The sequence below is a fragment of the Phyllobates terribilis genome, unplaced genomic scaffold (assembly GCF_046119375.1).
Source record: "Phyllobates terribilis strain yellow unplaced genomic scaffold, ASM4611937v1 Scaffold_8__6_contigs__length_399053987, whole genome shotgun sequence".
NCBI classification, from domain to species: Eukaryota; Metazoa; Chordata; class Amphibia; order Anura; family Dendrobatidae; genus Phyllobates; species Phyllobates terribilis.
The window spans coordinates 51,312,647-51,381,708 of record NW_027362768.1 but is presented as its reverse complement, the minus strand read 5'-3'; the positions used below and the strand labels follow the sequence as shown (position 1 = coordinate 51,381,708).

The window sequence follows — 69,062 nt, the reverse complement described above, 5'->3', positions numbered from 1 at the left end:
TTTTTGCTATTTAACGCCCCTTTTACGTTCTTATTCAACCATATTGGTTTCCTCTTATTTCTGGCCCTTTTATTCCCATATGGTATATACCTCTCGCACTGAGTATTCAGAATTCTTTTGAAGGTTTCCCATTTACTATTCGTATTTCCTTGATTAAGAACTTTGTCCCAGTCTATAAGTTGAAGGTTTTCTTTCAGCTGATCAAACTTCGCCCTCCTAAAGTTTAATGTTTTAGTTGTTCTCTTATTGATAACCCTACTGAAGGGCATTTTGAAATTGATAATATTATGATCGCTATTAACTAGGTGCCCCCCTATCTGTACCTCAGTTATTCTATCAGGCCTATTAGTCAATATTAAGTCCAACACTGCCTTCCCCCTCGTTGGTTCCTGCACTAGTTGGGAGAGATAATTATCCTTGATATTTGTCAAGAACCTTTTTCCTTTCTGCGATCTACAGGTTTCTGTTTCCCAGTCAATATCCGGGTAGTTGAAGTCCCCCATTACAATCACCTCATTATGTTTTGCTACTTTGTCTATTTGTCCTAATAGCAGTTTCTCATTCTCCTCTGTTATATTAGGTGGCTTATAGCAGACCCCCAGTAATATTTTATTATTATTTTTTGCCCCCTCTATCTCTACCCACATGGACTCGACCCCCTCTTCTCCCTCTCCTATATCTTCCCTTAGTCTGGGCTTTAGACGTGACCTTACATATAAGCAGACTCCTCCGCCCTTCCCCTGTTTCCGGTCCCTTCTAAATAAACTATAATCTGTTAAATTTACCGCCCAGTCGTAGCTATCGTCTAGCCAAGTCTCTGTTATACCTACGATGTCATACCTCTCCTCCGATATAAGCGCCCGCAGCTCATCCGCCTTATTGGTCAGGCTTCTTGCGTTGGTCAGCATGCAAGATAAAACTTTGGGGTTATTTAGCATCCTATTCTTCTCTAACGATCTAACTGTACTATCCCCACCCCCCTCATTATATTCACTTCTCCCCTTCCCCCTTGCTTGCCTCACATCCCACCTATTTCCTTGGTTTCCCCCCCCCCCGTCTCTAGTTTAAAAACTCCTCCAACCTATTAGCCATCTTCTTCCCCAGCACCGCTGCACCCTCCCCATTGAGGTGCAGCCCGTCCCTACGGTAGAGCCTGTAGCCGACAGCGAAGTCGGCCCAGTTCTCCATGAACCCAAACCCTTCTGCCTTGCACCAACTCTTTAGCCACTTATTCACCTCCCTAACCTCCTGTTGGCGCTCCTGTGTGGCTCGCGGGATTGGTAGTATTTATGAGAAAACTACCTTGGAGGTCCTTGCCCTAAGCTTCCTACCTAGATCCCTGAAATCATTTTTAAGGACCCTCCATCTACCACTCACTTTGTCATTGGTGCCAATGTGGACCATGACCGCTGGGTCTTCGCCAGCCCCACCCAGTAACCTGTCAACCCGATCCGCGATGTGCCGGACTCGAGCGCCAGGGAGGCAGCACACCGTTCGGCGATCCCGGTCTTTGTGACAGATTGCCCTGTCTGTCCCCCTAATAATAGAGTCACCCACTACCAGGACCTGTCTAGCCTGCCCTACACTTCCCCCCTCCCCCTCATTACTGGAGCATACACTCCCCCGGCGGTCAGAGGATCTGTCGTGCTCCAATAATGCCGGTTCTGAACCAGCCTTCCTATACTTCTTCCCTCTATCCCTTCTAACTGTTACCCAGCTCCCTGCCTGTTCAGCCTGCGCTTCCCCACTAAGCTCCACCCCCAGTGTTGACCCATTGAGTGTCTGCTCGGTGAGCAGCAAACTCCGTTCCATGTTGTCGATGCTCCTCAGTACCGCTATCTGAGCACTTAGATCCAGGATTTGGGCTTCCAAGTGCACGATATGCTCACATCTCTCGCAGCAGTATGGATCCCTGAGCGGTAGCTCAGGGAATGCATACATTGCGCAAGATGTACACTGCACGGCTCCGGCCAACATGGACATCATTCTAAATATGGGGATACAGTCAGTATATATGTACAAGTAGAAAACACAATTATTTATATATAGGTGTATGGACGGGGATCAATTAGGGATGTGCAAGTGTATCGATTAGATATCGGCGCGGGATCAGTTAAGTATGGACGGGGGATCAATTAAGTATCAATTAAGTATGGACGGGGGATCAGCTGAGTGGGTCAGGTGGATTAATTAAGTATGGACGGTGTGTCAATTAACTATGGACTGGGATCAATAAGTATGGACTGGGGAAATAATTAATTGTGGACTAGGGAATCAATCAATTAATTATGGACAGGGGGTTTAATTAAATAGGATGGAGGGTAAAGCAAATAAATAGGTATGGACGGTGGGTCAATTAACTAAGGACTGGGGATCAATAAGTATCAATAATATCAATAAATATGGACTGGGGAAAATTAATTGTGGTCTGGGGAATCAATCAATTAATTATGGGCAGGGGTTAATTAAATATGGTGGGGGATAAGGCAAATAGATAGGGACTGGGGATGAGTAAAAGTGGACAAGGGGAATCTATTAAATAGGACAAGGGGGATCAATCAATTATGGGCTGGGGGGGGTCAATCATTTAAATGTGTTCAGGGGGATCACTTTAATATGGACGGGGGGTGGTCGGGGATCAATTAAATGAGGACGGGGGGGTCAATTTAATGTGGTCAGAGGGATCAGTTAAATATGGACGGGGGTGTTCAGGGGAATCAATTTAAATATGGACGGGGCTGATCAATTAAATATGGACGGGGGGGTAATCAATTAAATATGGACTAGGGAATACAATACAGATACAAATACAATACAGTACAGTACACACTTGGGTTCAGTAGGGCCGCTTATCGCGGCCTCCTGCCCCTCACTCACCTCCTCTAGGGACGCTGCACGCTATCACAGCGCGCTTGTCCCTCCGGTCGCCTCTTACCGGTTCTCCTGATCACCTCCTGGTCACCACCACCTGGCACCCTCCGCTGGCCGGCACTGCACGCTGCCACAGCGCTCTCTTGCGCTCGTCCCTCCGGTCGCCTCCTACTGGTCCTCCCGGTCCGCTCGGTCACCTACGCCTGGCTCTCCTCCCTTCCCAAGGTGGTGCGTGAGTGGGAGACGCTGAATGTCCTGTCTGTTAAGTATGAGGAGATCCAAGATAGAGCCAAGTCCGTGATGTCAAGAGATGAGAGAATCTGGAGTAAGAGGGAATGGTCCACTGTGTCAAAGGCAGATGACAGGTCCAGAAGGAGGAGGATGGAGTAGTGTTGCTTGGATTTGGCATTTAATAGGTCGTTGGTGACTTTAGTCAGGGCAGTTTCAGCCGAGTGATGCGGTCGGAAGCCAGATTGCAGGCGGTCGAAGAGGGAGCAGGAGGAGAGGTGGGAGGACAGTTCAAGGTGGACATGTTGTTCTAGAAGTTTTGAGGCAAAGGGGAGGAGTGATATGGGGCGGTAGCTAGTCAGAGAGGAAGGGTCAAGGGAGGGCTTTTTGAGGATGGGTGTGATTGCGGCATGTTTGAAACCTGAGGGGAAGACTCCGGTTGTTAGTGACAGATTGAAGAGGTGGGTTAGGGTTGGGATGAAGACTGTGGTAAGGTTAGTGATGAGGTGGGATGGGGTCAAGTTCGCAGGTGGTGAGGTGTGATTTGGAGAGTAAAGAGGAGGCTTGACCTTCTGTAATGGTGGAGAAGTGGGGTTTGGAGGAGGAGGGTTGAGTAGATATGAGGAGGGGTTGTGTGGACTTTAGGCAAAAGTTTTGTCTGATGGTGTCAATCTTCTGTTTGAAGAATGAGGCAAAGTCGTCAGCTGAGATGAGAGAAGAGGGAGGAGGTGCTGGGGGACGAAGGAGAGAGTTGAAAGTGTTAAATAGCTGTTTAGGGTTGTGAGCTAGGGAGGATATGAGAGATGAGAAGTAGGTTTGTTTTGCTGTAGTGAGTGCAGACTTGAAATTAGTGAGGGATTGCTTGAATGCGATGAAGTGCTCGATGGAGTGAGACCTTTTCCATCTTCGCTCCGCAACCCTGGAGGCCCGGCGCAGTTCTTTGGTAAGTTTAGTGTGCCAGGATTGCCTGTTGAATGTGCGAGGTGTGGTGTGTGTGAGAGGGGCGATCGAGTCTAGGGCTGAAGCTATTGTGGTGTTATATGAGGCAGCAACAACGTCTGCATCGTGTAAGGAATATATGTCTGTGAGAGGAAGGAGGGATTCAGAGACAGAGTGTAGGTCAAGGTGTTTGAGATTTCTGCGAGGGTGTGTGAGTTTGTGGAGTGGGGATTGTGCACCCGGAGAGGAGAGGGTAGAGAATGTGAGGAGGTTATGGTCAGGGAGTGGTGAGTTAGAGAGGTTAGATAGGGAACAGAGGAGGGTGAAGATGAGGTCCAGTGTGTGGCCATCTTTGAGTAGCTGCCGAAGACCATTGAGCTAGGCCGAAGGAGGAAGTGAGGGATAGGAGCTTAGAGACAGACGAGTGGGAAGTGTCAATGGGGATGTTGAAGTCACCCATTATGATAGTGGGGATGTCAGTGGAAAGTAAGTGAAGCAGCCAAGTGGTGAAATGGTCTAAGAAGTTGGTGGCTTGCCCTGGGGGTCGGTAAACGACGGCCAGTTGGAGGGGGAATAGATGCGCACACAGTGCACCTCAAAAGAGGGGAGTGTAACGGAGGGTGGCAGTGATATTTGGGTGAAAGCGCAGGTATCTGACAGGAGAAAACCTCCGCCATGTTTGCCATTGGGGTGGGGGGTGTTGGAAAGGTGGAATCCGCCATATGAAAGGGCAGCTGGGGAGGCTGTGTCAGAGGGGGTGAGCCAGGTTTCGGTAATGGCGAGGAAGGAAAGTTTGTTAGTAATGAAAAGGTCATGGATGTAGGAAAGTTTGTTGCAGATGGAGCGAGCGTTCCATAGAGCTCCTGTTAGAGCAATTGAGGAAGTGGGGATTAGTTTGGATGAGTATGAGGTTAGAAGGGTTGCGACAGTTTGTGGAAGGTCTTGGATAGGTGGTAGAAGTAACTGTGGGGATATGGCGAGGAGGACCAGGATTTGGAGAGATATCTCCAGCAGTGAGGAGGAGCAGAGAAAGTGTTAGCAGGTGGGAGGAAGAGAGAGCATGAGGTGGCTGTCTGTGTTTGGAGATCCAGGATTGAATGTTGAGGAATAATTCGGAGGAGGAGGTGAGATGAATGGGGAGGATGGAGGGAGAGATGAAGAGTTTGTTACTAGGTGTAGGGATTTGGGGGGTTACTAGAAAGTGGAGGACTATAGAGGAAAAAGTGAGAGCTAACAGAAACATGGTTAAAAGAGAGTAAGTGGTCAAAGTGTTGGTTACCTGACTCCTGCCCTGACTAACTGCCTCTAAAATAACTGCCACTTATCTCCGAAGCCACTTTGCACAAGAAGACGCGTGCACAACCCAGCACGCGTGCACCCCTTACAGAGAATCTAAATATATAGGCCACATTAAACTATATCAGGTGAAGGCCATTGTGGGAACGGCTTGTGGCTAAATTAACAGCTGGTCATTTCAACAGTAGATGGCTGGGTTATCAAAGACAGAGCTAGGACTCTAGTCTCTGCAGTTTAGCACCTCTAAAAATCAGATAAGGTATATAGTGGGGAAGGGACAAACATATGTGAATATTGATTGGAGTGGGACAGGTGAAGCAGAGAAATTATGCAGAGCTTGTACCAGAGAGATGAATCAGCAGAGCATTAGATGACAGCATACATAGGAGCAGAGAAATTATGCAGAGCTTGTACCTGTGGAAAGAGAAGAAGAAGGCTCCATTCATCTATACATGGTCACTATGTAAAGGTCTTGTCATATAACAGAGTAGCTTTAGCTTACGTGAACCATTATGGAGGAACTCGGCCAAGATCCCTAATGTCACTTATGTCTAATCAGTTCAGATAACGAAGTCTCACCTTTTATCTTTAACAGCAGCTCTTATAAAGAGGAAGAGAAGTGCAAGTGGACCTTTTTAGCCGTAAACTACTGGAACCGTGTCCGACCTGCATTGAATAAGCAAGGAATGTGAAAGTGAGCTTTGGATCTAGGCCCATTTCCAGTCCAAAGATGGCACCCTGGGATCTGAATCCAGTGCTTACAGCTCTAACAAGCCTTCGCTTGAACCCATGGATTCAGGGTCTTCACATTAAAGACTATTATCCTGGTGGCCCTGACTTCAGCACAGTAAGTTAGTGACATTCAAGCTTTGTCGGTTAATCCTTTGTTTATACAGATCCTAGAAGATAGTCTGGTTCTGGAGCTACCCTATCTTCCGAAGATGGCTTCCAATTTCCATAGAAGTCAGGAAATTGTGCACCCTACTTTCTGTGCTAATCTGGGGAATCCATGGCAGAAAAATAAGAGAGTGGATGTCCCCATCAAGCATTTTGTAAGGTTGCAATTCATTCTTCACCTTGCACCTTCTATAGACACTATAGGCTTGATCTGGGATTTTCTGCTGTCCTTTCTTTTAGGAAAAGTGTTCTACAGGCTGTGGTCCCACCCTAACTTTAAAGTTTTCTCTGTAAATCTCTCGTTGTGGTGCTGTCATGGGTGATAGGAAAACACTAAATTACTTACCGGTAATGTGATTTTCCTGAGCCCATGACAGCACCCTTATATTCCCTCCCATCACTTCATTTCCTTCGTGGTGTTTGATTCATGCGGTGTGTAGAAGGAAAAATCATGGGATATATAACTATTAAGTAGTGTCCTCTCATGCTCTGTAAACAACTGAGGTGCTGGAGAGGCGCTGCCCTTTTATTCTGTAGGTTTCCTGTCCTGGAAGAGCGGATCCCCTCTCTCGTGGTGCTGTCATGGGCTCAGGAAAATCACATTACCGGTAAGTTAATTTAGTGTTTCTTGTACATGGAAAATACTGATGTCTGAATGAACCTTAAGGACTCAAATACTGATGAACCCTAAGGGCACATTCAGATGTCTGTATTTTCCACGTATGCAAAAACAGACTGATAGTGTGGTCTGAGTGTCATCGGGTTTTCTCGTACATGGACATAAAAAATAATTCCCTCATTCTCCCTTCATTTCAGTGCAGCCTTCCTTGGATCCATAGAATTGCTTTGCCAATTTTGATCCAACACTCGGATCAAAATCTGACATCTCCAATATTTTTTTCAGACCACTCGGTCTGAAGAAAAAGTCGGGACATGTGCTCAGCCCCATAGAGTACCATAGGTATGAGTGCTATCTGTAAAAACTACGGCTAGCATAGTCAGATGTGTGAACGAGCCCCAAGAGTATGGGGAGAACCCACCAATCTTAGAGGACAGCTTTTCAAAAATTGTGGCCTGAAAATGTGCCTGAATGCAAAGTCCATACAAGTAACACATTGCCAGGGTTCGAGCTTACTTTTAAAAAAAAAATAAATGTATGTACTGTTTAGTTAATTTGATCTATTTCCATGAGGATTTGATACTGGTTGAAGATCAACTTACTACCTTCAGAGTCCCTTAGGACCAGATTGTAGCCCAAGTTTTCTCTATAAACACAGACCGACTCTATCTCCCATTTAACATCATGGAGGGCACTGGAAGAGAGATGGACGAGGTAGGAGTATAACTGGAAAAAAAGAAGTCTGAAATCCCTGTTGAGTAAAGGTGACAAGATTTTTACAAAAAGGGAGAAGACAAGGATGTGAAGGAAATAAAATTTATACGAATGCTTATACTGACTCGTTGGAGAAGGAACCAAGGCACTCCAAATACTGATGAAGATACATGAGTAGTGGGTGCCGCCTCAGCACTTTTATTCTGTCTACATGCAGCTGTGAACAAGGTCCAGAAAGGCCCGAAACATTGGCCCATTCACATTTGTGAAATTCATACGCCGATTAATAGACCAAAGGCAATTCTACTCATCTACCTTTATCAATATTTGGATTGCGAAGGTTCATTTTTGCACTTTTTTGGGGGGGATTTCTCCCCACCATAGAGCACCCACTTGGCAAAGCTGTGAGTGTTGATCATATGGTATCACCTGTAGTAACTGGTTAATGAATTTGGGGTCAAGTATTCGTATACTTATTTGCTTAGATGTACAGGTTCATGAGTCCAGGTCACAGTAAGCTCAATGTAGGACTAGCGGAAAAAGGCATATGTCCAGCCTAAGGTTACACCGTGCTGTGGGAATTACCGGGACTGTCATGTCCTAGTAACGATCATTTGTCTCCATACAGTTTGCACAATTACTTTGCCTCATGTAATCTGCTGACTGGTGCAGGTTTGTATAAATTCTCCATGAGTATCCCCAGTCACTGATGGAGCAGGTCAGTTAGCGCTAGTTTACTATCATTTACATGTTATCTGTCTAAAGGGAGTTTCTCACGATTTGTCCCCAGCAGTGCATTGATCAGTTTTTTTTTTTGCTTTGCCAAGTGCGCTCCTGAAGATTGAGCATGAGAAAATCATGATGTCAATCCGACCTTTGTTCTTTTGTGATTCTGCCTCTAACATGGAAGAAATGCAGAGGACTGCAGCGGGTCGGATCTATTGCTGTGGTGAGTTTGTGTGCTCTAACTGGGCTCGAAAGCCTAGAGCCTGCAGGGGGCACGTCTGCCTTACGATGCCCACTGAGTGCCCACCACTCAGACTGCAGGGGGCACGTCCACAATACCAAGGTGCCTACCACTCAGACTGCAGTGGGCATGTCCACAATATCAAGGTACCCACCACTCAGACTGCAGGGGGCATGTCCACAATATCAAGGTACCCACCACTCAGACTGCAGGGGGCACATCCGCCACACTGAGGTGCCCACCACTCAGACTGCAGGGGGCACGTCCGCCACACCGAGATGTCCAACACTCAGACTGCAGGGGGCACGTCCATAATACCAAGGTCCCCACCACTCAGACTGCAGGGGCCACTTTTGCCTTACCGAGATGCCCACCACTCAGACTGCAGGGGGCACGTCCATAATACCAAGTTCCCCACCACTCAGACTGCTGGGGCCACTTCTGCCTTACCGAGATGCCCACCACTCAGACTGCAGGGGGCACGTCCGCTACACCGAGGTGCCCACCACTCAGACTGCAGGGGGCACATCCGCTACACCGAGGTGCCCTCCACTCAGACTGCAGGGGGCACGTCCGCTACACCGAGGTGCCCTCCACTCAGACTGCAGGGGGCACGTCCGCTACACCGAGGTGCCCTCCACTCAGACTGCAGGGGGCACGTCCGCTACACCGAGGTGCCCTCCACTCAGACTGCAGGGGGCAGGTCCGCTACACCGAGGTGCTATCCACTCAGACTGCAGGAGGCACGTCCGCTACACCGAGGTACCCTCCACTCAGACTGCAGGGGGCACGTCCGCTAAACCGAGGTGCCCTCCACTCAGACTGCAGGGGGCACGTCCGCTACACCGAGGTGCCCACCACTCAGACTGCAGGGGGGCATATCCGCCACACCGAGGTTCCCTCCACTCAGACTGAAGGGGGCACGTCCGCCACACCGAGGTGCCCACAACTCAGACTGCAAGGGGCACGTCCGCCACACCGAGGTGCCCTCCACTCAGATTGCAGGGGGCACATCCGCCACACCGAGGTACCCTCCACTCAGACTGCAGGGGGCACGTCCGCTAAACCGAGGTGCCCTCCACTCAGACTGCAGGGGGCAAGTCCGCTAAACCGAGGTGCCCTCCACTCAGACTGCAGGGGGCACGTCCGCTACACCGAGGTGCCCACCACTCAGACTGCAGGGGGCACATCCGCCACACCGAGGTGCCTTCCACTCAGACTGCAGGGGGCACTTCTGCCTTACCGAGGTGCCCATCACGCAGACTGCAGGGGGAACGTCCACCACACCGAGGTGCCCATCACTCAGACTGCAGGGGGAACGTCCGCCACACTGAGGTACCCTCCACTCAGACTGCAGGGGGCACATCCGCCACACCGAGGTGCCCTCCACTCAGACTGCAGGGGGCACGTCCGCTACACCGAGGTGCCCACCACTCAGACTGCAGGGGGCACGTCCGCCACACTGAGGTACCCTCCACTCAGACTGCAGGGGGCACGTCCGCTACACCGAGGTGCCCACCACTCAGACTGCAGGGGGCACGTCCGCCATACTGAGATGACTGCAGTGAGAGCCTACAGAGCCTGCTGTGCACTAACACTACAGCTCCCTTCATTCTTGATAACAGAGAGGCTTTTAATAAGTAAATTGCAGAATTTCTTGTATTTTGCAATTTTACCCATTTAAGAATTGGAGACATCCCAACAAGTATTTGCCATTCGGCCCTTATTCTGTGCCCTGGATGTGCTGCCCACACGTGCTGCTTTTTTTTTTTTTTTTTTACTGCACAGCGAGCTCAGCTGACGAGAGTCCGCCATGTTGTGGTAGGCTCCTCCCATCCCCGGCTCGGCCTCATAGCAGGAGATATGGCCGCCGTGCTGCCCGCACAATAGTTTAGGCCTTCGGTTCCCGGCAGCTTTTCCTTCCTGTGTTTGGAGCGGCGGACAGTGAGGTGACTGTACGATAAGCGGGGACTGAGATGAGGCCGGCCGCGCTGCGGTATGTGTGCGCGCGCTGCACTAGTGGGACTCTCCAGTCAGATGCGGCTCACGTGACCCGGGTCTGGGCACACAGCAGCCACACGTGACCCGGCTGTGTGCGGGCGGGGCGGTGCTGTGCTCCTGTAGTATGGCTGCCCATGTTGTGGGCCCGGGCTCCGCTGTGGGAGCAGCCTGCACAGACGGCTAGTGTGTTCGGTCCGGGGATTCCTTGTCGCACACGGCATCCATCTTTTTAGAAAGACATGGTTCTAAAATCCAGTGTGTTCCCTGTGGTGTGCGCTGTGCACATGGTGTATTCTGCGGGTCACCCCCGCAGTCATGCGGTTTCATGACCGCTTTCTTCACTGTAGTGCGGTGTTGGACGGAGTGACGGCAGTACTGTCTGCGTTGTTCTTGGGGTTTGTGCTCATGATCAGGTATAGCAGTGTTTTGGAGGTTCTGTATTTTTGCTGCGTTCTACTTTAGTAGCCCAGAGGATTATCTGTAGAGTCCCATGCACACTGTGCTTCTATTAGCCGCAGCGTGATCTCACCGGTGTGCAGGTTCATGAGCCGCAGCTTGTTATTCTGTGTAGTGGAGCCTAGTGCCTCCGCTGTGTATTTTCCACAGTAGATTCATCAGGTGCGGTACATCCGCCTATTACCTAAGCACAAGTGTGTAATTAGGACGCAGCGAGAATACGCTGATTCCTGCTGGTGGGCACGTAGCCTTCGGTCTCCTGCTGGTGGGCACGTAGCCTTCTGTCTCCTGCTGGTGGGCACGTAGCCTTCTGTCTCCTGCTGGTGGGCACGTAGCCTTCTGTCTCCTGCTGGTGGGCACGTAGCCTTCTGTCTCCTGCTGGTGGGCACGTAGCCTTCTGTCTCCTGCTGGTGGGCACGTAGCCTTCTGTCTCCTGCTGGTGGGCACGTAGCCTTCTGTCTCCTGCTGGTGGGCACGTAGCCTTCTGTCTCCTGCTGGTGGGCACGTAGCCTTCTGTCTCCTGCTGGTGGGCACGTAGCCTTCTGTCTCCTGCTGGTGGGCACGTAGCCTGCTGGTGGGCACGTAGCCTTCTGTCTCCTGCTGGTGGGCACGTAGCCTGCTGGTGGGCACGTAGCCTTCTGTCTCCTGCTGGTGGGCACGTAGCCTTCTGTCTCCTGCTGGTGGGCACGTAGCCTTCTGTCTCCTGCTGGTGGGCACGTAGCCTTCTGTCTCCTGCTGGTGGGCACGTAGCCTTCTGTCTCCTGCTGGTGGGCACGTAGCCTTCGGTCTCCTGCTGGTGGGCACGTAGCCTTCGGTCTCCTGCTGGTGGGCACGTAGCCTTCGGTCTCCTGCTGGTGGGCACGTAGCCTTCGGTCTCCTGCTGGTGGGCACGTAGCCTTCGGTCTCCTGCTGGTGGGCACGTAGCCTTCGGTCTCCTGCTGGTGGGCACGTAGCCTTCGGTCTCCTGCTGGTGGGCACGTAGCCTTCGGTCTCCTGCTGGTGGGCACGTAGCCTTCGGTCTCCTGCTGGTGGGCACGTAGCCTTCGGTCTCCTGCTGGTGGGCACGTAGCCTTCGGTCTCCTGCTGGTGGGCACGTAGCCTTCGGTCTCCTGCTGGTGGGCACGTAGCCTTCGGTCTCCTGCTGGTGGGCACGTAGCCTTCGGTCTCCTGCTGGTGGGCACGTAGCCTTCGGTCTCCTGCTGGTGGGCACGTAGCCTTCGGTCTCCTGCTGGTGGGCACGTAGCCTTCGGTCTCCTGCTGGTGGGCACGTAGCCTTCGGTCTCCTGCTGGTGGGCACGTAGCCTTCGGTCTCCTGCTGGTGGGCACGTAGCCTTCGGTCTCCTGCTGGTGGGCACGTAGCCTTCGGTCTCCTGCTGGTGGGCACGTAGCCTTCGGTCTCCTGCTGGTGGGCACGTAGCCTTCGGTCTCCTGCTGGTGGGCACGTAGCCTTCGGTCTCCTGCTGGTGGGCACGTAGCCTTCGGTCTCCTGCTGGTGGGCACGTAGCCTTCGGTCTCCTGCTGGTGGGCACGTAGCCTTCGGTCTCCTGCTGGTGGGCACGTAGCCTTCGGTCTCCTGCTGGTGGGCACGTAGCCTTCGGTCTCCTGCTGGTGGGCACGTAGCCTTCGGTCTCCTGCTGGTGGGCACGTAGCCTTCGGTCTCCTGCTGGTGGGCACGTAGCCTTCGGTCTCCTGCTGGTGGGCACGTAGCCTTCGGTCTCCTGCTGGTGGGCACGTAGCCTTCGGTCTCCTGCTGGTGGGCACGTAGCCTTCGGTCTCCTGCTGGTGGGCACGTAGCCTTCGGTCTCCTGCTGGTGGGCACGTAGCCTTCGGTCTCCTGCTGGTGGGCACGTAGCCTTCGGTCTCCTGCTGGTGGGCACGTAGCCTTCGGTCTCCTGCTGGTGGGCACGTAGCCTTCGGTCTCCTGCTGGTGGGCACGTAGCCTTCGGTCTCCTGCTGGTGGGCACGTAGCCTTCGGTCTCCTGCTGGTGGGCACGTAGCCTTCGGTCTCCTGCTGGTGGGCACGTAGCCTTCGGTCTCCTGCTGGTGGGCACGTAGCCTTCGGTCTCCTGCTGGTGGGCACGTAGCCTTCGGTCTCCTGCTGGTGGGCACGTAGCCTTCGGTCTCCTGCTGGTGGGCACGTAGCCTTCGGTCTCCTGCTGGTGGGCACGTAGCCTTCGGTCTCCTGCTGGTGGGCACGTAGCCTTCGGTCTCCTGCTGGTGGGCACGTAGCCTTCGGTCTCCTGCTGGTGGGCACGTAGCCTTCGGTCTCCTGCTGGTGGGCACGTAGCCTTCGGTCTCCTGCTGGTGGGCACGTAGCCTTCGGTCTCCTGCTGGTGGGCACGTAGCCTTCGGTCTCCTGCTGGTGGGCACGTAGCCTTCGGTCTCCTGCTGGTGGGCACGTAGCCTTCGGTCTCCTGCTGGTGGGCACGTAGCCTTCGGTCTCCTGCTGGTGGGCACGTAGCCTTCGGTCTCCTGCTGTTCACCATCGGGGCCCCAATGTGCTCGTGTTATGGGACCAAGTCGCATCTGTTCTCACACATTCATTATGCCCTCCTCTTCTTCCAACAGTCAGAACCTTATTTTTCCGTCCACACAGCCATAAGACAGATTATTTTTGTGGGACAAGTTGTAATTTTGAATGTCACCATTTATTTTACCATATAATGATAACCACAAGAAAAAAAATCCAAAGTACAGCGACATGGGGGGAAAAGAGCAGCGTTCTGTAATTGTTCATTGTACGGTAATAATGGCCGGCAGAGCGATTCTCCAGGTCAGGACGAGAATGGGGACGGCTAATTTATGTAGGTCATGATAATGTTGTTATTATTAATGGTTAAAAACATACTGAACTTTTGTAAAAGAAAATAATTTAACTGAGTTAGTGTTGCCATTTCCCAAAACCCATCACTTTTTTGAAGCTGTGCTTTAGGTTTTTTGCGTGCCAGGCTGTAGTTTTATTGGTCTCGCTTTTGGGTACGTACCACCCTATGATCGCACTGCATTGTATTTCTTGGGTGGGTACGCCAACCGAAAAATGGCAACTGGCATTTTATTTATTTTTTTATAGTGTTCATCTTTACATTTTAAATTTATTATAATGACTATACGAAATGTTTAATTTTTTTTTTTATTTCTTTGTCATTTTCTGTTTAAATAGTGCTATGAGTGCTCAGCAGCAAACACAAGGGTCCGCGAGGCTGCTGCTTCTGTAGGACCTGGCGATCACAAGATCATTGGGTTTCTGCCCAGTATAACGGAGCTGCTGGGTCCTAACGGACCCATATCAGCTGCGCCAGCGACTTGTCACTCCAAGGAGCTGCTTTATTCTTTATCGTTGATCTCTTCGGTGACAAATTGTGTTTAAAACAAAATAAAAATTAATAATAATAGTGTGTGTGTATGTGTGTATATATATATATATATTATATATTATATTTCTTTATTTTACACACAATTTGTGGTTTCTGACTGGGCCCTGTATAACAGTATTGTGACTGGACCACCACAGGAACCAGTGACTATAGTGGATGTATAAGGAGAAGAAAAGTGCAGAAATCTTTAATAGTGTGAATGGCCTGCAGCTTGCCCCCGGTGATGGTCCGGTGCAGGAACCACCATGTATCAGATAAAGAATTTTAAAAATGTATTGAACGTATAATAAATGTATTAATTGTATTAAACAATAAGTGGGTGATATAAGCGCTGCTGAGTGTGGCAGGTAATATCCACATACCCATGTAGCAAGTGAATACAGGACTACGCGTTTCAGCATGGTACAGATGTGTTCCTCAGGCCGGGCACACCTAAGATGCCAGTACCCCTGTAAATGTGGAGGACATGTTTGCACATCTCCTTATTGGTGTGGCATGTAGGGATGCCGTTATTAGGCTGTGTTCAGACCACTGTGACTGGCCCTGTGAGCTGCCTGCCATTTACATGCACTAGTATGGCCGGAAATTCGGCCAAAGTAGTTCATGGTGTGGTATCTTTTTTCTTCCCACAGACTGTTGATGTACGTGGATAGTCGGCCATGTGCACTGGCACATTATTATTTTTATTATTATGGTGCCATTTATTCCATGGTGCTTTACATGTGATAGGGATATACAAAGCAAAAACATTTACATAATCTTAACAAAACAAGTCAGCGACTGGTACAGGAGGAGCGAGGACCCTGCCTGCGAGGGCTCACAGTCTACAAGGGATGGGTGAAGATACAGTAGGTGAGGGTAGAGGAGGTCATTTTCGTAATGTGGTGGCGCGGTGGTTACTGCAGGTTGTAGGCTTGGCGGAAGAGGTAGGTCTTGAGGTTTCTTTTGAAGGCTTCCATGGTAGGTGAGAGTCTGATGTGTTGGGGTACAGAGTTCCAGAGTAGGGGCGATGCACGGGAGAAATCTTGTATGCGATTGTGGGAAGAGGGGAGTAGAGTAGGAGATCTTGTGAGGATCGGAGGTTGCTTGCAGGTAAGTACCGGGAGACTAGGTCACAGATGTATGGGGGAGACAGGTTGTGGATGGCTTTGTATGCCGTGGTTAGGGTTTTGAACTGGATTCTCTGGGCAATGGGGAGCCAGTGAAGGGATTGACAGAGAGGGAAAGCTGGGGAATAGCGGGGGGGGGGCAGGTGGATTAATCGAGCAGCAGAGTTTAGGATAGATTGGAGAGGCGCAAGAGTGTTGGAAGGGAGGCCACAGAGCAGGAGGTTTCAGTAGTCGAGGCGGGAGATGATGAGGGCATGCACTAGTGTTTTTGCAGAGTCTTTGCTGAGGAATGCACGGATCCGGGAGATGTTTTTGAGTTGGAGTCGGCAGGAAGTGGAAAGGGCTTGGATATGTGGTTTGAAGGAGAGATCAGAGTCCAGGGTTACCCCAAGGCAGAGAGCTTGTGGGACTGGGGAGATTGAACAGCCATTGACGTTGATGGATAGGTCAGATGGGGGATATGAATGAGAGGGTGGAAAGATGATGAACTCTGTTTTATCCATATTGAGTTTTAGAAATCTGTCAGAGAAGAAGGATGAGATGGCAGACAGACATTGTGGGATTTTGGTTAGTAGGGAAAAGATATCGGGTCCAGAGAGGTAGATCTGTGTGTCATCAGCATAGAGGTGATACTGAAAGCCGTGAGACTCTATGAGCTGTCCCAGGCCAAAGGTGTAGATGGAGAAGAGCAGAGGTCCTAGAACTGAACCTTGGGGGACACCGACAGATAGGGGGCGAGATGAGGAGGTGGTGCGTGAGTGGGAGACGCTGAATATCCTGTCTGTTAAGTATGAGGAGATCCAAGATAGGGCCAAGTCTGTGATGCCGATAGATGAGAGTCTGTAGTAAGAGGGAATGGTCCACTGTGTCGAAGGCAGATGACAGGTCCAGAAGGAGGATGGAGTAGTGTCGCTTGGATTTGGCAGTTAGTATGTCGTTGGTGACTTTGGTCAGGACAGTTTCAGTCGAGTGATACGGTCGGAAGCCAGATTGCAGGTGGTCAAAGAGGGAACAGGAGGAGAGGTGGGAGGACAGTTCAGGGTGGACATGTTATTCTAGTAGTTTTGAGGCAAAGGGGAGAAATGATATGGGGCGGTAGCTAGTCAGAGAGGATGGGTCAAGGGAGGGCTTTTTGAGGATGGGTGTGATTGCGGCATGTTTGAAACATGAGGGGAAGACACCGGTTGTTAGTGACAGGTTGAAGAGGTGGGTTAGGGTTGGGATGAAGACTGGGGTAAGGTGTGGGATGGGATTGGGTCAAGTTCGCAGGTGGTGAGGTGTGATTTGGAGAGTAAAGAGACTTGACCTTCTGTAATGGTGTAGAAGTGGGGTTTGGAGGAGGAAGGTTGAGTAGATATGAGGAGGGGTTGTGCGGGCTTTAGGCAAAAGCGTTGTCTGATGGTGTCCATCTTCTGCTTGAAGAATGAGGCAAAGTCTTCGGCTGAGATGAGAGAAGAGGGAGGAGGTGCTGGTGGACGAAGGAGAGAATTGAAAGTGTTAAATAGCTGTTTAGGGTTGTGAGACAGGTAGGATATGAGAGATGAGAAGTAGGTTTGTTTTGCTGTAGTGAGCTCGGATTTGAAGATAGTGAGGGATTGTTTGAATGCGATGGAGTGAGACCTTTTCCATCTCCTCTCCGCAACCCTGGAGGCCCGTCGCAGTTTGGTGTGCCAGGGTTGCCTGTTGAATGTGCGAGGTGTGGTATGTGTGAGAGGGGCGATAGAGTCTAGAGCTGCAGCTATTGTGGTGTTATATGAGGCAGCAACAACGTCTGCATCGTGTAAGGAATTTATGTCTGTGAGAGGAAGGAGGGATTCAGAGACAGAGTGTAGGTCAAGGTGTTTGAGATTTCTGCGAGGGTGTGTGAGTTTGTGGAGTGGGGATTGTGCACCCGGAGAGGAGAGGGTAGAGAATGTGAGGAGGTTATGGTCAGGGAGTGGTGAGTTAGAGAGGTTAGATAGGGAACAGAGGCGGGTGAAGATGAGGTCCAGTGTGTGGCCATCTTTGAGTAGCTGCCGAAGACCATTGAGCTAGGCTGAAGGAGGAAGTGAGGGATAGGAGCTTAGAGACAGACGAGTGGGAAGTGTCAATGGGGATGTTGAAGTCACCCATTATGATAGTGGGGATGTCAGTGGAAAGGAAGTGAAGCAGCCAGGTAGTGAAGTGGTCTAAGAAAGTGGTGGCTAGCCCTGGGGGTCGGTAAATGACGGCCAGTTGGAGGTTGGAGGGGGAATAGATGCGCGCACAGTGCACCTCAAAAGAGGGGAGTGTAACGGAGGGTGGCAGTGATATTTGGGTGAAAGCGCAGGTATCTGACAGGAGAAAACCTCCGCCATGTTTGCCATTGGGGTGGGGGGTGTTGGAAAGGTGGAATCCGCCATATGAAAGGGCAGCTGGGGAGGCTGTGTCAGAGGGGGTGAGCCAGGTTTCGGTAATGGCGAGGAAGGAAAGTTTGTTAGTAATGAAAAGGTCATGGATGTAGGAAAGTTTGTTGCAGATGGAGCGAGCGTTCCATAGAGCTCCTGTTAGAGCAATTGAGGAAGTGGGGATTAGTTTGGATGAGTATGAGGTTAGAAGGGTTGCGACAGTTTGTGGAAGGTCTTGGATAGGTGGTAGAAGTAACTGTGGGGATATGGCGAGGAGGACCAGGATTTGGAGAGATATCTCCAGCAGTGAGGAGGAGCAGAGAAAGTGTTAGCAGGTGGGAGGAAGAGAGAGCATGAGGTGGCTGTCTGTGTTTGGAGATCCAGGATTGAATGTTGAGGAATAATTCGGAGGAGGAGGTGAGATGAATGGGGAGGATGGAGGGAGAGATGAAGAGTTTGTTACTAGGTGTAGGGATTTGGGGGGTTACTAGAAAGTGGAGGACTATAGAGGAAAAAGTGAGAGCTAACAGAAACATGGTTAAAAGAGAGTAAGTGGTCAAAGTGTTGGTTACCTGACTCCTGCCCTGACTAACTGCCTCTAAAATAACTGCCACTTATCTCCGAAGCCACTTTGCACAAGAAGACGCGTGCACAACCCAGCACGCGTGCACCCCGTACACCCACATTGGCTGTAATAGGTGCGTGTGCGCTATGCCTGGTCCATGGGGCACACAGACCGCACACATCCTTATTATGCACTGTCTGAACAGTGTGAAACTCTGCCTTCAAATCTGCATCCAAATGCAGAAGCCCACCAGGAGCATAATCTATACATTATAAAACAGCCCCAAACTGTAAGGTATGGATTGTAAATGTGACCATTCACTTAGCATAGTATGGTGTGCGCTGAGGACGGCCAGGGCAGGACTGGCCAGGGCTGGTCTATTGGGATTTTAATAAAGTTAATTACTGGCTCTGAACCATATCATTAGATGTTAAAGCCGGGAGTGCCAGCAAGAAAAACGGGATGCCCTAAGAGATGAGCCATACTGCTGTGATCGGTTAGTTCCTCAGGTCACTATATAACCAGCATTTCTGCTCATCCATGTAGCTGTACCGTCAGACTTACTAACCACAGCTGGATCCTCTCCTGGATCATTTCGCTAAGAAAGGTTCGGGAAGACTTTTCTAACCTCCAAGGGTAAAATCCAAATATACAACATCTGGGCAAATCAACAATAGGAGATACTGGCGTATAAAGAAGCAGTCTCCATACCAGGGGTGGAATATATAATAGTGCGCCCCCTGCCTGTTCCTGCTGCGGTGTATGTGATTCTGGAGGCTGCCTTTGCCAGTAGCGGCTCTGTTCTGACATGAAAGCCGTCATCTACGGCCAGTACAGCTCTGCGGAGCTCCGGCTGCATCACTTAGAAAGTAATACTGTGCTGGCTGTCATGTAACATCCACTTTACCTACCTGCTTTACAAAAATGTTTCATGTGATTCTTGGGAATATGGCATTCCTTTATTTTATATCTCTTTTTAGTTCCCAGGTATAGTTGTGGTGCTGTGGGGGTGCAGCTGACTATGGTGGAAGCTTCCCCCCCACCTGCAGTGGGCCATAGCCACTCCATTTTGTGGCTGGCTTGGGCAGGGTCTCGGCAGCACACAGCCCACGCGGCTTATGGTCTCACTCTAAATGTCTTAGATATTATAAGTGCAAATGTAAAGGGTGGAGAAAACAAAAACTGCCTGCCCCATATGGAGACATGACTGTTCATTTATTCCTGTGGTTTTTCTGATTTTATAGCCTTTCCAGCAAACCCGGCCAGTCACCTGCGCCTAATAAAATGATTATCACAGGCTTGGCTGGGATTAGTACGCAAGGCCGGGGGCAGACAGTCGGAGTGATAATTGTGCATTTGTCTGGCGTGCACAGGTCTAGGAGCTGCTGTTACATTGCATGCAATATTCTAGCCTGTAAAATACACCGTAGTACTGCGTGCTGGGATTGTCTCCACTATAGGTCCACATGGGAGATCGCTTACTGGCTGTAATGGATTCATGTGAACTCCGTGACGCACCCGGACTGACTACATGCTTGTCTCAGCGAGATCTAAGCATGGTATTGCACAGTGGGTTTTTTTGCTGTATTTTTTTTTTTGTTTTTTCCAGTAGGCTTTTTTTAAAGCATTTTTAAATATGCATAAAAAATTAAAACTCTATAGACCAAGTGTTTATTTTTTAATCATTTGATATGTTTTTGTCTTTTTAGGAAAGTTTGTTCATTGCCACTTAGAAAAGGTGTTTGTGATCTGCTATCAACGAGATTTACAGCTTCATTAGTATACAGGTAATGAAAACTATTAACTTTTTTTGTGTAGCTAAAAAATCTGACTATAAAGGACAAGAACATGTGCAGCCAGGTAATTGTAGCACCCTATTGTCCAGGAGGCTGCACCATGTTGTGGGCACCGCCACTAAATACTGTGGTGCCTCCAGCGCCCTCTAAATCGCCTTACTATGAATATCTTATAGATGCTCATTATAGGGGAAATCATGGCTGCTTTAAGTCCAAACATAGCAGTATTGCTGCAAGATCACACGTAGAAACCTAGATAAACTGTCATGATGGGGGCCGGAGGGCAGCTTCTTAATTTGACATCAAGGAGTGTAGCATCAGCGACAGCCCCATTCAGAATGCCAGAGGGGCTGCCAAATCCCACAGCGACCCCAGCTGTGGCTGCAGCTGTCTTATTTCTGAATGTCACATAATGGTTTCCATTTTTACAGGTTTTCTTTGTGTGTCATCCATTTTGGATTAGTGTTTTGTTTTTTGTTTTTGCATTCGTTTTTAAAAACTGAAGGAGGGTAAACTATGTGAACGTTTTTTATCCATTGACAGGTGTAAGACTGATATCTTCCATTTTTGCTGGATGCTACTAGACTTGAATGATCCACAAACATGGCTGAGAATAGGACAAGCACTGAGTTTAATGGAATAGACACATGAATTTGTTAAGAAAAAAAAAAGATGTTATTGTACCCATTAAACTCTTATCTATCAGAGTTCTGTGCTTTTTAACAATGGAGAGCATGCAGATGAGGAAACCGGATGTGTGAATGTAATTGGAAAAGAATTCTGGAGAATGTAAGGACCTAGGCAGCACTAGGATAGAAGCAGCTGAGGAGCGGTAAGGGGATTAGTTTGCCCCCTTTAGTAGCACCTTACTATGAGCTATGTTCAGAGCCAGATAACAGGTTCCATTTAATATTTTCACCTAGTTTCTTGGCTTTTTATACCAAGGGGATTTGGACACTTCTTCTCTGACTAATATTTCTTATTAATAATCTTCAATTAATACTTTGTCTAATTTATTTTCAGAATGGGAAACAAGTTATCAAACCCCACAGATTTGCCTCATTCTGAGGCTCTAAAATTAGTAGAGGTAAGTGGATAGTAAAAAGCATTTGTATCAGTAATATAACACTGTACATAATGGATAAGGGAACAGCCAAAAATAAACATCAACTGCACGTCAGATCCAACACGTCACACCTGATGCAGGCTTGGTCAGGCGAAACGCGTTGTGCGTTTAATCCCTACCATGGTTGGATTTTCTGTGCTGTGGAGGTTTTTTTGGCTATTCCATGCACTTGTCCTGTTACTATATTGGAGGAACACTGGGATTACTTCTTTGGTAGCCTTAAATTACATTTGACTATGTGCCCACGATGCAGAAATGCTTCAGATTTTTTCCTAATCGTTTCTGGATCTCCCTGGCAGAAAAAAACGCATGCGGATTTTACATGCGTTTTTCTCCCAGGGACAAGCGTATGTCCTGCATTTTTCACATGCAATTTCGCATGCGGGTTGTCAAGCACTTTTCCAAGTGATTTTAGCATCACTTGGAAAAGTGCTTGACAACTTTGTCACACTATATAAATACATGCAACCGGCATGGATTTACATATTGTGATCAAGTTAATAGTTAAAAAGAATGGTAAAAAATAAACATTATACTCACCTTCTGATGGTCCCCGGTCTCCTTCTCTGGTGCTTCCGGTGTGTTGGGCGGCTCGCAGTGGTCTAAAAGGACCTTCTATAACGTCATTTAGTCATGTGACAGGCCACGCGACCGCCAACGTCAGCGGTCGCTTGACCTGTCACATAACTAAATGACGTCATGGAAGGTCCTTTTAGACCACCGCGAGCCGCCGGGGAGCCAGGACGCATCGCTGAGGAGGCCGGGGGCCTTCTGAAGGTGAGTATAATGTTTATTTTTTATTTTAAATTCTTTTTTTTTTTTAAAGGTATTGTGGTACTCGGGTCTGGAGGAAAGTCTCCTCTTCTCCCGACCTGGGTACCATCTGCACATTGAATCACAGAATATCCGCATGTGCACGTGTAGTCATGCGGATATTATGCGATTCAATGCAAGTCAATGGCTGCGAAAGCGCCGCGATTACCCAAAATGAATGGCAGTGCTGCGGATTTTTCCGCAATGATAATCCGCAGCGGAAATTTCCGCAGCATGTGCACAGCACATGTGGATTATCATTGGGGAACATTGCAGACCTTCTACCAAGCGTTTTTTAAGTGCTTCCACGGTGGAATTGCCGCTGCGGAAACGCTTAAAAACCGTATCGTGGGCACACACCCTAAGCGTTAGTTATGCCCAGTGGTGCCCAATATCAGAAGGTGAGTCTCATCTTATATACTTCACCCATTGCCACTGTGTAATACTACGCTCAGATAGTGCTGCTTTTTGCCTTTTCTCTCCTTCTCTCAAAGCAGATCTCCAAACCATTAGTAACTTTTCAGTGGGTATTTGTGCACCCACAGTTCTGCCATGTTAAGATGATAACTTCTGCAATGTGTGCAGTTGTACGTTACAATCTGAAAAGATGAATTTACATGAGTGGATTTCAGTAAGAAAGCATGGCACAGCGGCACAAAAACTACTTCATATGCACCAATATCCTGGACTTCAAGTCTTTAAAAAAAGATGTGAGCTTTCTGAGCAGAGATGAATGCCTGTTAAAGCACAGACGGCCATAAAATCTTAGCCCTTCCTGCCGATTATGGACGTGAGCACATTTACATCAATACATCTCATACTGTCACATCAGTAGTGTAGAAAGTAGTGGATACGGGGTCTGTGAAACATGATTTCCTTATAGTATTGTCTGATTTTCTCGCTTGATATTTGTTTCTAATTATATAATAAGTAAAGAACTTCACATGGGTCTGAGTATCTATAACCCGAACGATTCTTTCACAGGCTGCTGAGCATTAGCCAGGATCACAAATGCTGCTTGTAATCTCACACTGCCACGTACCGGCCATAAATTTGCATTCTGATCGATCCTTTATTTTTTTTTTTTGTAAATGTCAGTCTATTAGGTCATCCACCATCTTTCCTTTAGTAATGCATGTTTATGGGGTCAATTATATATAATTGACACTCCCAGGAATAATGACCAAGCTGCTGGGGTGGCGCTGGGTGGCACTAGGTGGCTGGCTCATGGCTAAAACTGATGTATCCGCTATACACTTTCAGCTGTTTGATTACAAGTGTATTGCAGATTGCTCGCTTATTGTTATCCTGAGCTCGTGTAATATGAGTAAAATGCCGCTTGTCTCACCGATGTGTGTAAGGCCACTTTCACATGACAGTATTGTGGTCACTTTCATAAACCAAATCAAGGAGTGGAGGCGACAAGCCACGAATGTTTGCAGTAACGTTATTCACTGTTCTGTTCGTACGAGTGCCGGGCTGCTGACCATTCAGCTGACAGGGTTCTGCGTCTAAAGGGAACCTGTCACCAGAAAAAACACTATTAATCTGCTGATATGGGGTTAATCTGCAGGTTAATAGCGTTATAAACCTACCCAGCGCCTACACTTAGCCAAACTCTGAAGGGAGAAAATAAACTTTATTCCCCTCAGCAGCGTTCAGTCATGGGGGAAGAGGGGGGCGGCGCCGGCGCTGGTACAACCACTGCTGAGTGTACAGAGCACCAATGCACCAGCTCCTGTGCCGCCCCCGTGACTTAAACCAGAACACTGCGGGGGGAATAAAGTTAATTTTCTCCCGTCAGTGGGTGTCTAAGTGCGGGTACCAGGCAAGTTAATAACACTATTGACCTGCAGATTAACCCAATATCTGCAGGTTAAGTGTTTTTTTTTTTTTTCTGGTGACAGGTTCCCTTTAAGATTACAGGTCCACTCTGGCAAATGTTGGGGGAATCTGTAAATCTGCTTTGGTAAACTACAAATAACAGCTGTACCTTGGATGAAATCATACACCCTACCTTGGGAATAGGTCATAGGTGTCCCCTTGTGAGGGTCTGACTCCAGCACCCCCACTGATCAGTTGATCAGCAGTTTGTGGTTTACCAGACACCCTTGGCTTTTCATTCAGCTGATTCATGGGGCACCGAGAGTAAAGTGAAAGTAGTTGCTAAAAACAAAGTAATGGGTTATTTTTCTAGGCAGTAATAGTGAGCTAGCAAGGATATATTGCTATTAATAAACCAATGTGCTTTGTCATCCTGCAGAAGACTGTCTCTGAAAATTGTGTGGTAATTTATTCAAAGACCACGTGTCCATATTGCACCATGGCCAAAGATGCATTTAACAGCATAAATGTGAATTACAAGTCCATTGAGCTGGATGAAGTAGATAATGGAAGGCAGCTTCAAGAAGCACTTCATCAGATGACCGGAGCCCGATCAGTAAGTATGGCCACATCAAAGTTATTACTAACCCCTTCCTGACACATGGGGTATTCTTCTCATATGTCAGGTCCCCTGCTTTGATGCAAACTCAGAAAATGAACGTACATTATTGTCGGCAGATGCAGGCTGTGTTATTCAGCCAGCATCTGCTTCTAACAGCAGTGGATGGAGCAAAGCTTAAAGGGGTATTCTCATCTCCAAGATCCTATCCCAATATGTAGTAGGTGTAATAATAATATTAGCAAAGACCTCTAATTAGAAATGTAGTATAGTTTTTCAGATGCACTATGTCTCTTTCCTCTTGTGCAGGCATTGCAGGACTTTAGGTATCCATGGTTACGACCACTATCCACTAGCTGTCACTATATCTGGGGTTGTAACCATGGATACCTAAGGTCCTGCAATGCCTGCACATGAGGAAAGAGAGATAGCGAATCAGAAAAACTATACTACATTTCTAATTGGAGGTCTTTGCTAATATTGTTGTTATTACACCTACTACATACTAGGATAGGATCTTAGAGATGGAAATACCCCTATTTATTTGCTGCTGTCGATCTTTGAATGTGTATAAACCGGGAGCTGCGCCATTCCATGCACCCATTCCTCTTCACTGCGACACTATCGCATAGAGCTGATGGGTTGCAATGATGGCTGAGGGTCTGCTGAAAAGCTGGTGCTATATAGATACAATATCTTGATGTGCTAATTAAACCCTTCACAGGCTCAAAGTCCCATTTCTAGCACTGAGCAGCCCCACACCAACACACATGGCATATACAGCCTGTGACAAAGTATCACAAAATCATGTTTTTGTTTTATGTTGGTAATGTTGAAACCCATATCTCAGTATAGGTTGAGCAAAGACCATGGTTAGGAAGCCAATATCTGTCGATAAGTATCGGTCTAAAAATAGTGGTTTTTGAAATGGTTTGCTATTGCGTTCTACAAAAATGGAAGAGGCAGAGTTACATTTTCATTCAGATTGTTTGGTTCTAGACCACTGGATTCAAAATGCAGCAGCTATATGTCTTTAGGACAGGTAATCAATATCAGCTATGCAGGGTCCATCACCCACCATCTCTGCTGATCAGCTGCTACCGGCATGTGTGTAGTGTACAAATCTGGAACATAACAGCTCTGTATAATCTGCAGCTGCTGTTCTGGGGTACTTCGGCTCTGCTCTTATTCACTTAAATAAAGAATAAAGGAGGGGGGTATTTTCAGTTGACTTATCTTCCCCTGCAGTCAGAGAAAAGTCAAGGCGTGAGGCTCGTTAGGCCAAAGAAGGAGGCGCTGCTGAGCGACGGTGTATAAGCGGGATGAAGAAAGTGACTCTTTCCCTTTACCATCTGATAGTCTCTAATCTGTCACACTCCTTTAAAGGGAATCTGTCGCTAGGATCAACCCTTCTAAGCCGTCTATATGGGCATGTAGGTCATAGGCTGTTGAATAAAATATGTTGATATCTGTGATCCCATGTCATATTCCAGAGAAATACAAGTTTTTCATATATATGTAAATGAGCATTTTAAGATCTATTGGAGAGACACTGCTCTGCATGATAATCTGTCTCCAAAGATTATTATAAATGAAAGGAGGCATTACCAGTGTGAGACATGTAGATCAGGAGAGCAGATTTATCAGCCATTACATGTCTCACTTTGGTAACGCCTCCTTTCATTTATAATAATCTCTGGAGACAGATTCTCGGGGAGATCAGTGTTCGGCCCTGTAGATCTTAACAGCTCATTTGCATATTATGAAAAACTGGGATATCTCTGGAGTAAGACATCGGATGTCTATATGCCCATATAGAGAGTTTAGGAGGGTGGATCCTACTGACAGTCCCTTTAAGGCCGGGCCTGGTTGTAAGTTACACTCGGAAGAAAGATCACATCCTTTATACAGGAACTTTTCCTCTAGTTACCATACCGTCCCCTTGACAGTCAGAATAAATCTGTGTACTGTTCTATTTAGGTAGGAGGGCTTAGTAATAACTACTGAGGGAGAATAAGAGCAGTTTCAGATCTAATCACTCTGCTCCTAATGTCATTTATTGACTTCATGACTAAAATGTTCCTTGGCATCTGGATCATGGAGATTTTTCATTTGTCTAGTTCAGGTGAATATATCCGCATAAATGAAAGTATGGGTGTAGGGAAATAATACATTTTAAGTTAATATTTATGGGAAATATGTAAAGAGGAATGTGGTTGTTTAAAGCCACGGTTCTCAAGTGCATGTAACCATATGCTGGTATAAAGTAGCAGGATGGAGAGCGGACTGAAAATAAAGGCGTTATGCTTATGTGCAGTCCTCCTCCAGGGTCGCAGCACTGACCTATCCTAGGTGCGCTCAGTGCCACTGACGGATGTCCTGCTCAGCGTGTGACTGCTCCGCGGGGTACTGATCACAGATCGGCGGGCGTGATTACAGCACCGCCATGGCGGCTACGCGCTGCCGCATCGAGCACTGCTGATAAGGCTTCATTTTCTCCCTATTCTTCAACCTTTCGTTTTAAGCCAGCATATGACTCTAGTGAAATAGTCACGTTCCTCCAAAACACATTCCCTTTTAGGTTGTTTTTGTGTTTAAGTGTGAAAATGATCCAGGCAGTACTTCATGCTGTGCCAGGACATTGTGACTTGGCTATTTTCTGAATAGTAGTACTGTATGATCGCTGCATGTCTGCACTCAGCCGGCGTCCCATTTTAACTATATATTAGTTATTGTGCTGGTGAAATGCTGCCATTATGTAAATGCAGACGCTGCTGACATCTAGTGGCCAGTCTGAAGTTTACATTTTACCACCAAATATCATACGCAATCTACAAAGGAGCAAAATTAAATTCATACGTCCTTATTTGGTTACAGAAACAAGAGTAGTTTTACTTGTTTCAACACCTCAATGCACTTATTACTCTTCTAAAGGGGTTTTATTTTTTGTTAGGGTTATCCTTGAGTTACCATACCTGTCTCTTTATTAAATTCTTCTTTTGTTGAATATTTATTTCTTAATCTACAGGAAAAAACACAGGATTTTAAAGTGGATTTTTAACAAAAGTGGTCTCTAAACACTTTCATGCATATAAAATAACCTCCCTGGGTCCAGGCTCTCTGCCGCTGCTCCGGTCTCTGTGTTTTGGCGGCAATGATAATGCCTTGGAAACATCGTTGCTGTGGCCAATCAGTGATCTCAGTGTTTGTACCGTGTACAGAGCTCGGTTATTGGCTGCAGCGGTGATGTGTGCTGTTGTCTTGCCGCCACCACAGCTGGTAGAGAGACTGCAGCAGTGGCTGAGAGCGCGCACTGGAGAATGGGAGGGCACATACGACCTCTTCATAAAAGCGTTTGGGGACCACTTTTTCTACAGTTGTTGACCCCATTAATATAAACTGTAGGCATTTGGGTTCATGGTGTATATAGCTGAGGATACTGTAACAGGTGACACCCCAGGGTTCTGATTATTTTTCATATGTTTTTGCCTTTCTTTAAACCTTTAATTCCACTCTACATGTGTCGGCTACAATGTAGTTTGAGATGTAACATGGAGAAAACATGTCTGAATAACAGCTTAAGGAATAACTGGATCAATGTGATTTTCGTAAAAAAAAGTTAAATGTCAAGCTGGTTCCATGTTAGAAAGCAACGAATCTAGAAAAATGCTACATAATTGTCTCTTTTGTATTTAGGTACCTAGAGTGTTTGTAAATGGAGTCTGCATTGGCGGAGGCACAGAAACCTGTAAATTAAACCAAGAAGGAAAATTAATTGACCTAGTCCAACAGTGTAACATCACAAGCAAGGGGAGTTGACAGCAGCCATCCTGGACCTCCCATTATTGAACTGAATTTCCTGCCATGTGTGTGTCTTAAGTCCAGATAATTGCTTTCCCAACCCTAGTGCTTCTTATTTGAAAAGTGATATATACAAGGTATCATATATGGAAACAAGAAGTAAAAAAAAGTGTAAAACTGACCAGAAGGTGTTAAACCTTAGATTCCTTTGATGACCGCTTTACACCTCGTCAGTTCATTTGTGGAATCACCGGCTTTCAGCAGTTGTTTGACCATCAGATATGATTAGCAGAGGTAGCGGAGGTGCACAGCTCCATACAGTGCTGATCTCTATTCCACAATTGTTCTAAGACTAGGGTCACACGAGCGTATGTTATTTCATGAGAGAAACTGCTCGATTATGCTAATGACACTTGGCTCAACCTGTCAGAGCTTGAGCAGAGTGACATCTGAGTGTGATGCAATCCTCTCGCATGATAGAATTCTATCACAGGTGCGGAGAAGGCAGAACTTAATTTCTCTATCTTCTCCATTGTCTCAGGTCACGGATGTCGAATTGCATTCGGATGACATCTGAGTGCAGTCTGATGTTTCACACGCACCCATAGACTTGTATGGGTACGAGTGATAAGAATTGTGGAGCCATTTGCAGCATGCTGGGATTGTTTTCTCATGCCAAATCGGCAGATCAGCACTTTCCCATAGTGTACAATTGGTCAGAGTGCTACCTGATCAAATATCGGATAGCACTCGGTTGTGTTAATACGCTCATGTGAGCAAGCCGTAAGCCAGATTATGGCAAGAATCACTCAACTAAGTAGAAAGAAATGACTACTCATCATTACTTTAAGACTTGAATGTCAATCAATCTGGAAAATTGCTAGAAGGTATCTTCAAGTGCAGTCATGAAAACAGTCAATCACTATGATGAAACTGTCACTCATGAGGACCTCCCCTGAAAATGAAGACCAAGAATTGGCTCTCCTGCAGAGGATAAGCTCATCAGAGTTGCCAGCTTCAGAAAACACAAACGGACAGCACCTCAGATTACAGCCCTCATAAATGATGCACAGACATGGAGTGCTGTGTTAGATGACAATCATCTGTTCTGAACCCAGTTGAGATGGTTTTGGTTGAGTGGAACTGCAGAGTGAAGACAAAGCAGCCAACAAGTGCCCAACACCTCTGGAAATGCCTTCAAGCCTGTTGGAAGCCATTCCACATGACTACATGATGAGGCTGGTTGAGAGAATAGCAAGGGGGTATAAAACTGTCATCAGTAAACATGGGGGTACTCTGAGGAATCTAAGGTTTAACACACATTCTGGCCTGTTTCTCACATTTCTTTACAAGTTTTGCTAACTTCAGTTTTGACTTTACAAGGTGCACATTATAATAGGAACACGGAAAATCATTGCATGAATAGGTGTCCAAACTTTAGACTAGAACTGTAGCTTAAAATCTGTGACCTTGCACTCTTCTGAATTGTACAAGCCATCTAGATTTACTCGCCGCATTGAAGTTAAAAATGCTAAGCATACACGTTACCTTAACTGTAATAAGCGCTTTATATGAATCTTTAGATGTGGACTTTTGTTTTTTTCCCCTTCTCTTTTTCTTTTACCTCTTTTTAAACTAGATTGAAACTTGATCTATGAATGTGGCCAAAGATTTCTAGGGCGTAAAATTAGAGAAGTGGCAGCGCTGCACATTGCCCAAGGGTGTAAAGAGATTAAAGTTGTTAGTGTTTTTACAGATTGTGAAGGTGCTTTTCTGCCACCTTGGAATACAGATAGTCTGAGATGTCTGTTCAGAAACCCAGGAGATGAACAAATGGTTGATCTGGAGTTAAATGTAAATGTTTGTATTAAATGTTCAAAGATCTGTCACCAAAGTGCTAATATCAGCCAGAACCTGCCTGGCCTAGGTTTATTGGATTCTCCATTGTGTTATTTATACAGTGTGTCAGACAATTGTAGTACTGGGGAACTGTATCTGTATTTTAAAGGGAATTTGTCACTAGGTTTTTGCTACTCCATCGAAGAGCAGCATGATGTAGGGGCAGAAACCCTGATTCCAATAATGTATCTCTTGTTGGGCAGCTTGCTGCAGTTTTACTAAAATGACTGATTTATCTGCTGCAGATCTAGCAGTACTCTGAATACTGTGTTCTGTATAACCCTTCCCCACATCACTGATGGGTATAAAGCTGCCAATCAGTTTACACACATATGTCAATCATAAGTGTGGACGGGGTTAAACTGATCTCATTAATGTGGAGGACTACTTGGCAGCAGGTTTACTAGTCCTCTAGTGATAATCTCCTGTTATAAAATAGTGATTTGTATCAAAACTGCAAAAAGCAGCCCAGTAAGTGTCACATCACTGAAATCAGTCTCTCTGCCCCTATATAACCCTACAACATATATGGTGGGGACATGATTTTGCAGCAGTAATAAGCATTACAGGTTCTCCTCCTCTAGCCTGTTGGTGCAGCCTTCCAGCCAACTGCACCGCTCTCCCAATACGCAGGGTTTTGGTCACATGATCGTGTCGTAACTGGCACTTTGAGAACAGCTTCTCCATGGATAGACACGTGCTCCCCGAGCTGCTACTTACAGCCTTCACTAATCTGTTCTGCACACATCTCCACGTGCCACCAGCAATTAGTAATGTCAGAAAATCGAGTCCTGAAGACATGTTAATATAAAGTAGACATCCCCTTTAAGGATATGCCGTAGCCTTATAAGCATTGGCAATAAGGCCTCTGGACCTAGGATAATCAAGCTGCTCCGTCATGCTGGCAGCTGGCACTCACTGCTCAGTAAGTGATGACAAATTTTAGTGATATATCTAAAACTTTTATACGGTTAGGATGACTTTTCTCTGTATTATAATAGCATTATATTGTTGTTTTTTCTTCCTCCGCGGTTTAAACCCTTTACAACCAATGATGGACATGGCACATCATGAGCAGGTGTCAGTTCCCGCACCATGACATGCTATGTCCATCATGATTTAAAACTGTGACTGCGTGTAAACACACAGACAGCTCCGTGCTGACGGCTGTCACTGACAGCTGAGCGACACAAGAAGAGGTGCGGGTACTCATGCCATGCTGACTGACCGATCACAGCATGATCGTGGGGGAGGTGCTGAAGTATCAGCTGTTCCCACATGATCACCGCAGGGGCTTGGCACTGCTACTGGCCAAGCTCCTGCAGTAACAGCCAGGGACTGTGCCATCACTGCCCTTGACTGTTTAACCCCCTAAATGCTGCGATTGAGAGCAATCGCAACATTTAGAAGACTGGAAGAGGGAGGGGAGCCTTCAGATCGGTGCCTCTGCAATGTCATTGTGGTGGCCCAATCGTTGCCATGGGTACCAAGCTACCAGACCATAGTCTTAGATCAGGGATGTCAAAATAAAACACACAGAGGGCCAAAATGAAAAACTTGGACAAAGTCGCGGGCCAACCAGGATACAGCATAATGTGCCCCACCTAGTCCTCCATACGGAACAACGGGCCCCACCTAGTCCTCCATACGGAATTTAAATACGTATTTTTATGTTAAAAAAAATAAAAAAACGTACACATATATGGTTTTACAACATACCACTGGAAAAAAGTGGAATTAAACGCAATCGAAAAGACAAATGTAAATAAAAATGGTATCTCTAAAAACGTCATCTTGTCCCGCAAAAAACAAGCCGCCATACAGCTCCATCAGCGGAAAAATAAAAAAGTTATAGGTCTCAGAATATAGCGATGCAAAAACAATATTTTTTCTATAAAGGAGGGTTTATCATGCAGAAGGGCCAAAACATAAATTATACAAATGTACTATCGCTGTAATCGTACTGACCTGAAGAATAAAGCTGCCTTATCACTTCTACCACACTGTGGATGGCATAAAAAAAAAATCTTCGTTGCTGGTTTTTGTTTATTCTGCCTCCCAAAAATTGGAATCGAAAGTGACAAATGTTGTGCTCGAAAATGGTACCAATGAAAACGTCAACTCGTCCCTCAAAAAACAAACCCTCACATAACTGTCCGCAGAAATATAGAACAATAGCTCTCAAAATATGGCGATGCAAGAATTTTTTATTTTTTTTTTACAAACACAAGAAGGCTTTTAGTGCTTGATAGCAGCCAAACATAAAAAAAATCCAATATAAATCTGGTATCGGTGTAATCGCACTAACCTTAAAAATAAAGTTGTCTAATCACTTATACCGCACGAGGAATGGCGTAAAAAATAAATAAAACCAATTCTTCACCTGCTGTTGATTTGTTCATTCTGCCTCCCAAAGATCGCAGTAAGGCTCTGCCCACATTTATCCTGCGCTGAGCGCTTATACCGGAGTTTCCCTGTAAATATTTGAAATACGTGATTCAGACGGCACCCCTGGTGGAAGATTCCCTATAATGAGGCAGATGGAGGCCCTGTGGACACTGTCGGGCCTATGATAAAAGCGCGGTTGGCTACAGTTATGTGCACTACTGAAAAGCCAAATAGAAGCCACACAGAGTTCAAAGTAACTCTGCTGCCTCATTAGCGAATGAATCCCTTGGGGTCTCAACCAAATCACGTATTTTATATATATTTAGATGGAAACCCCCGATGTAAGTGCTCAGTGTAAAGCAGAGGGATAAATGTGATCCAAAATACGCTGTACTCCAAAGTGCCACCAATAAAAGCTTCTGCTCAACACACAAAAAACAAAATCCTCACTCTGGTTCGTCATCTGGTAACAGAAATATAGGGGGCATCCAAATTACTCATAGCACAAAGGCTCTTGATATGTGACATGGCCCCCACCAAAAGAAATCTAGCAAAATCTGCGCTCCCAAATCCAAATGCCCCCTCCTGAGCCCCACAGTGTGCCTAATCTGAAGTTAGCATCCACATGTTTTCATTACTGTAGTGAGGAGAGCCCACTTAATTTACAGGGTGCGTGTCTCCAGAAGCACGAGCTGGGCACTACAATGTACTGGGCACTAGAATGGGATATTTGCATTTTCACTCAGTAACATCCATTGCTAGCAAAATTGTTACTACACCTGTAGATAAATTCCCAGAGGGGTGTAAGTTCCAAATTGGGGTCAGTTGAGGGGGGATTCTGCTCTTTTGGCACTTGGGGGCTCTATATATTTAAGTCCACAAACTATTCTACGAAAATTCGTTCTCCAAGAGTCAAATTGCGCTCCATCCCTCCCGAGTCTCGCCGTGTGGTTAAACAGTACTGTACAGCCACATATGGGGGATTGCTACGTTCACAAAAGAATTGTGTAACAAATTATGTGGTCATTTTTACCTATTTCCCATTGTGAAAATGTAAAATCTGGGGCTAAAACATTATAGTGGTAAAAAATGTACTTTTCTTCACCACTCAATGGTATAAAATTTTGTGAAACACATGTGGTGTCAATATGCTCACTGCAAAAAAAAACGTGCCTCACTGTAGAGGCGCTTTGCGCATTCGCGGGATGTGAACACTAAGTGTGTGCAGGGCCCTGTGATGTGCAGGGGAGGGGAGAAATATGGAAATTGGGCTCATAGGCTGGGATTTCTTGGCGTCCTAAGCATATAGGTGGGGATTTCTTGGCGTCCCCCGGTCGTGAAGCATATGAAAAAGGATTTTCTAAAAAGCCATTTCTCTGTAATCAGACCGCTAATATGGGCCATACAGGTAGGTATAGATTTGCATTTCTATATCCTGTATTCCCATATTAGAGGTCTGATAACTCCCAGAGGGTGACAGATTCCCTTTAAAAGGTATCAACCACTGAGGACTCTTAAATCTAAATATTTTTCTAACGACTGGCTAACATGGCACAAAATTTTTTTCTGTACCACATAAATTGCCACTGGTAAGAATTGGAAAATGAGTCTCGGTCATTAACATACTAAGTGGCTTGGTCCTTAAGGGTTTAATGTTCACACTTGTTTGCAGTATTCAGGGCTGCATATTACTAAGTAATACATTATAATTGCATGTGAGGGTGCAAAATGCTATTGTATGGGGCAAACAATCAATAAAACTGAAATATTAATCTACTAATATGTTGGAAAATATACCTTATCCTTTTTATGCTAGTGGAAAAAAGAATGGGATAAATACCAGCATGTATATCTCCCATGGATAGTGTGGAAAATAAATATTTGACACACTGCCGATTATGCAAGTTTTCCCACCTACAGAGAATGGAGAGGTCTGTAATTTTTATCGTATGTACACTTCAACTGTGAGAGACGGAATCTACGATGTAAATGCATCAAATGAAACTATAAGGGATCATTAAATAGCATGCATAGAACCCTTAAAAAAAACATGTTATTAATATTGTTTTTTAAAAATCTCCAAACAAAAACCCTTAGTGGAACTAAACAACAAAGACAAAAAACATACAAAGGGCCTAAAGTTCAGACCACTTGGGACTGAATTAAAGGCAATATAATGTATAATGTTCCAAGATACTGGTCCCTTAATCCCAAAGACAAACATATATCCCGTTTTTCAAACATGATTGCAGGTATATATCAATTGTAACCATCAATTCAGAGTTAATGTAAAGAGGGGCAGATTTATCGGTCAGGTCATGGGGGTGAAAACAAGATCCCAGGACCAATGAAAGAAACCCTACAATGTTCACTGATTTTGTCCTGCCTTGTAGCGGACGTTGGCACTCTAGATAACGAGGTTTTGGCGCCCCTGCTCCTCGGCGACTCTCCCTTTCCCTATACGTCCCTCGTTAAGACAATAATTAGGGAACCTACCACCAGACATTCAGATACTGTCTTCTGAGAGGGAGGGGGAATTAGAGCACATGACAAAAATGAATAGATCATATAAAACATAGATAACATTTTAATTCTTGTTCGTAAAGATTGCCTCTGCCTCAACGCGTTTCTCCTTTATTAGTTCAGCAGGAGGACAGAATTCATGTTTATAAGATGTATAGATACTCTGGATGATCCAAAGCCCATTCTGGTATACCTGTGCTGAACATGCTGTGCTTTTTAAATATGGCTCCACAATTAGGGTGCCACCCACTGTGGAGCCTGATAGGTTCCTTGTTGGAGCTTCCAATAATCGCAGTCAGGTTGGAGAGGGTGGGCATGGTTACTAAGATACCATCCTGACCTTGTCATAGGGTGATCTTCTTCCTTCCCCTCACTTTCCTTTCCTCCCAATGGGTTCACTTGTCTGATTACAGGATGATTGGTGACGCGCATCGTGTGGCCCGGAAGTGTTTGCGCTCCCTGCTGGAGCGCACACGTACACAAGGCGCAGGCGCTCCTGATGTGACCGGAGGCACCTGGGGTCCAAGTTGGAACACTCTGATACGTTTAGCGCCTGCGCGACCAATGGAGCTGGAAACCGGCAGTTGCGTTCCACGCTGGAACGCACAGGTCCAAAATCATCCAGCGCCACTGAACACTCACTGCATTTCTCCTATAAATCAGACCTTCATCTTGTAGTAACGTTCAAAAATGTCATATGGGGCATACAAGTACTTGTTAGTAACACAATCGAGATACTGTCACAAAGACCATGTGTAGAGGATCTGTTCATTAAGCCCCTTAGAGCTCAGAGATATCATTCAGACGTCCATTATGCACACCATTTATGTGCCATAGCCTATATTCTAGTCCACAAAAAGCAGGTACCTGGCTGGACAAAAAAAAATATGTGGATGCTTTAAATGCGGTAACTGCAATGTATGTAAGTGAATGAACCCATGTAAAACATTTGCGAGCTTAGCATCAGGAAAAGTTTGCTCAATTCAGGACTTTTTGGGAATTGTAAGACCTGTATGGCCCATATTAGCGGTCTGCTTGATTTGAAATATATTTTTATAAAATCCGTTTTCCTATACAAGAAATCCCCGCCTACCTACTTAATTTAAATATTCCCCTTTCCCCTGTATCACAGTGCCCTTTGACTTGCAGTCTAGTTATGCATATCCCGCGCATGGGCAATGCGCCTATAACGTAAGGCTCGTTTTTTTTTCTCTCAGCCCTATTTTACACTGCTGGGCTCTAGTGCCCAGGCGCCGGGGAGTCACTGTGACTTCCATTCCAGTGACCGCCGGCGTGCGCAACAATAAGGTTTGGTCCCCACTTCCTCCCTTCATCCTGATAGGAACTGGGGACCAAATAAATAAAAAAATAAAGGGAACACTTAAACAACAGAATATAACTCCAAGTAAATCAAACTTCTGTGAAATCAAACTGTCCATTTAGGAAGCAACACTGATTGACAATCAATTTCACATGCTGTTGTGCAAATGGAATAGACAATAGATAGAAATTATTGGCAATTATCAAGACACCCTCAATAAAGGAGTGGTTCTGCAGGTGGGGACCACAGACCACATCTCAGGACCAATGCTTTCTGGCTGATGTTTTGGTCACTTTTGAATGTTGGTTGTGCTTTCACACTCGTGGTATCATGAGAAGGACTTTACAACCCACAGAAATTGCTCAGGTAGTGGAGCTCATCCAGGATGGCACATCAATGCGAGCTGTGGCAAGAAGGTTTGCTGTGTCTGCCAGAGGCTGGAGGCGCTACCAGGAGACAGGCCAGTACACCAGGAGACATGGAGGGGGCCGTAAGAGGGCAACAACCCAGCAGCAGGACCGCTACCTCTGCCTTTGTGCAAGGAGGAACAGGAGGAGCACTGCCAGAGCCCTGCAAAATGACCTCCAGTAGGCCACAAATGTGCATGTGTCTGCACAAAGGGTTAGAAACCCACTCCATGAGGGTGGTATGAGGGCCCGACGTCCACAGATGGGGGTTGTGCTCACAGCCCAACACCGTGCAGGACGTTTGCCACAGAACACCAGGATTGGCAAAGTCGCCACTGGCGCCCTGTGCTCTTCACAGATGAAAGCAGGTTCACACTGAGCACATGTGACAGAGTGTGGAGAGCGATCTGCTGCCTGCAACATCCTTCAGCATGACCGGTTTGGCAGTGGGTCAGTAATGGTGTGGGGGTGGCATTTCTTTGGAGGGCCGCACAGCCCTCCATGTGCTCGCCAGAGGTAGCCTGACTGCCATTAGGTACCGAGATGAGATCCTCAGACCGCTTGTGAGACCATGTGCTGGTGCGGTTGGTCCTGGGTTCCTCCTAATGCAGGACAATGCCAGACCTCATTTGGCTGGAGTGTCAACAGTTCCTTCAAGATGAAGGCATTGAAGCTATGGACTGGCCCGCCCGTTCCCCAGACCTGAATCCAATTGGGCACATCTGGGACATCATGTCTCGCTCCATCCACCAACGTCAGGTTGCACCACAGACTGTCCAAGAGTTGGCGGATGCTTTAGTCCAGGTCTGGGAGGAGATCCCACAGGAGACCATCCGCAACCTCATCAGGAGCATGCCCAGGCATGGAAGGGAGGTCATACAGGCAAGTGGAGGCCACACACAATATTGAGCCTCATTTTGACTTATTTTAAGGACATTACATCAAAGTTGGATCAGCTTGTAGTGTGTTTTTCCACTTTCATTTTGGGGGTGACTCCAAATCCAGGCCTCCATTGGTTAATAAATTTGATTTCCATTGATGATTTTTGTGTGATTTTGTTGTCAGCACATTCAACTTTTGTACAGAACAAAGTATTCAATGAGAATATATCATTCATTCAGATCTAGGATGTGTTATTTGAGTGTTCCCTTTATTTTTTTGAGCAGTGTATATACTGGGTGGTCCAAAAGTAGGTGGACAGAAAGTGTAATAAGGTTATGAAGGGGGAGATTTATCAAACATGGTGTAAAGTGAAACTGGCTCAGTTGCCCTTAGCAACCAATCAGATTCCACTTTTCATTCCTCACAGACTCATCCAAAATTACATAAGAGATGCATTTCAAGAAATTAATACCCAAAGAGACTTGTGCAAAAAAGTTTGTCGAAGCGTAAGAGGCAGACTTCAAAGCTGTGCAAATTGTAATGGATAACAAGTTGAGCACCTGCGTTGATAAAATTTAAGGGCTTTTGTATTATTGTTCAGAATAAAATTTAATTGTCAATGTTATGCTTGTGTTAGTAAATATAATTTTATATATAAATCAAAATAAATGTTTTTATTTTCTGTCCACCTACTTTTGGACCACCCTGTATATATATACACGTGTGTGTATACATATATTCTGCCCTTACACCGGGGTTTCCCTGTAAATCTCTGAAATACCTGATTCAGACAGAACACTTGGCAGAAGATTCCCTATAAGGAGGCAGATGGAGACACTGTGAACGCCGTCTGGCCTATGATCTGTCAGCGTTCATCTTTTTATTAGGCGTGCATAAAAGTGCCGTCGCCCACAGTTTTGTACACTTCTGAAAAGGACAACGCTGAACAGAGGCCAGGCGAAGTCCAGAGTAATTCTGCTGCATCATAATAGTGAATGGATCCCCCTGGGGTTCATCTGAATCACATCACTTGGAGATTTAGATGAAAACCCTGATATTAGGGCTCAGCGTAAAGCGCAGGATAAATGTGATCCAAAATTTTATGTAAAATGGTCCCAACAAAAGCTTCAAATCAATCCACAAAAAAAATTCCCCACTCAGGTCCGTCATCTGTTATCAGAAATATATTGGCTTCCACATTACTGGTAGCACAAAGGCTCTGGATAAGGGCCATGGCTCATCGCCCCTCCATAGAAATTGACCAAATTCTGCACTCCCAAATCCAAATGCCCCTTCCCTTCTGAGCTCCAGTGTGCCTGAACCGCAGTTAGCTCCCACATGTTTGGCATTTCTGTAGCGATGAGAGCCTCCCTTATTTACAGGTGTGTGTCTCCAGAAGCATGAGCTGGGCACAGCGTACTGGTCACTACAACGGCAGTTTCCAATTTTCACTCAGCAGCATACGCTGCTGCCTGTTTCTGGAAAAGACCCATGGAGTCAATATCGTCACTACACCTGTAGATAAATTCCAAAAGGGGTATAATTTCCAAAATGGGGTCACTTGAGGGGGGTATTCTAGCACTTAGGGGCTCTATATATGGAGTCTGCATACTATTCTACAAAAATCTGCTCTCCAAGAGGCATATACACACGTCGTCAAAATTGTTGGTACCCCTCGTTTAATGAAAGAAAAACCCACAATGGTCACAGAAATAACTGGAATCTGACAAAAGTAATAATAAATTAAAAATCTATGAAAATGAACAAATGAAAGTCAGACAATGCTTTTCAACCCTGCTTCCACAGACTTTTTAAAAAAATGTAACTCATGAAATAGGCCTGGACAGAAATGATGGTACTCTTAGCTTAATATTTTGTTGAACAACGTTTTTCTTTCAGTGTGTAGCACTCCGTCCCTCCCGAGTCTCGCCATGTGGCTAAGCAGTACTGCACAGCCACATATGGGGTAATTCTACATTTAGCAGAAATTGTGGGACACATTTTGGTGCCATTTTTACCCATTTCCCAGTATGAAAATGTAAAATCTGGGGCTAAAACAAACTTTTGGTGGTAAAAATTTAACTATTTTTTTCTTCACTGCCCAATTGTATAAAATTCTGTGACCCATCTGTGGTGTCAATATGCGAACTGCACACCTAAAGGTGTAGCTTGTAAAATGGGGTCTCTTGGGGGTACTGCTGTTCTGGCGCCTCAGGGGCTCTGCCAATGGGACATGGCACCCTCAAATCAGTCCAACAAAATCTGAACTCCAATATGGTTCTTCTTCCTTCTAAGCTTTGCACTGTGCATCAAAAGTAGTTTTTGACCGCATGTGGGGTATTGGCGTATATAGGAAAAATTGCACAAAAATGTTGTGGTCCATGTTCTTCTGCTATCCTTGTGTAAATGAAAAAAATTGGGGCTAAAACAACATTTTTGTGGGAAAAATATATTTTTTTCATTTTTACAGATCCACGTTGTAAAATTCTGTGAAGCACTTGTGGGTTCAATGTGCTCACCACACATCTAAATTAATTCCTTCAGGGGTCTAGTTTCCAAAATGGGGTCACTTGTGGGGGTTTTCCACTGTTTAGGCACATCAGGGGCTCTCCAAATGCAATATGACACCTGTAGACCATTCCATCGAAGTCTGCTTTCCAAAATGTCACTCCTTCCTTTCTGAGCCCTGCCGTGCACCCAAGCAATAGTTTTCCCCCACATATGAGGTATCTGCGTCCTCAGGAGAAATTGCAAAACAAATTTTGGGGTCCATATTCTCCTGTTACCTCTTTGAAAATAAAATTAGGGCTAAAAAAAAACATTTTTGTGGGAAAAATGGGATTTTTTTTATTTTCACGGCTCCACGTTATAAACTTTTGTGAAGCACTTGGGGGTTCAAGGTGCTCACCACACAGCTAGATAAGTTCCCTGAGGGGTCTAGTTTCCAAAATGGTGTCCCTTATGGGGGGTTTCCCACTGTTTAGGCACATCAGGGGCTCTGCAAATGCGACATGGCGTCCACTAATTATTCAAGCAAATTTTACATTCAAAAAGTCAAATGGCATTACTTCCCTTCCGAATCCTGCCGTGCGCCCAAACAGTAGTTTTCCCCCACATATGGGGTATATGCTTACTCAGGAGAAATTACACAACAAATGGTATCGTGCAATTTCTCCTGTTACTCTTATGAAAATGCAAAATTTGGGGCTGAAAAACATTTTTGTGCGAAAAATGTAAAAATTTAATTTTTATGGCTCAATGTTATAAACTTCTGTGAAGCACCTGGGGGTTCAAGGTGCTCACCACTCATCTAGATAAGTTCACAGAGGGGTCTAGTTTCCAAAATGGTGTCAATTTTGGGGGTTTCCACTGTTTAGGCTCATTAGGGGCTCTGAGAACGTGACATGGCATCACGCAAGGTGAGGGAAAGACTAAGTGCATAACACTAGGGAAAGGGGGAGTGGAGACCCCCTAGGCAAATCTGACAACACCCTGGCTCCCCTAACATCCCTAAATAGGTTCCGCACCTATCGCCGAGCAGGAAACCTAATTCCTGACTGTAGGCCCTAGATAGCAAGGGGACGGGGTGAGCACTAGTCAGCCCCCACTGCAACTAAAGACAAACAGGTAAACAGACAAGGGAAACACTTAGCTTTAAAAGACACAAGAAAGATCACGCCAACTATCCTCCAAGGGAACCCCAAGAAGATACTAGCCGATTACTAGGACTTCAAGCCTGGACAGAGAAAAATAGAGCTATCACCGGCGACTCTCTGGAGAGACTGAAGGTATGTAAACATCCAGCAAGGGTGTGTCAAATAGCAGCAGGAGGTGGAGGTTACTGCTAGGTCCTAGAGGGAGAAGGATATCACTACACTACAGTGATGAAAAGATCAAAAAGGTGCCTGCAGAGCCAGGCTTTATGACCTTCCACAGTTGGATCCAGAACGACTGTCTGTCACACCTGACACACCCATGAAAGTATCCCCCTTCTACGAATGGCCTCTGGACACTCAGGACCAGGTTTCTCAGGATGAGAGGCATGGAACAAATGAACCAGCCTAGAGGCATTCACCTCTGATGCTGAAACCCACATCCTTTCCTCTGGACCATAACCCTTCTAGTGCACCAAGTACTGTAGGGAAGGACGCTGAAGACAGGAATCAACAATCCTCAAAATTTTGAATTTAAAATTACCATAAACCATGATTGGGGCGGTGGCAGGAGAGAGGACTCAAGAGGTTCTACATATTCCTTGAGCAGAGACCTGTGGAACACATTATGGATTTTAAGAGCCTGAGGTAGCGCAAGACGAAGCTGCAAGGTTAATGACGGTGGCTATTTTATAGGGGCCAATAAACCTAGGTCCCAGCTTCCAGAAAGCAATTTTCAACTTGATATTCCTGGTAGACAACCACACAAAGTCATTCACACTTAGGTCCGGACCTGGCAAGCGTTTCCTGTCAGCCATACATTTGTACCTATTTCCTATGACCTTCAAATTACTCTGAACCCCCGCCACACAGAAGAGCGCGACGAAGCAAAACGTTCCTCAGGAATTCCCGAAGCCCCTCCCCCACTAAAAGTACCAAACTCTGGATGGAAACTGTATGCACCAAAGAACGGTGACCTGCCGGAATTCCGGATTCGGAAGTGCCGGTAATGGGATGAAATGAACTATTTTACTGAACCTATCTACAGCAACCGGAACCACAGTCTTGCTTGCAGATATCGATAGGTCAGTAATAAAATCCATGGACAAGTGTGTCCATAGCCTGCTAGGAATAGGCAGTGGAAGAAGAGGGCCAGATTAACGGGTATGCGATACTTTAGAACACGCACAAATACTGCAAGCAGACACCTGTTCAACCACATCCCGATGCAACCCCAGCCACCAAAACCGATGAGAAAATAGGTCCACCTTACTACCTGAATGACCCGCACGCACCGAGTTATGATGTTCCCTAATAACTTCACGGCGCAAATTAAATGGTACAAATAACCTAATCGAAGGGCAGGAGGCAGGGGCATCCCTCTGAGCCTCCGACACCTCACCCTCCAGGTCAGGGTACAACACTGAAATGACTACCCCCTTCTGCAAAATAGGGTTCTCATGGTCACCACCACCAGGGGAGCTCCGGGACAAAGCATCAGCCTTGATGTTTTTAATCCCTGAACGGAAAGTGACAACAAAATTTACCCTAGTAAAAAACAGGGACCACCTAGCTTGCCTAGGCTTGAGACATTTAGCAGACTGAAAATATGACAGGTTTTTATGGTTTGTGATAACAGTAATAGGATGGACTGCCCCCTCCAACCAATGTCACCATTCTTCGAATGCCAATTTAATCGCTAAAAGCTCTCTATTACCCATGTCATAATTTCTCTCAGCCAAAGATAATTTTTTGGAAAAGAAAGCGCATGGACGCCATTTACCAGGGAACGGTCCTTGAGACAACACAGCCCCAACCCCCACCTCCAACGCATCAACTTCTACGATAAAAGATTGAGAAACATCAGATTGACTGAGTATAGGTGCTGTGGCAAAACAACTCTTAAGGGAGGAAAAAGCCTGCTGGGCGGCATTTGACCATTTAGAAAAATCAGACCCCTTCCTTGTCATGTCAGTAAGGAGTTTCACAATTACCAAATAATTTTGAATAAATTTCCGGTAAAAATTAGTAAAGCCCAGAAAGCGCTGTAATGCCTTCAGGTTCTCGGAACGGTCCCAATAAGGTACAGCACAGACCTTCTCTGGATCCATCCGAAAACCCGAAGAGGATAACAGTTAACCCAAACACTGCACCTCCTGGACGGCGAAAACTAATTTCTCTAGTTTGGCATATAATTTGTTAACCCTTAATATTTGAAGCACCTGTTTAACATGCCCCCAATGTGTCTCAAAATCAGGTGAGTAAACCAAAATATCATCCAGATAGACCACCACAAACCAGCCCACCAAATGATTAAAAATATAATTTACGAAATGCTAGAACGCCGCAGGTGCATTGGTCAGACCGAAAGGCATAACCTGACTCTCGAAATGTCCCTCAGGGGTATTGAATGCTGTTTTCCATTCATCCCCTTCTCTGATTCTAACCAGGTTGTAGGCCTCCCTTAAATCCAACTTGGAGAACACCTTAGCTCCCACAACCTGGTTGAATAAGTCTGGAATCAGAGAAAGAAGGTATGGATCTCGGATGGTATTTTGATTCAATTCCCAGAAATCTAAACAAGGACGAAGACCGCCATCTTTCTTCTACACAAAGAAGAACCCTGCCTCCATGAGCGAAGGTGAGGGTCTGATATGTCCCTTCTCCAGTTTCTCAGCAATAAAATCCTTCATGGCTTGTCTCTCAGGGCCAGAAAGATTGTACAGTCTGGACTTTGGTAGTTTAGCTCCGGGGGTCAGGTTAATAGGACAGTCATATGCACAATGAGGAGGCAAATCCTGACACCCCTTCTCAGAAAATACGTCCAAAAAACGCAAGTAAGGTCTCTGTAGAGGCTGCAGAAAGGGAAATGTTTAAGCAGTTCTCATGGCAGTAATCTGCCCACTCAACAATCTCTCTGGATTGCCAATCCACTATCGGATTATGTTTCACCAACCAGGATAAACCTAGTACAATTGGAGTGGGAAGGCCCTCCAGAACATAACAAGGAATTACCTTATAATGAAAAGACCCCACCCTCAGTCTTATATTATGTACTTTCTGAGTCAAAGCTTTCTGTGCAAGTGGTTCTGAGTCAATGGCATAAACAGGAATGGGTTTAGCTAAAGTACAGCAAGCAAGCCCATGAGTTCTCGCAAACTCAGCATCAACCATGCTGACTCCAGCTCCACTGTCTACAAACACAGAATTTTTCTCATTCTTGCTCTCTAGCACCACCTCTCCTGTCAGGACAAACCAAGAACTGCAGGTAGAAGACAAACATACCCCTTGATCATCTAACTCCAGACTCCCAAGGGTTAATCAAGTCTCTTTTTGCTTAGGAATCGAGAGACAAGCACCAATAAAATGTCCCTTCTTCCCACAAAAAAAACACAAGCCCTTTTTCTAGCGGATGTCAGGTGAAACATATGACGCAGAAGCACCCCCTAACTGCATGGGTTCCTCTGACTCTGCAAGTACTGGTTCACCCCCAGACGCCCCCCCCCCCCCCGGCAAAGGGGCATAGCCCCAGAAAGAGGGCTCAGGAGAAGGTGGTCTTACCCACCTATCCCGCAGGCATCTATCAACATGTATTGTCAATGACATGGCAACTTCCAAGAACTCCGGGTTTCGTACACTGCTAAAGCATCTTTCAACCTTTCTGTAAGGTCCTGACAAAGTTGGCTTCTAAGAGCCAGGTCACTCCATTTGGTATCAGTTGTCCACCTACGGAATTCAGACCTGTAAGTCTCCACTGACCGATTACCCTGCTGAAGGCAGCGCAGCCTGGATTCAGCCAGGGAAATTCTGTCAGGATCATCATAGATGAGAGCTAAAGCCCCAAAAAAACTTTCTACTCACTGAAGACAAATAGAACCCTGTGGCAAAGAAAAAGCCCAGGATTTAGGATCTCCTTGCAACAGTGAGATTACAATCCCCACTCGCTGCTGCGCATCTCCAGAGGAGTAAGGACGAAGTTTGAAATACAATTTACAAGTTTCCTTGAATACAAAAAACTTGTCCCTACCTCCTGAAAACCTGTCTGGGAGGGCAACTTTGGGTTCAAGCTGGACCGGCCTACACGCAGAGTCCCCAACAATAGGAGTCTGAAGCCGCCGCCGTTGCTGCTGAACCTCAGATCGAATGTCAGTCAACTCTAGTGGCAACCTCCGCAGCTGCTCTGCCAGCACAGAGAAGGGATCCATGAACCAGGGGAGAGGAAAAAAAAACCACACCAAAAAAAAACCACACAAAAAAAACACGTATCAGTTTTTTTATTTTTTTTATATATATATGTGATGATGTCACACAAGGTGAGGGAAAGACTAAGTGCACAACAACGAGAAGAGGGGGAGGAAGCCCAAACACAGGGAAAGTGGGAGTAGAGACCCCTAGGCAGATCTGACAACACCCTAGCTCCTCTAACATCCCTAAATAGGTTCTGCACCTATTGCCGAGAAGGAAACCTAATCCCTGACTGCCCCTAGCAATAGACCCTAGATAGGGAAGGGGCGGGGTGAGCACTAGTCAGCCCTCACTGCAACGAAAGACAAACAGGTAAATAGACAAGGGAAGCACTTAGCTTGAGAAGACACAAGAAAGATCACGCCAACTATCCTCCAAGGGAACGCCAAGAAGATACTAACCGATTACTAGTACTTCAAGCCTGGACAGAGGAAAATAGAGCTATCACCGGCGACTTTCTGTAGAGACTGAAGGTATGTAAACATCCAGCAAGGGAGTGTCAATTAGCATCAGAAGGTGGAGGCCACTGCTAGGTCCTAGAGGGAAAAGGATATAACTAGACTACAGAAATTAAAAGATCATAAAGGTGCCTGCAGAGCCAGGCGCAATGACCTTCTACAGTTGGATCCAGAACGACTGTCTGTCACAACTGACACACCTGTGACAGGTGTCCGCTAATTATTCAAAAAATGTTACATTCAAAAAGTCAAATGGCATTCCTTCCCTTCCGAGCCCTGCCGTGCACCCAAACAATGGTTTTCCCCCCACATATGGGAGAAATTGCACAACAAATTTTGGGGTCCATTTTTTCCTGTTACCCTTGTGAAAATAAAAAAATGTGGGTCTAAAGTTAAATTTTTGTGAAAAAAAGTTTTTAATTGTTCATTGTTTTCTTCCACATTTCAAAAATTCCTGCAAAGCATGTGAAGGGTTATTAAACTTCTTGAATGTGGTTTTGAGCATCTTGAGGGGTGCAGTTTTTAGAATGGTGTCACTTTTGGGTATTTTCTGTCATAAAGGCCCCTCAAAGTCACTTCAAATTTGAGATGGTCCCTAAAAAAGTGGTTTTGTAAATTTTTTGCATATTTTGTTGGAAAAATTAGAAATCACTTGTCAACTTTTATACTCTATAACTTCCTAACAAAAACAATTTTGTCTTCCAAACTTATGCTGATGTAAAGTAGACATGTGGGAAATGTTATTTATTAGAAGCCCTCCTACTACTCTGCATTCATTACCTGTATTAATTGCACCTCTTTGAACTCCTTACCTGTATAAAAGACACCTGTCCACACACTCAATCAATCACACTCCAACCTCTCCACCATGGCCAAGACCAAAGAGCTGTCCAAGGACACCAGGGACAAAATTGAAGACATGCACAAGGCTTGGATGGGCCACAGGACAATAGACAAGCAGCTTAGTGAGAAGGCAACAACTCTCGGTACAATTATTAGAGAATGGAATAAACACAAGATGAATGTCAATCTTCCTCGGTCTGGGGCTCCATGCAAGGTCTCACCTCGTGGGGTAAGGATAATTCTGAGAAAGGTCAGGACTCAGCCCAGAACTGCATGGGAGGACCTGGTCAATGTCCTGAAGAGAGCTGGGACCACTGTCTCAAACATCAACGTTAGTAACACACTCCGCTGTCATGTATTCAAATCCTGCAGGTCACACAAGGTCCCCCTGCTCACGCCAGCACATGTCCAGGATCGTTTCAAGTTCGCCAATGACCATCTGGATAATCCAGAGGAGGCATGGGAGAAGGTCATGTGGTCAGATGAGACCAAAAGAGAACTTTTTGGTATCAACCCCACTCGCCATGTTTGGAGGAAGAAGAAAGATGAGTATAATCCTAAGAACACCATCCCAACGGTGAAGCATGGTGGGGGAGACATCATACTTTGGGGGTGCTTTTCTGCAAAGGGGACAGGATGATTGCATCATATTGAAGGGAAGATGGGGTCATGTATCACAACATTTTAGCTAACAACCTCCTTCCCTCAGTAAGAGCATTGAAGATGGGTCATAGCTGAGTCTTCCAGTATGACAATGACCTGAAACACACAGCCAGGGCACCTAAGGAGTGGCTCCATAAGGCGACGGCCCCACTATCAATATTTTGTCAGTATTTGGTCAGCATTTTTTCTCAGGAGTGGAGCCAAAACCAGGAGTGGGTAATAAATGCAGAATTGATGCATTTGTTTCTATTTTACCTTTTCTCTGATTGTTCCACTCCTGGTTTTGGCTTCCACTCCTGAGAAAAAATACTGACCGAATGCTGACCAAATACTGATAGTGGGGCTGTAGCCTAAGAAATATTTCAAGGTCCTGGAGTGGCCTAGCCAGTCTCCAGATCTCAACCCAATAGAAAATCTTTTGTTTTTGCCTAGCGACAACCCCGAAACCTGAAAGATCTGGAGAAGATCTGTATGGAGGAGTGGGCCAAAATCCCTGCTGCAGTGTGTGCAAAATTGGTCAAGAACTACAGGAAATATCTAACCTCTGTAATTGCAAACAAAGGTTTCTGTACCAAATGTTAAGTTCTGTTTTTCTATTGTATCAAATTCTTATTTCATGCAATAAAATGCAAATTAATTATGTAAAAATCATACAATGTGATTTTCTAGTCTTTATTTTTAGATTCTGTCTCTCACAGGTGAAATGTACCTACGATAAAAATAACAAACTTCTCCTTCCTCTGTAGGTGGGAAAACTTGCAAAATCGGCAGTGTATCAGGCTATGTGCCCACGATGCAGAAATGCTGCATATTTTTTACGCTTCTCCCTGGCAGGAAAAACGCATGCGGTTTTTACATGCGTTTTTCCCGCCAGGTAGAAGCGTTTGTCAAGCGTTTTTGCATGCATTTCTGCATGCGGGTTATCAAGCGCTTTTTCAAGCGATTTTAGCATCACTTGGAAAAGTGCTTGACAACTTGTTCACATTAAATAGATCCATGCAACCGGCATGGATTTATAGTAGTGTGACCAAGTTAGTTAAAAAAAAAGAATAAGAATGGTAAAAAATAAAAAAGATTATACTCACCTTCCGATGTCCTCCCGGTGTTTTCTCTGCTGCGTCCGGTGTCTTGGGCGGCTCGCGGTGATGTGAAGGACCTGCGGTGACGTCATTGAGTCATGTGACAGGTCACATGACTCAATGACGTCATGGCAGGTCCTTCACAACACCGCGACCCATACAGCAGACCAGACGGATGGGAGAAAACACCGGGAGGACATCGGAAGGTGAGTATAATCTTTATTTTTTATTTTAAATTCTTTTTTTTACAGTTTCTATGGTACCCAGGTCAGGAGGAGAGTCTCCTCTCCTCCAGACCTGGGTACCATCCGCACATTGAACCGTGTGATATCCGCTTGTGCAGATGCATGATGCGGATGTCATGTGGTCCAATGCAAGTCAATGGTGGCGATTACGCTGCGTGTCCGCAAAATTAATGGACATGCTGCGTATTTTTCCGCAATGATAATCCGCAGCGGAAATTTCCGCAGCATGTGCACAGCACATGCGGAATATCATTGGGGACCATGGGACACGTATTTCCAAGCGTTTTTTAAGCGTTTTTGCTAAGGAAATTCCGCGGCAAAAACGCTTGAAAAACGCATAGTGGGCACTCAGCCTCAAAGACTTATTTTCCCCACTGTAGCTTAGAACTGTGCAACATAAAGAAGGAAAAGTCGTGTAATTATGGAAATCAAAGGATGGATAGACATGCCAGTGATCTGCAAATGAAGGAAAAATGGAAACAAATATTTATAAACCTCTCTATTCAATATAGAGTATGAGCGGCATACACTGGAATCCCTGCACTTGGCTGCTATCACTGAGGTTATTATTGGTTGTCTGAGGAATGTTCTGCCACGCTGTATCCAGGTGGGCACATAAATCATCAAGATCTTCTGCTGGCAGCTCTCTTTGAAATTGCAGACCAATGTTGTCCCAGATGTGCTCGATGAGAGAGAAGTCCAAGAATGCAGCAGGCCATGGTAGCACATTTAGGCCACACAGGCTGCTCACATTGGTCACCAACATAGGTGCTGCAGACTTGTACCCCAAACCTGGACAACCCCTTGTAAGATTTTAATGCTTTGGCTGAGCATGGTGAGGGTCTTGTGGGCAGACAGAGCTTCAGGAAGATTGCAGAATCAAGATTTCATCAGAGGAGGTCCTAGCCTCAGCACACCTGTGGTGCCTGTGGCCCCTTGTAACACTGCAAATGAATAGTACCAACCAATGCCATGTACAGCTGCTTTGAAAAGTATCACGTGGAAGTACGATCCAGCCTGCGACCCAATATCATCAATGTGGATGCAGGACTTGCACAAGCTTTACCGGTTCATCAACCAGAAAATTAGCAGGGTGCTGAGGGTCGGACTGCCACCAATTTAGTATTGATAGCCTATCACTGGGGTCTCACTACTGGGACCCCAAATGGTTACCAGGTGGGCCCTGAGCTCCCAGTTTCTCCTCATAACTTATGGTACTGATGGAGATTGCTAAATACAAAGCTGGAAAGTGGCGTAAAATGCTTGTGAAAAATTGCAAATTTTTGCTGATTCCACACCAGTTTGAAGCAGCACTGCCAAAAAGGGGCAGAGCTGAGACAAGTGTGGCTACTCCTGCCTGTCAGGTTCTGCAATAGTGCCGTCATTTTTCATGCCAGAAATGTTGCTGCAGTCCCTGACTGAAGTAGCATTTCTGGCAAGGCGCACGCCACTAAAATGAGGTGTCACTTCCGGTTCCAGCCCTGGCCGCTGCAGTGGTGTAGGAAATCAGCTCCTGCAAACCCCGCCATTAAAGCGTCTAATCCAGAGCCACCGAGCCTGCCCGAGGTCCAGAACATCCACAAGAGCAGAGGGGGAAGTGACTGGCATGGACAGGTACTTGCTGTGGAGTGCGGGGACTGGAGATGGCCCCGGGAACCGTGGAGATGAATCGCTCCATCAGGAGAGTGTCATGGCGCCGGCGGAGAAGACTCCCCGCCCCCCTAGGAGAGATGCTGCCGGAGAACAGAGAGGAGCACGGCAGGAAGGGGGAGAGGCAGACAGTGGGCAAGAGAGACAGAGAGGAGATAAAAAGAAAATCCTGGATGCAACACAGGAGGCTTATATAACAGCAGGAGACAGCCTAACAGAGGACACCATAGAAGACTATGAGGGAGACAACGATGTGACCTTTAGTGCAGAGTGGGGGTAAGAGCAAACCCCTCATACAGAAAGTGCCTGGCAGGGAGAATGCAGCCAAAGTACTACTGATTCAGCCTTATCAGCCTGGGCTGAAGGAGGTACAGAGCATAGAATGACCAGCTCTGAGCCCAAAGGGAAACGCAGAGGCACTAGCCACAAGGCCAACATTGGGAACAAACCCCATGAGTGCATCATAGACTATGACAAAATGGCCAGCGAAGTCGCATCACGTATATCACAGGACATTAAACAGGTCATAACCTCAGCAATACAAGCCTCCCTGTCTAAGATGGACGCAAGATTTGAGATGCAGGACAATAGGATGTAAGAGGCTGAACAGCGAATAGCAGTCTCAGAGGAGGTAATAACGTCCATGTCAAATCAAATAAGGGCCCTGACTAATCTAACAGACACACTCAGAATCAAGATGGATGACCTGGAAAACCGCTCCAGGAGGAGCAATTTAAGAATTGTGGGCCTTCCAGAATCAGTAACGGCGTGGCAGCTAGACAACATTTTTGAGGTCGAGCTACCTCAGGCACTAGGTATCAAACATAGCTGTCGAATAGAGAGAGAACACGGTGTGGGCCCCCTGAGAGATCAAGAGGGAATAAGAGGCAATATCAACTCTGATAAGAGACAAGTATCACATGCAAGACCCAGACAAGCCATTGCCAAGTACCTGGATTATAAACACAAGGAAGAGATTATACGAGCATTCAGAGAAAGGCGCCGCACACTACAAATCAATGGACACAAGATTTTGGTCTTTGGAGACTACTCGGCAGAGGTGACAAAGAAGAGAAAGGCATTTAGCAGGGTGTGCACGGCCCTATATCATAAAAAGATACCTTTTCAACTTCTATACCCCGTTACTCTGAAGATGAAGAGTCCAGATGGTACCTTCAAGTTCTACAAGGACCACATAGAAGCAGAAAGATTATACCTATCGGAGAGAGTGAAAACCGGGGAGACACTGAGAAGACGGAATGACGTCAACCCAAGAGAGACAAGGAACAGATCGCAGGCCGAGAGAGGTGCAGACGGAGACAGGCCTGGGGAACAAAGATCACCAGTCGGAGCTCGCAAGATATCAAGTAAAGGCCCCTGAAAAAGACTCGAGAAAGATAACGAAATTGCTACGTGTTGACTAAGCTTCAACAGCAGGAAGAGATCTGGACGATATATATATCGACGATATATATATATTTCTCTTCTCCTTTTTTTTTTTTATTATTTAACATGATATGTTGCTCTTCGCTGGTCAAATCTCGAGAGAGGTTGTATTACCGTTTTTTTTCTGAAATTGAAAATTTAATAGATTGGAGGGGGGGAAGAGGAGGGGGCTGAAAAGGGTAGAGCTCAGGGACACACACAAGAATAAGAATGAAGGGGTTATGGCATGCAAGTACTGTGGCCAGAATGATGGAAGTGTAACGGGTCTGGGAGGTGGAACCTCTGAGCAACTATACAAGGGGGCAGTCCTTGTAAGGAAGCGGGTGGCTCCCAGGGAAGGCGGGCAGGTAGTCACGGCTAGTGACGGGGACAGTCTCTGGGTAGAAGGGCAGAAGGTCACGGCAAGTGACGGGGACAGTCTCTTGACAGGCGGGTGGTCACGGCAAGTGACGGCAGAGCCTCCAGGTAGGCTAGCAGGCAGGTAGCAGGTGGACGTTCCCAGGTGAGCGGGCAAGAGTCTCTGGACAGGCAGGTGGTCACAGCACGTGACGGCGGAGCCTCCAGGTAGGCTAGCAGGCAGATAGCAGGTGGACGCTCCCAGGTGAGCGGGCAAGAGTCTCTGGACAGGCAGGTGGTCACAGCACGTGACGGCGGAGCCTCCAGGTAGGCTAGCAGGCAGGTAGCAGTTGAGCGCTCCCAGGTGAGCGGGCAAGAGTCTCTGGACAGGCAGGTGGTCACAGCACGTGACGGCGGAGCCTCCAGGTAGGCTAGCAGACAGGTAGTAGGTGAGCGCTCCCAGGTGAGCGGGCAGGCTGGTCCATAGACAGACTGACAGGTGTCGGAAGGCAGACCGTCGGACCGCAGGCTTGCAAGCAGGTAAGCGGATATCAGGCAGGTATCAAGCAGGATTCTGGCAGGTGACTGGCAGGTAGCAGGCAGGAATCTGGCAGGTGACTGGCAGGTAACAAGCAGGAATCTGGCAGGTGACTGGCAGGTAACTGGTAACGGGACCTGAGGGCTGAAGCAGAGTGAAGGCTTTGCAACAACATTGCTCGGGCACCTACATTTTGGAGGAGGTGCCTTATATATGGGAGGTCCTCCGGCAATTGGCCGGGGACTCCTTAGGACGGCGCGCGTGGTCCCTTTAAGAGAGGGGGAGCGCGCGCGCGCCCTAAGCACACTGTCGGGGAAGGAGCGCGTGCCGGAAGCAGCGGGGAGAGAAGCGCTGGAGGACGCCGCGCCAGGAGCGTGGAGGTGAGAGGGACGGCGTCTCTGCCTAGTACGGGGCAGAGACGCCGATGCTACAGTACCCCCCCCTTTAGGCCCCCTCTTTTTTTGGCCAGAAAGAAATTTTTCAAGGAGAAGCGGGGCGTTGATGTTCTCCCTGGGTTCCCAAGTTCTCTCCTCAGGACCAAACCCCTTCCAATCTACCAGAAAAAAGTTTTTTCCTCTTACCCTCTTGGAGGCCAGAATACTCTCTACCTCAAAGACGTCATCAGCGGAAACCGGAGCAGGAGGGGCACCTGGATTATTGGAAAAAGAGTTAAAGACAACGGGTTTGAGGAGAGATACGTGGCAGGAGTTGGGAATCCGTAGGGTGGCCGGGAGTTTTAATTTGTAGGCCACAGGGTTAATTTGCCTAAGGACTTCGAAGGGACTGATGAATCGAGGACCCAACTTGAAGGAGGGTACTTTGAGCCGCACATGTTTGGACGAGAGCCAAACCTTGTCTCCCGGACGGAATTGAGGCGGATCCAGACGTCTCTTATCAGCATATCTCTTCATCCGCTCAGAGGACAGAAGAAGAGCGGACCTGGTACTCTCCCAAATAGTAGATAATTCGCTGACAAGAGACTCCGCAGCAGGGTTGTCCACAGAAATGGAGACAGGAAGTGGAATCCGGGGATGTTGGCCACCGACTATAAAGAACGGGGATTTGGAAGAGGATTCGCTCTCATGGTTATTGTAAGAGAACTCGGCCCATGGTAGGAGATCCACCCAGTCCGAATGGTGTGCATTAACGAAGTGCCGGAGGTAACTGGTCAGGATCTGATTGATCCGCTCCACTTGACCATTGGACTGTGGGTGGTAAGCTGTCACACTGTCACAGAATACTGGAGGTAGGGGGCCTAAGCTGACCCTAAGCTGGGGCCCTGACTAATCCCTCATCCTGGAGGTACTGTTAAAGGTACAGAGGTCCAGGCCGCCAGCGTAACCCCTACCTTCTGAGGATCCCTGCACCTAAGTAATCTAGTCCTGAGAAGGACCCCGATCACAACAATAGGGAACCAGAAATAATATGCCCACACACAGTATTTAGACGAACGAGACAGTACAAGGGAAAAACCAAAACCACCTTGCATACAACTTCTAAACAACTACAACAGAGGGAACACCAACGGGAAAGGAGATAAATGATAAAGCGAGGAAAGGGAAAACACACTTCCAAATACACTTATCACAGCAACTCCAAACACCACGATCCGCTCTGTAAGTCTGAATGAAAAGCTTTCACCGACACCTCCCAAACAGACCTGCAGGAATATAAAGGAGTCTCACTAAAGAAGCATTGATTGCAGCTGGGCGAGGCTGGACCTCAGCTAGCCCAGAGAGAGAGAGAGAATTAACTCCTACACTGACGAGAAAACACAAAGCACCAACAAGTCAGCTGCGAGAAGTCAGGCTGTGTACTCGTGACGATCTTCGTGGCAACACACCCGTGACAGTACCCCCCCTTCTACGAGGGGCCTCTGGACCCTCAGGGCCAGGTTTATCCGGGTGAGTCGTGTGGAAGGCCCGAACTAATCGGTCTGCGTTAATATCCGACGCAGGAACCCACATCCTCTCCTCAGGGCCATACCCCTTCCAATGAACCAAGTACTGAAGGGACCGGCGATTAAAGCGTGAATCAATGACCCTCGATACCTGGAACTCCAAGTTACCATTGACAACCACAGGAGGGGGAGGTAAAGGTGACGGTACCACCGGCGCCACATACCTCTTAAGCAATGATCTGTGAAACACGTTGTGAATTTTAAACGTAGGGGGGAGGTCAAGACGGAATGCCACCGGATTAATAACAGAACTGATTCTGTACGGCCCGATGAACCTGGGACCCAGTTTCCAGGAGGGAACCTTAAGTTTAATATTCCTGGTAGACAACCATACCTGATCGTTCACACTTAGGTCCGGACCAGACACTCTCCTCCTATCAGCCATACGTTTGTATCGGTTCCCCATAGTATTCAGATTCTTCAGCACCCCTCTCCATACTGAAGCGAGAGATGAGGAAAATCGTTCCTCCTCCGGAACCCCCGAAGAGCCCCCCCTACTGAAAGTACAAAACTGGGGGTGAAAACCATATGCCCCAAAAAACGGGGACTTACCAGTGGACTCGCTCCGCCTATTATTGAGAGCAAACTCTGCCAGAGGTAGGAAAGAAGCCCAGTCCTCCTGGTTCTCTGACACAAAACACCGAAGATATGTCTCCAAGCTCTGGTTCATACGTTCCGTCTGACCATTGGTCTGAGGATGAAAAGCCGACGAGAATGACAAATGCATCCCCCGCCGTGCACAAAACGCCTTCCAGAACTTGGACACAAACTGAGACCCCCGATCAGACACCACCTCGGAGGGTACCCCGTGAAGCCTCACAATCTCCCCAATGAACACCTGCGCAAGAGTTTTAGCATTAGGGAGAGCCGGAAGAGCGATAAAATGTGCCATCTTGCTGAACCTGTCCACTACAACGAGTATGACCGTTTTACCCGAAGACGGAGGGAGGTCAGTAATAAAGTCCATAGACAGATGAGTCCAAGGACGCTCCGGGATCTTCAAAGGTAAGAGGGCCCCAGACGGACGGGTATGTGAGGTCTTAGAGCGCGCACAAACCCCACAGGACGCGACAAAAGTTACCACCTCTTTATGTAAGTTAGGCCACCAAAACCGACGCGAGAGGAGATCCACAGTTGCTTTACTCCCCGGGTGTCCTGCAAAAACTGAGTTATGGTGTGCCTCGATCACCTTTTGTCGCAACTGATCTGGAACGAACAGTCTCCCCGGAGGTCCAACAGGGGCGTCTCCCTGAGCCTCCAATATCTCCTCCTCCAGCTCAGAGCATACTGCCGAAACCACCACCCCCTCCTGAAGAATAGGAATCGGGTCGTCCGTATTCCCGGCCCCAGGGAAACTACGAGATAAGGCATCCGCCTTTACATTTTTAGACCCAGGACGATATGTAACGACGAAATTAAACCTGGTAAAAAACAATGACCACCTAGCTTGTCTGGGATTCAGACGTTTAGCGGACTCCAGATATAGCAGGTTCTTGTGATCGGTGATGACGGTGACCGGATGAACTGCCCCCTCCAAAAAATGGCGCCACTCCTCAAAAGCTAACTTAATGGCCAAGAGTTCCCTATTGCCGACATCGTAATTCCTCTCAGCGGACGACAATTTTTTAGAGAAAAAGGCGCACGGATGCCACTTACCAGGGGACGAACCCTGTGACAATACTGCTCCCACCCCTACCTCGGAAGCGTCTACCTCTACAAAGAATGGCTGAGACGCATCAGGTTGAATGAGTATGGGTGCCGAGGCAAAACATTTTTTCAAGGAGGAGAATGCTTGACAAGCCTTGTCAGACCACCTAGAAAAATCCGTCCCCTTTTTAGTCATGTCTGTGAGAGGCTTAACCATGGACGAGAAATTATGAATGAACTTCCGGTAATAGTTAGCAAACCCCAGGAAACGTTGTAGTGCCTTAAGATTCTCCGGCCGATCCCACTCAAGAACTGCCCGCACTTTCCCAGGGTCCATACGAAAACCGGACGCTGAAACCAGGAAGCCTAAAAACTGGAGTTCCTGTACGGCGAACACACACTTTTCCCACTTGGCATACAGTTTATTATCCCGCAAGATCTGTAACACCTGTCTAACGTGCTCCTGATGAGACACCAGATCCGGCGAGTAAATTAAGATATCATCCAGATATATGACAACAAACTGTCCCACCAGGTGGCGAAAAATATCATTAACAAAGTGTTGAAACACCGCCGGGGCATTAGTCAGACCGAATGGCATGACAAGGTTCTCATAATGCCCCTCCGGAGTGTTAAAAGCCGTCTTCCACTCATCCCCCTCCTTCATCCTAATCAGATTGTACGCCCCCCTGAGATCCAACTTAGAGAACCATTTGGCGCCCACGATCTGATTAAAGAGATCGGGAATAAGTGGGAGCGGATACGGATCTCGGACCGTAATCCGATTAAGTTCACGGAAATCCAGGCAAGGGCGTAGGCCTCCATCTTTCTTCTTAACAAAGAAGAACCCCGCGGCCACCGGAGAAGATGAAGGTCTAATATGCCCCTTAGCCAGACTTTCAGAAATATAATCCTTCATGGCCTGCCTCTCAGGACCAGAAAGGTTATACAACCTAGCTTTAGGTAACTTGGCCTCAGGGAGCAGTTTTACAGAACAGTCATACACGCGATGAGGAGGTAGTTCCTGACACCCATTCTCCGAGAATACATCCTCAAAGTCCGCCAGAAATGGAGGTAAGACCCAAGGAGTAACCGCACCGATGACCGTGTTCATGCAGTTTTTATTACAGAATTTACTCCATTGGCTTATCTCTCTGGTTTGCCAATTAATAACCGGGTTATGCTTAGCTAACCAAGGAAGGCCCAACACTATAGGAGTGGGAAGACCCTCCAACACGTAGCAAGACAACAGTTCTTTATGTATTGCCCCCACTTGAAGTTTTACGCCATGCACAGCTTGCAAAAAACTTCCCTGACCGAGAGGTCTGGCATCGATCGAGAATATGGGGATGGGTTTAGCCAACTCACTCAATCGCATACCTTGAACCCGGGCAAACCGAGCATCAACCAGATTAGCCCCGGCCCCACTATCCAGAAGAACAGATATCCTCTCAGTTCTCGTACCCACCACCACCTCCGCCGGTACGAGAAACTGAGACGAACCTAGGGACGAAATACCTACTCCCAGATTGCCGTCCACCACACAACCTGGGATCAACAGTTTTTTCGACGACTCTTTACTCTGCAAGGGACGGGATGGACACCCCCCAATAAAATGTCCCTTTTTCCCGCAGAGAAAACACCTTCCTGTCTTATGGCGCACCACCGGTCCCCTTCCCCGAAATGATGTCCCTCCTAATTGCATAGGCTCCTCCGGACTGACCAGGGGAACCACCATATGAGGGGACCTTGTAGGAGGTGGAGACATTACAGGGGGTAGAGTTATCCCGCACCTCTCCCGAAGCCGTCTGTCAACGCGAATAGCAAGGGCCATAGCGGCTTCCAGTGACGCGGGAGAGTCATACTGTGCCAACACATCCTGTAATTTGTCGGATAAACCATGACAAAACTGGCTCCTAAGAGCCGGGTCATTCCACTGGGTGTCCGTGGCCCACCTACGGAACTCCGAACAGAATTCCTCCGCCGGACGATCTCCCTGCTGAATCCTACGTAACTTAGACTCAGCAAGGGAGATCCGATCTGGGTCATCATATACGAGTCCCAGAGCAGCGAAAAACCTATCCACTGACTGGAGAACCGGGGAGCTTGGGGGAAGAGAGAACGCCCAAGATTGTGGGTCCCCTTGTAGGAGCGAGATGACAATTCCCACCCTTTGTTCTTCACTGCCCGATGACCGAGGCCGCAGCCGAAAGTACAATTTGCATGCCTCCCGGAAAACAAAAAACTTGTCCCGCCCCCCAGTGAACCTGTCAGGGAGAGCTACTTTAGGTTCTGGTCCGGCTTGCTCCAGAGGATGCAAAACCTTGGACCTAACGTCCGCCAGCCCCATGGACAAACTCTGCAACTGCCGAGCTAGACCGGCTACTGGATCCATGGTAGCTGGAGAAAAACTAAGATGGTCGGTGAAAATGTCACACTGTCACAGAATACTGGAGGTAGGGGGCCTAAGCTGACCCTAAGCTGGGGCCCTGACTAATCCCTCATCCTGGAGGTACTGTTAAAGGTACAGAGGTCCAGGCCGCCAGCGTAACCCCTACCTTCTGAGGATCCCTGCACCTAAGTAATCTAGTCCTGAGAAGGACCCCGATCACAACAATAGGGAACCAGAAATAATATGCCCACACACAGTATTTAGACGAACGAGACAGTACAAGGGAAAAACCAAAACCACCTTGCATACAACTTCTAAACAACTACAACAGAGGGAACACCAACGGGAAAGGAGATAAATGATAAAGCGAGGAAAGGGAAAACACACTTCCAAATACACTTATCACAGCAACTCCAAACACCACGATCCGCTCTGTAAGTCTGAATGAAAAGCTTTCACCGACACCTCCCAAACAGACCTGCAGGAATATAAAGGAGTCTCACTAAAGAAGCATTGATTGCAGCTGGGCGAGGCTGGACCTCAGCTAGCCCAGAGAGAGAGAGAGAATTAACTCCTACACTGACGAGAAAACACAAAGCACCAACAAGTCAGCTGCGAGAAGTCAGGCTGTGTACTCGTGACGATCTTCGTGGCAACACACCCGTGACAGTACCCCCCCTTCTACGAGGGGCCTCTGGACCCTCAGGGCCAGGTTTATCCGGGTGAGTCGTGTGGAAGGCCCGAACTAATCGGTCTGCGTTAATATCCGACGCAGGAACCCACATCCTCTCCTCAGGGCCATACCCCTTCCAATGAACCAAGTACTGAAGGGACCGGCGATTAAAGCGTGAATCAATGACCCTCGATACCTGGAACTCCAAGTTACCATTGACAACCACAGGAGGGGGAGGTAAAGGTGACGGTACCACCGGCGCCACATACCTCTTAAGCAATGATCTGTGAAACACGTTGTGAATTTTAAACGTAGGGGGGAGGTCAAGACGGAATGCCACCGGATTAATAACAGAACTGATTCTGTACGGCCCGATGAACCTGGGACCCAGTTTCCAGGAGGGAACCTTAAGTTTAATATTCCTGGTAGACAACCATACCTGATCGTTCACACTTAGGTCCGGACCAGACACTCTCCTCCTATCAGCCATACGTTTGTATCGGTTCCCCATAGTATTCAGATTCTTCAGCACCCCTCTCCATACTGAAGCGAGAGATGAGGAAAATCGTTCCTCCTCCGGAACCCCCGAAGAGCCCCCCCTACTGAAAGTACAAAACTGGGGGTGAAAACCATATGCCCCAAAAAACGGGGACTTACCAGTGGACTCGCTCCGCCTATTATTGAGAGCAAACTCTGCCAGAGGTAGGAAAGAAGCCCAGTCCTCCTGGTTCTCTGACACAAAACACCGAAGATATGTCTCCAAGCTCTGGTTCATACGTTCCGTCTGACCATTGGTCTGAGGATGAAAAGCCGACGAGAATGACAAATGCATCCCCCGCCGTGCACAAAACGCCTTCCAGAACTTGGACACAAACTGAGACCCCCGATCAGACACCACCTCGGAGGGTACCCCGTGAAGCCTCACAATCTCCCCAATGAACACCTGCGCAAGAGTTTTAGCATTAGGGAGAGCCGGAAGAGCGATAAAATGTGCCATCTTGCTGAACCTGTCCACTACAACGAGTATGACCGTTTTACCCGAAGACGGAGGGAGGTCAGTAATAAAGTCCATAGACAGATGAGTCCAAGGACGCTCCGGGATCTTCAAAGGTAAGAGGGCCCCAGATGGACGGGTATGTGAGGTCTTAGAGCGCGCACAAACCCCACAGGACGCGACAAAAGTTACCACCTCTTTATGTAAGTTAGGCCACCAAAACCGACGCGAGAGGAGATCCACAGTTGCTTTACTCCCCGGGTGTCCTGCAAAAACTGAGTTATGGTGTGCCTCGATCACCTTTTGTCGCAACTGATCTGGAACGAACAGTCTCCCCGGAGGTCCAACAGGGGCGTCTCCCTGAGCCTCCAATATCTCCTCCTCCAGCTCAGAGCATACTGCCGAAACCACCACCCCCTCCTGAAGAATAGGAATCGGGTCGTCCGTATTCCCGGCCCCAGGGAAACTACGAGATAAGGCATCCGCCTTTACATTTTTAGACCCAGGACGATATGTAACGACGAAATTAAACCTGGTAAAAAACAATGACCACCTAGCTTGTCTGGGATTCAGACGTTTAGCGGACTCCAGATATAGCAGGTTCTTGTGATCGGTGATGACGGTGACCGGATGAACTGCCCCCTCCAAAAAATGGCGCCACTCCTCAAAAGCTAACTTAATGGCCAAGAGTTCCCTATTGCCGACATCGTAATTCCTCTCAGCGGACGACAATTTTTTAGAGAAAAAGGCGCACGGATGCCACTTACCAGGGGACGAACCCTGTGACAATACTGCTCCCACCCCTACCTCGGAAGCGTCTACCTCTACAAAGAATGGCTGAGACGCATCAGGTTGAATGAGTATGGGTGCCGAGGCAAAACATTTTTTCAAGGAGGAGAATGCTTGACAAGCCTTGTCAGACCACCTAGAAAAATCCGTCCCCTTTTTAGTCATGTCTGTGAGAGGCTTAACCATGGACGAGAAATTACGAATGAACTTCCGGTAATAGTTAGCAAACCCCAGGAAACGTTGTAGTGCCTTAAGATTCTCCGGCCGATCCCACTCAAGAACTGCCCGCACTTTCCCAGGGTCCATACGAAAACCGGACGCTGAAACCAGGAAGCCTAAAAACTGGAGTTCCTGTACGGCGAACACACACTTTTCCCACTTGGCATACAGTTTATTATCCCGCAAGATCTGTAACACCTGTCTAACGTGCTCCTGATGAGACACCAGATCCGGCGAGTAAATTAAGATATCATCCAGATATATGACAACAAACTGTCCCACCAGGTGGCGAAAAATATCATTAACAAAGTGTTGAAACACCACCGGGGCATTAGTCAGACCGAATGGCATGACAAGGTTCTCATAATGCCCCTCCGGAGTGTTAAAAGCCGTCTTCCACTCATCCCCCTCCTTCATCCTAATCAGATTGTACGCCCCCCTGAGATCCAACTTAGAGAACCATTTGGCGCCCACGATCTGATTAAAGAGATCGGGAATAAGTGGGAGCGGATACGGATCTCGGACCGTAATCCGATTAAGTTCACGGAAATCCAGGCAAGGGCGTAGGCCTCCATCTTTCTTCTTAACAAAGAAGAACCCCGCGGCCACCGGAGAAGATGAAGGTCTAATATGCCCCTTAGCCAGACTTTCAGAAATATAATCCTTCATGGCCTGCCTCTCAGGACCAGAAAGGTTATACAACCTAGCTTTAGGTAACTTGGCCTCAGGGAGCAGTTTTACAGAACAGTCATACACGCGATGAGGAGGTAGTTCCTGACACCCATTCTCCGAGAATACATCCTCAAAGTCCGCCAGAAATGGAGGTAAGACCCAAGGAGTAACCGCACCGATGACCGTGTTCATGCAGTTTTTATTACAGAATTTACTCCATTGGCTTATCTCTCTGGTTTGCCAATTAATAACCGGGTTATGCTTAGCTAACCAAGGAAGGCCCAACACTATAGGAGTGGGAAGACCCTCCAACACGTAGCAAGACAACAGTTCTTTATGTATTGCCCCCACTTGAAGTTTTACGCCATGCACAGCTTGCAAAAAACTTCCCTGACCGAGAGGTCTGGCATCGATCGAGAATATGGGGATGGGTTTAGCCAACTCACTCAATCGCATACCTTGAACCCGGGCAAACCGAGCATCAACCAGATTAGCCCCGGCCCCACTATCCAGAAGAACAGATATCCTCTCAGTTCTCGTACCCACCACCACCTCCGCCGGTACGAGAAACTGAGACGAACCTAGGGACGAAATACCTACTCCCAGATTGCCGTCCACCACACAACCTGGGATCAACAGTTTTTTCGACGACTCTTTACTCTGCAAGGGACGGGATGGACACCCCCCAATAAAATGTCCCTTTTTCCCGCAGAGAAAACACCTTCCTGTCTTATGGCGCACCACCGGTCCCCTTCCCCGAAATGATGTCCCTCCTAATTGCATAGGCTCCTCCGGACTGACCAGGGGAACCACCATATGAGGGGACCTTGTAGGAGGTGGAGACATTACAGGGGGTAGAGTTATCCCGCACCTCTCCCGAAGCCGTCTGTCAACGCGAATAGCAAGGGCCATAGCGGCTTCCAGTGACGCGGGAGAGTCATACTGTGCCAACACATCCTGTAATTTGTCGGATAAACCATGACAAAACTGGCTCCTAAGAGCCGGGTCATTCCACTGGGTGTCCGTGGCCCACCTACGGAACTCCGAACAGAATTCCTCCGCCGGACGATCTCCCTGCTGAATCCTACGTAACTTAGACTCAGCAAGGGAGATCCGATCTGGGTCATCATATACGAGTCCCAGAGCAGCGAAAAACCTATCCACTGACTGGAGAACCGGGGAGCTTGGGGGAAGAGAGAACGCCCAAGATTGTGGGTCCCCTTGTAGGAGCGAGATGACAATTCCCACCCTTTGTTCTTCACTGCCCGATGACCGAGGCCGCAGCCGAAAGTACAATTTGCATGCCTCCCGGAAAACAAAAAACTTGTCCCGCCCCCCAGTGAACCTGTCAGGGAGAGCTACTTTAGGTTCTGGTCCGGCTTGCTCCAGAGGATGCAAAACCTTGGACCTAACGTCCGCCAGCCCCATGGACAAACTCTGCAACTGCCGAGCTAGACCGGCTACTGGATCCATGGTAGCTGGAGAAAAACTAAGATGGTCGGTGAAAATGTCACACTGTCACAGAATACTGGAGGTAGGGGGCCTAAGCTGACCCTAAGCTGGGGCCCTGACTAATCCCTCATCCTGGAGGTACTGTTAAAGGTACAGAGGTCCAGGCCGCCAGCGTAACCCCTACCTTCTGAGGATCCCTGCACCTAAGTAATCTAGTCCTGAGAAGGACCCCGATCACAACAATAGGGAACCAGAAATAATATGCCCACACACAGTATTTAGACGAACGAGACAGTACAAGGGAAAAACCAAAACCACCTTGCATACAACTTCTAAACAACTACAACAGAGGGAACACCAACGGGAAAGGAGATAAATGATAAAGCGAGGAAAGGGAAAACACACTTCCAAATACACTTATCACAGCAACTCCAAACACCACGATCCGCTCTGTAAGTCTGAATGAAAAGCTTTCACCGACACCTCCCAAACAGACCTGCAGGAATATAAAGGAGTCTCACTAAAGAAGCATTGATTGCAGCTGGGCGAGGCTGGACCTCAGCTAGCCCAGAGAGAGAGAGAGAATTAACTCCTACACTGACGAGAAAACACAAAGCACCAACAAGTCAGCTGCGAGAAGTCAGGCTGTGTACTCGTGACGATCTTCGTGGCAACACACCCGTGACATAAGCGGAGGAGAAGTCCAGGGTGATGTCTAGCAGCTTACATGTGGCTCTCCAGAAGCGTGAGGTGAACTGAACCCCACGATCCGACACGATGTGGAGGGGCAGGCCATGGAGACGGAAGATGTGGCGGATAAAGTCTTTAGCCAGCTCGGGTGCAGATGGGAGGCCAGGCAGGGGAATGAAGTGGGGCATCTTAGAAAAGCGGTCAGCGACAACCCAAATGACTGTACAACCGGCAGAAATAGGAAGATCGGTGATAAAGTCCATAGCAATGTTCTGCCAAGGAGCAGCAGGTACGGGAAGGGGCAGGAGATGGCCGGCTGGTAGATGTCTGGGAACTTTGTTACGGGCACAGGATGAGCAGGCCGCGACGAAGTCTACCACGTCCTTACGCAGGGTAGGCCACCAGTAATGCCGGGTAATGAGTTGGAAGGTCTTCTTTTGGCCAGCATGGCCAGCTAGTTTAGAAGAATGTCCCCAGCGAAGAACCCTCTCCCGATCTGGTACAGCTACAAACGTCTTACCGGGTGGGAGACAAGTCAGATCCAAGGGGGCCACATGCATCACCTTGGAGGAGTCGATGATGTGCATAGGCTCCTCCTCTTGATCGGAGGACAGGAAGGACCGGGACAAGGCATCAGCTTTGACGTTCTTGTCCGCCGGATGGAAATGAAGAATGAAGTCGAAGTGGGCAAAAAACAACGACCACCGGGCCTGGCGAGGATTGAGTCTCTGGGCATTTTGGAGATATGCCAGGTTTTTGTGATCCGTGTAGATAATTACCGGGTAGAGAGCCCCTTCAAGCAGATAGCGCCACTCCCCCAGTGCCAATTTGATGGCTAGCAATTCACGGTCTCCTATGGAGTAGTTGCGCTCAGACAAGGAGAAGATTTTGGAGAAGAAGCCGCAGGTTACCATTCTCCCGGTAGAAGATTTTTGGGTGAGTACGGCTCCGGCTCCGGAGGAGGAGGCATCAACCTCCAGGTAGAATTGTTTATTACAGTCCGGACGGTGCATAACGGGAGCAGAGGCGAAGGCTTTCTTTAAGGAAAGGAAGGCCTCCTCGGCTTCAGGCGACCATGTCCTGGGATTAGCCCCCTTACGGGTAAGTGCAGATATGGGAGCAGTCCGAGACGAGAAGTGTGGGATGAAAAGACGATAGTAATTAGCGAAGCCCAGGAATCGCTGTATCGCCTTCAAACCTTCAGGACGAGGCCATTTTAGAACGGATGAGAGCTTCTCGGGATCCATTTGCAGACCTGTCTGGGAGATGACATAGCCCAAGAATGGTAGGGAGGTCTGGTCGAAGAGGCACTTCTCGTATTTGGCATAGAGGTGGTTCTGCCGAAGCCTAAGCAGGACCTGACGAACATCCCTTCGGTGTGTGGGGAGATCCGGAGAGCAGACCAAGATATCGTCCAGGTATACCACTACGCAGGAGTACAGGAAGTCACGGAAGATGTCGTTGACTAGTTCTTGAAAGACAGCGGGAGCATTACAGAGACCGAAGGGCATCACAAGGTACTCATAGTGACCGTCCCGGGTATTGAATGCCGTCTTCCACTCGTCTCCTTGACGGATACGGACCAGGTTATATGCTCCTCGTAGATCCAGCTTGGAGAAGATCCTGGCGCCCTTGAGACGGTCAAACAATTCGGAGATGAGCGGCAGGGGGTATTTGTTTTTTACTGTGATGAGATTGAGTCCTCTGTAGTCAATACAGGGATGTAGCGAGCCGTCTTTCTTTTTGACAAAGAAGAATCCGGCTCCAGCTGGGGAGGTAGATTTTCGGATAAATCCCCTGGCCAGATTCTCTTCAATGTACTCAGACATGGCCCGGGTCTCGGCTGCAGACAACGGGTAGATACGCCCACGGGGAGGAGTGGTGCCAGGTACCTGGTCGATCGGGCAGTCATATGGCCTATGGGGTGGCAACGTCTCTGCTTCCTTCTTACCGAAGACGTCCGCATAGGGCCAGTAAGGAGCCAGGAGACCTGGTAAATTAGCTGGAGTAGGCGAAGGGCGAGCTGGGCGGACCGGAACCAGGCAGGTCCTATGGCAGTCTGGACCCCATCGGAGTACTTCACCGGATCACCAGTTCAATACGGGTTCGTGTGCCTGGAGCCAAGGTAGACCTAGCAACAGGGAGTGAGAAAGTCCGGACAGCACATGGAATGAGATTTCCTCAGAGTACAGTATTCCCACCTGCAGGGTTATGGGTTCAGTGACGAGCAGGATGGTCTCCGAGAGAAGTCTTCCATCCACGGAGGCGACTGACAATGGTTCAGCCAGGGACTTGGTGGGAATACGGTATCTCTCTACCAGAGACTGGGAGATGAGGTTTCCAGCAGCTCCAGAATCCAGGTGGGCGAGTTCAAAGTGACGGTTTTCTCCCCAAGTAATAGAGACCGGTAAAGTCTGAGACGGAGAGGGCTTACTTTTGTCTAGGACGACCTCTCCGAGCGGTCCTAGACACTGGCGTTTCCCGGCTTTTCCGGGCAGGAACGGATGAAGTGCTCCATACTGCCACAATAGAAACAGCTTCCCTAGGCTCGGCGAGATTCTTGGCGAGATCTGACCATCTTGGTCTGGTCGATCTGCATAGGTTCAGGCGAGAGCGCCCGCGGAGTGACTGGTTGAGAGGCAGGTCTCAGGGAAGTAGGAGCAGAGCAAGAAAAGTCTTTCTCCCAGGCAGTCTCTTTGGCACGTTCTTGGAACCGGATGCCAATCCGGGTAGCTAGTGACACCAGGTCATCCAGAGTGGTAGGAATGTCCCGACCAGCTAACTCGTCCTTAATCCGACCGGAAAGACCCTCCCAGAAGACGGACACCAGAGCCTCATTTTCCCAGGCAAGCTCAGAAGCGAGGGTGCGGAACCGTATGGCATATTGGCCCATGGTGAGACTCCCTTGGCGGAGACGTAGCAGAGAGGAGGCAGAAGAGGTTTTCCGTCCAGGTTCATCGAAGACTTTCCGGAAAGCAGCGAGGAAAGACGGCAGGTCGGACACCAGAGGATCCCCTCTCTCCCACAGGGGATTTAGCCATGCCAGTGCCTCCCCAGTGAGATGGGACATGATGAAGGCCACCTTGGCCCGGTCGGAGATGAACTGGTATGCCAATAGCTCAAAGTGCAGGGTGCACTGGTTTATGAAACCCCGAGCTAAAGTAGGTTCGCCGGCAAAGCGTGGAGGTGCCAGAAGCCGAGGTCCATAGTCGGGTACCATGAAGGGACGGGATTGCGGTACCGCAGGAATGGGCACGGCTGGACCAGAGGTAGACAAAGACGAGTCACATAATGCGCCTAGACGAGAGTTAACGGACCGTAGATAGGACAGTACCACCTCCTGCTGAGTTTTCTGACGTAAGACTTCCTGGTGCAGATCGGAGATCTGGGGACCACCGGGTTCCATGGCCCGAGCAAACTGTAACGGGTCTGGGAGGTGGAACCTCTGAGCAACTATACAAGGGGGCAGTCCTTGTAAGGAAGCGGGTGGCTCCCAGGGAAGGTGGGCAGGTAGTCACAGCTAGTGATGGGGGCAGTCTCTGGGTAGAAGGGCAGAAGGTCACGGCAAGTGACGGGGACAGTCTCTTGACAGGCGGGTGGTCACGGCAAGTGACGGCAGAGCCTCCAGGTAGGCTAGCAGGCAGGTAGCAGGTGGACGCTCCCAGGTGAGCGGGCAAGAGTCTCTGGACAGGCAGGTGGTCACAGCACGTGACGGTGGAGCCTCCAGGTAGGCTAGCAGACAGGTAGTAGGTGAGCGCTCTCAGGTGAGCGGGCAGGCTGGTCCATAGACAGACTGACAGGTGTCGGAAGGCAGACCGTCGGACCGCAGGCTTGCAAGCAGGTAAGCGGATATCAGGCAGGTATCAAGCAGGATTCTGGCAGGTGACTGGCAGGTAGCAGGCAGGTGACTGGCAGGTAACAAGCAGGAATCTGACAGGTGACTGGCAGGTAACTGGTAACGGGACCTGAGGGCTGAAGCAGAGTGAAGGCTTTGCAACAACATTGCTCGGGCACCTCCATTTTGGAGGAGGTGCCTTATATATGGGAGGTCCTCCGGCAATTGGCCGGGGACTCCTTAGGACGGCGCGCGCGGTCCCTTTAAGAGAGGGGGAGCGCGCGCGCGCCCTAAGCACACTGTCGGGGAAGGAGCGCGTGCCGGAAGCAGCGGGGAGAGAAGCGCTGGAGGACGCCGCGCCAGGAGTGGGGAGGTGAGAGGGACGGCGTCTCTGCCTAGTACGGGGCAGAGACGCCGATGCTACAGGAAGTCACGAAAAGATATGTAAAATATAATAGCTATGTTTATGGGAAAGTTGTTGATATATTTGGGGGAGGGGAGGGAGGGATAAACTGCAGCTCTATCACCATCCAATGATCAGACATTAGGTTTGTAAAACTCTTGCAGAAATTTCTAGATAAGAACAGTATACCACTAGACTATGGTTAAGATCGTATCATGGAACGTTAAAGGACTCAGGTCCCCAGGAAAGAGAGCAATGGTCCTAAGACACTTGAAGAAACTAAAGACAGACATAGCCTTACTGCAGGAATCACACTTGGGGAGAAAAGACTTTTTCAGGATGCAGAAAACATGGGTGGGTTCGATATATGGATCTCCAG

At 47.6% G+C, this 69,062-nt stretch overlaps 1 protein-coding gene across 3 annotated transcripts; it reads left to right on the top strand.

Annotated features, from left to right (window-relative positions):
- Positions 1-10,335: 10,335 nt before the first annotated feature.
- On the top strand, positions 10,336-32,495 carry GLRX2 (glutaredoxin 2). Of its 3 annotated transcripts, none has more exons than XM_073642943.1 (5): positions 10,336-10,527; positions 20,112-20,189; positions 21,222-21,285; positions 24,401-24,577; positions 28,277-32,495. In XM_073642943.1, exons 1-5 carry the CDS (start codon positions 10,508-10,510, stop codon positions 28,397-28,399), a joined length of 462 nt encoding a protein of 153 aa, XP_073499044.1. In that variant the 5' UTR covers positions 10,336-10,507; the 3' UTR covers positions 28,400-32,495. The 3 variants fall into 3 exon arrangements, with proteins under 3 accessions (XP_073499044.1, XP_073499043.1, XP_073499045.1); XM_073642942.1 differs by lacking the exon at positions 10,336-10,527 and adding an exon at positions 10,607-10,945; XM_073642944.1 differs by lacking the exon at positions 10,336-10,527 and adding an exon at positions 13,768-13,792.
- The last annotated feature ends 36,567 nt before the right edge of the window (positions 32,496-69,062 follow it).

Coding starts and splice junctions, on each gene's coding strand:
- GLRX2 (XM_073642942.1), top strand. CDS start 10,848: ATGCGGTTTCATGACCGCTTTCTTCACTGTAGTGCGGTGTTGGACGGA. Junction 20,190..21,221: donor ACAGCTTCATTAGTATACAG/GTAATGAAAACT, acceptor ATTTATTTTCAG/AATGGGAAACAAGTTATCAA. Junction 21,286..24,400: donor AGGCTCTAAAATTAGTAGAG/GTAAGTGGATAG, acceptor GTCATCCTGCAG/AAGACTGTCTCTGAAAATTG.